Genomic DNA, 72,089 nt, shown 5'->3' on the forward strand with positions numbered 1-72,089 from the left:
TCAATGAAGCAAAGAAGAAGCACTCTACCTATGATGTGGAATTTTATTCCATTGTTCAAGAACTTCAACATTGGCGATTGTATCTTATTCAAGGGGAGTTTATTTTGAATTCCGATTATGAAGTTCTCAAGCACATTAACAATCAAGGAAGCCTAATTCGAAGACATGCAAAGTGGGTTTCTTTCTTACAGGAATATACTTTTGTGTTAAAGCATAAGAGTGGAAAGTGCAATCAACTGGCGGATGCTCTTAGTAAAATAGTGGCTCTTCTTAATTCCATGAGTGTGCAACTTGAAGGGTTTGATACCATTAGAGACATGTATGCTAACGATGAAGACTTTGGTGAAATTTGGAAGCTTTGCAAAGAAGGGAAGCATGAAGATTATCTTCTTCAAGATGATTTTCTCTTTAAGGGGAGTTGCTTATGCATTCCAAAATGCACCTTTAGAGAGTATATTATTTAAGAGCTACATTCAGGAGGTTTGGGAGGACATTTTGGAAGAGACAAAACCGTTTTGCTAGTGAAAGAGAAGTATTTTTGGCCGACCATTTACCGAGATGTGATGCGTTATGTGAAGAGGAGCCGAATATGCCAAACATGCAAGGGACATACTCAAAACACCTGTACCTACTGTCCACTCCCACTTCCTAATGCTCCATGGGAAGATGTTAGTATGGATTTTGTGGTTGGCTTGCTGAGAACTCAAAGAGGTAATGATTCCATCTTTCTTGTTGTTGATGGCTTCTCTAAAATGGCCCATTTCATTCCTTGTAAGAAGACTATGGATGCTTCTTATGTTGTTAATCTTTATTTCAATGAGGTAGTTAAGCATCATGGTGTTCCAAAGTCCCCTATTTCGGATAGGGATGCTAAATTCCTTAGTCATTTTTGGAGATGCTTATGGAAAAGAATTGGTACTATCTTGCTCTATAGTAGTGCCATCACCCTCAAACCGATGGACAAAACGAGGTGGTGAATCGAACTTTGGGAAATTTGCTTAGGAGTTTGGCGGCAAAGAGGCCCAAGAAATGGGATATGGTGCTTCCTCAAGCGGAGTTTTCTTATAATTATGTTGTAAATCATTCTACCGGTAAGAGCCCATTTGAAGTGATCTATGGAAAAAATCCAAAACACTATCTTGATCTTGCACCCATTTCTGATCCATCATTGTCCAATAAAAAGGTGGAAGATTTTACTACTACCATGACAAGGATTCATGAAGAAGTGAAGAAGAATCTTGAAGAAAATACCGAGAAGTACAAGCAAGTGGCCAATACTCATCACCGAATCAAAATCTTCATTGAAGGTGATCTTGTGTGGGTTTATTTAAAGAAAGAACGATTTCCAGCTGGTTCCTATAACAAGCTCAAGGAAAAAAAGATTGGTCCAGTCGAATTCTCAAGAAAATCAATGACAATGCATACAAGATTGAGCTCCATCCAAATATCAATACTCACCCAACATTCAATGTTAAAGACTTGACAACTTATCATGGAGAGCTTAACGAGAACTCGTGGGTGAGTTCTTTCTCACCAAGAGATGATGATGCAGTACCAACATGGCAGCCATGTCATATGTAGGTGGTTTTGGTGGAGTTCCAAGGTGCATTCCCGCATTAAAGCTTCTAACCAATTTTCAACCATAGTTTTGGGCTATTAAATGGCATATTCATGAAAAATGTTAAAATACAAAGTTGTAGGTCTTTTTTATATCTTTCCAACAAGTATTTATGCTCGAAAGTTGGACAAGTAGTTAGAAGGTTATGACAGTTTTAGTGAACTGTGTCTATTGGGTTCCCAAACCAGTCAAAGTTAGTGAATTCCAATGTAATTAGTCACTAAATTAGCTTGTGGAAGAAGTTGGACGAATTTTCTTGGATTTTCTTTTATTTAAAGGGTTAGAAACCATCTTGGGAGGGGATTTTGGATTTTGATTGACTTATGTAATTGATGGAATATCAATTGGGTTGAGCATTGCTCCCATTTTCATCTTCTTCTCTTGGATGTGTTTTTCTGTTCTTATTTCTCTTTTTCTTCCCTCTTAAGAACCCGCGTCAATGGTTTTGGAACTCTTCTATTTTGGAAGCTTGCAACTTTGACTTGACTTGACCATATTGGAAATCTCCTTTGTAGGTGTTAATGGCCCAGGGACTTAGTTTCTTTGTTTTGGAATTATGTAAGACATTTACTTTACCTTTGTTAGTGTGTTAGTGGTACTTAGGGAAGCTAAGTTTAGTTAAAAAAATTTAATCCCAGATTTGAAGTGCAGCTTAAATATTAGGCCTTGTATCTTATTCATTTAAAAGCCGTTTTAGTGAAATTTGAAGGCTCTTGAGTAATATAACAATTTTTTTTTGATGACGTAGGGTGTCCCCACCCCACTTTGTAGAGTGGGAATAATTCCCCTCGGATGAGCGCAACCAGGAGAACAACTTGGGCTTCTTTCTTTGTGTGTTTGACATCATGAGAGCAATTTTCTTCTCTTCTCATCTTCTCCCTCCAACCTAGTTGGTTTCATTCCAACAAGAATGACAAACTGGCATCCTTGGCTATCATGAATGGTGTCTATTCAAGATTGATTACTCTCAAAGAATCTAATATGTGAATAAGATCCAAGCAACACTACCCATTAGAGAATCACTTTGGCTTCCTTACGGCTTGTTGAGTCCAAAGCAGCTAAAATCAAGCAACCAACTCATAGAAATGCACACAAGAGAAAGTGCAAACTCCAGTGTTTTACGTACTTGTATCTCCTTTGAGGAAGTATAAGTGCAGACACTCCTCAAAATACAAGTTTAAAAATATAAACGAAGAAAAAAGAGATGAAAATGGAGAAGAAGAAGAAGAAGAAGAATTTATTCTAATCTTTTTAATGTATAAGATGTGGAAACCCATAAAGAAAAGAACAAAGAAAAACTCAAAGACTTGAATATTTACACTCTAAGCCTAGGACCCTATTTATACGTATCATTTAAAAAAACTCACTTCTAATAGAAGCTTCTGACCGTGTTTCCTAAAATAAATCAAACCCTTGGACATATCATTGTTTACTTTTAGTTATTAAACTAATACCACACACTCAAGAATACTATTTAACATCTAACCCTTTCATCAACCTCTTTTATTCTTCATGTAACTATGCAGCTATGTCTATGATCCCACAACCAGGGAAGCAGGATTCGTACCTGAGGGTGGGGATTCGCCATTCCCCGAATCGCGAATCGGAATCGTGATTCGATTCGATTCCCCGATTCTGGGGAATCCCGAATCGATTCCGTCGGAACCCCGATTCCCAATTTATGAAAATCCCGATTCCCACTTTATAGGAACCCCGATTCCCTGCGAATCCCCAGCGAATCCCAACTCCCCAGCGACTCCCAGCGATTCCCCGGCGAATCTCCGGCGATTCCCTGACGAATCCCTGGCGAATCTCCGTCGACTCTCTGGCAAACCCACGATTCCCGCTTCCATCCATCCCAGGAGCCTTCGATTCCCGCTTTCGAATCCCGAATCGAATCCCGCTTTCGATTCCCACCTCGGCAACTTTGCCCACAACCATATCTGTTAGCCCAACTCTTCTAGCGGAGTGCCATTATTAGTGATGACTTAGAAGTTCTTCTTGTCGGATTTCTCCATTTAGTTTGTGTTGTTCTTGTTCTTTTGGCTTTTGCTTTTTCTTTGGGGCCCGTTTGGATGCCGAGAAGATTTTGATTTGGATTTCTCACATTTGCAGCGCTTTTTGCATTATAATTTGGATCGGATCAAATTCTTGGATTTCTAATTCAGCTGGCAGTGAAAAAAATCAGATTTCTAGATTTGTTGTGGAAATAAGAAATTGGACACCCACAGATCTGGCAATTTCCTTCACCCTCTTTGCTCCTCAACCTCTCCCCTCCACTAGGAAGTACCCCTTTCCCTCTCTCTCTCCCTCTACATGAGCTGCCGGATCTATTCATTTTGTATTCAAAACTCAATTCCAAATCCAAATACAAAATGGGAGGTATCCAAACGGGCCCTTATACAATTTAGGAGTGCAGTTTAGAGTGTCTATATACACATAGAGAATTTGGATCTCTCTATACTATTTACGGGTAAAATAAAAACAATCAGCTATATTTTGATCTTACTTGTTTCTGTGGTTTTAAAGTTAAATAATTCAAAGTGGCAGTTAAATATTCATTTCAGATTTGTGTGTAGAGAATTTGGATCTCTCTATACTATTAGCATTTTCAAACAATAATGAGATCAAAACATATTTTTTCTTTAAAATAATTAAATACTTAAATAAAAATAGTAATAAGGAGACAATAATAATGTTTTATGGCATAAACAAGTCTCATCTCTCTGTTTTATGCAACATATAGTAGCACTCTTAATAGAAAATTATTTTTTCTAATATGAATGTTGACAAATAACCTCTAAAATATATAAAAACTGGGCAATTTATGTTATTGTTAAAGTCAATGGCACTAAAGAGAAATAAATTCATGTTTTTACAAATATGTAGAATAAAAATGAGGGCGAGCCTTGACGCAACAGTAGGGTTGCTCCATTGTGACCTATACTGTTCACAGGTTCGAGTCATGGAAACCGCCTCTCTGCAAAGCAGGGGTAAGGCTGTGAACATCTAGCCCTCCCTAGACCCTGCAATGGTAGGAACCTCGTGCACTGGGCCGCCCTTTACAATATGTAGAATAAAAAGGATAATAAATGTCATGTTATCATTAGTCACTCATTATTTTTAGCATGATGATATCTTCTTAATGGTTTGTGTTCTAGTACTACACTTGAAAAAATGACTAGTCCAATATAAAAGGGCAAGACAAAGCCAAGTTGGCAGAGTGTTTGGTTTTTTAATTTGCATCATATGATGCTAAAGACCTAATTTCACAATCAGAAAAATTATTTCATGTTAACTACGCATTTTAGTTTTCCCTATATTTCAATTACAAGTCCAATTCATAATAATCTCGTACACTTGTTAACTTTTATTTTTGTCATTGTGTTGTCTTTATTCCTTTTGTAGAATTGTTTGTGGTTTATTTGTGTGGAGAAGACTATGGACGCATTGATTCAAGTTCTCGTAGAGATATCAAAGTGTTTGTGGGAAGCTGTTAAGAAACAAATGGACTATCTAAATGATTGTGAAGGCAATGTTGAAAATTTAAAAGGCGGTGTAGAAGAACTTGTAGCTAGGAGAAATGATATACAAAGACTTGTAGATGAAAGACGTTTAAATGCTAATGTGGTCCTTGCTGAAGTTCAATTGTGGATCGAAAGAGCAGATAAAATGATATTGGAAGCAAATCAGATAGTCAGTAGTGTAGAGGAAAACATGAGATGCCTCATGGGGTGGTGTCCGAATTGGCGTCGGCGATATAGATTGAGTAAACTTGCAAAAGATAAGGCAGACACCATTACCGATCACCATAGTAAAGGAACATTTGAGATTGTGGCAACAGCCCCGCCACCTCGAAGGGTAATGACCATGCCTACTTCTTCAATTGATGGTCTAAAGACAGTAAATTTGTCATTGAATAAAGTCATGGATGCTCTCAAGGATGAAAATATCAGAATGATTGGTGTATATGGCATGGGTGGAATTGGAAAAACCACTCTTGTGAAAAATGTAAATAATAAATTGAAAGAGTCATCAGCTTTTGATAAAATTGTGATGGTAACTGTGTCTAAGGATGTAAAATTAAAACTCATCCAAGAAGAAATTGCAAAGAAAGTGGGAATGGAACTCAAAGAGGAGTTTGAATCCCTAAGAACAAGTAAACTAAGGAGAGGATTAATGGAAGCTAAGAAGTTACTGATAATCTTGGATGATTTGTGGGAACAATTAGATATAGTCACTATTAGAATTCCCTATGGTGATGAAAATAAGGGGTGTAAGATTTCATTAACATCTCGACGCTTAGATATATGTAAACAAATGGGAAGCCACGTTAATATCCAAGTGAATTTGTTGTCTGAGGACGAATCATGGAATTTGTTTAAAGAGAAAGTGGGAGATTGTCGAAGCTTGCAAAATGTGGCAAGAGAGGCTGCTCAAGAATGTCGCGGTCTGCCACTAGCCCTTGTTACACTTGGGGGAGCACTACGTGGTAATGATAACTTATCAGAGTGGCAACTTGCAGTAACCGAACTGAAAAGATCAGGCCCGGTATATATTGAAGGCATGGAGAAGGAGGTGTATCAATCCCTCAGAATAAGCTTTAGTCATTTGAAAACTGAGGAGCTAAAACAATGTTTTTTGTTCTGTGCTCTATTTCCAGAGGACTTCGAAATTCCTGTGGAAAGGATGATTAGATACTTGATTGCTGAGGGAATCTTGGTGAAGTTTGAGAATTTAGAGGAAGCAATGAATAAAGGATGTGCCTTAATCGGGAAACTCAAGTCTTGCAGCTTGTTGCTAGAGAGTGAAGAAGAAGGGGGGGTAAGTATGCATGATGTGGTACGGGATATGGCCATTTGGATTGCATCCAAAGAAGGTGACTATAAGTTTGTGGTGAAGGCTGGATTAGGACTTGAAGATTGGCCAGAAGTGGAGAGGTTTCAAGAATGTAAGAGGCTCTCGTTGATGAACAACAGAATAAGTAAACTTCCAGATAGAGTGGAATGCCCCCAGCTTCTAACATTATTGATGCAACGAAATAGAAATTTGGCAGAAATACCCGACAAGTTTTTTGAAACCGTCAACGATCTTCGTGTTTTGGATATAGGTTGGACGGCTATTAAATGGATACCTCCATGTCTGGCATGCCTTCAGAACCTTAAGGAACTCTGCCTACGAAGTTGTTATTCTCGTTTGGCTGGCTTGTCACTTGTTGGGGAACTGAAAGCACTAGAATCCCTCGATCTCTCTCATAACCGTTTCAGCCAACTGCCAGTGGAAATTGGAAATTTGACAAATCTAAGGAGTGTGGACTTATCATACAATCGAAATCTTGAAGTTATACCAAGAAATGCAGTCATACGTAAGTTGACTCGTTTGGAGGAATTGGATATGGAGGAAAGCTTTGATAGGTGGGAGGTTGGAGGAGAAGGAGAGGGGGAGACCAGCAACGGCAATGCTATGTTGGCAGAAGTAGCGTCTTTAAGAAGGTTGACTAATTTGATCGTGCGGATATAAGATGTCCACCGCTTTACCCAAGATAACTCGTTCAAATCTTGGACACATTTGAAGAAATTTTTCTTCCACTTCCAACTTGGAGCACAGATAGATGAAGACGGTTTTAGAATTTCTTAGTGAGGATACTTCTAAATTTCTACGAGATTTTGTACGTCGTTCGATATTCATTGATGGTTCCGCGTCAATCCCTAAGTGGGTAAAGTTGTTTTTGTTCCCTTGGAGTTCTTCCCTTTCTTATTAGTGGGAAGAATGTTCCCGAATATGCCCTCCAACATCTGCAATATTTACAACTTTCTGGACTTCAAAAGTTAGAGAAGGTAGTGTCTGATGATGAATCCCTGCGGCTCCCAACTCTTGCAAACCTCACCAAAATGTCTATTAGGGGTTGTCATCGTCTAAAGCATGTAGTAATCACGCCCAACTTATTGCAAAGAATGCAGAATCTGGTAGAACTCTCGGTTGACCGGTGTGAGAATGTGGAACACTTGTTTGTGGGGCCAACAGAAAATAAACTAGTGCTTCCTAAACTTCGAAAGTTGTATCTAGAGCGTCTTCCAAACATGGAAAATATGTGGATTGGATTGCCAACACTACAAAGCCTGACTGAACTCAACATCTATGGGTGCAATGGGTTGAAAGAAATCTTTTCTTCCGCTCAAGTGAAAGGTCTTCCTAATCTTGCAGGACTCAATGTTGGAGGTTGCGGAGAAGTGAAGAAGATAATTTCAGAGGTGGAGGAGGTGGGGGGGGGGATGAGAATGCAATGCTACCTAAATTGAGATCGTTGGAATTAAATGAACTACCAAAGTTGGAGCATTTCTATGTAAGGCCACTTGATTTGCATTCCTTGGAAATCATTGCAATACGTTTCTGTCAAAATTTGAAGAAACTACAGTTTGGAGGGCCGGATAGCATGCCGTCTCTTCAAGAGATTGAAGCAGGAAGGCGATGGTGGGAAGGATTGAAGTGGGAAGAAGAAGAAGACAGCTTCAAGGCACGTCTACAACCCATCCTCCATGAAATCTCCTCTGAAGAGGAAGAAGAAGAAGAGGACAAGGAGGAGGAAGAAGAAGAAGAGGAGGAGGAGAAGGAAGAAGAGGAGGAAAGCATCAATTAAAGCCGATGGACGGGCTTTCTTTTGGTTTTTCCTTTTGAAATCTGTATTGTAATTTTAAAGAGTTGCTTTTTTCTGTTTTTTTCTTTTTAATTCTGTAAATATATTAAATCTGTAATGTAATTATTGGGAGTGGCTTTTGTCTACTTTTTTCCTTTTAATTCTGTAATATTAAGGAGTGGATTTCCTATGGATTTTCTATTATTTAATCCCTCAATTCAAGTTGTGTTTTTCTGATTTTATTTTTATTTTTTATGAAGCATTGAGATGTCAGGTTGAGAAATAGATATAGGGCACTGATATTTTCTCCCCCTCGGATGGATATCCCACCCCCCCCCCCCCCCCCCCCCCCCAACAGAAATCGTTAACTTTTTAGGCTTTTGGAGTTAACGGTATATATCCTAATGATATCTGTTAAGGGGGGGATATCACTGCCCCAGATATATTCATCATTTTATGGCAAATTTTCATTTTTTTCATTTTAACTTAGAATACAAAATGGATGAGAAGGACAATCGGTAAGCTTCAATATGCAACAACATTAACTAGATTAAAATGCAAATTCGTGTGTGTTGGTTTTAAGAGACTACGTTCTCTGGGGTCCAAAAAGAACTAGAGAAAATTAAAATCATAGAAACAATTTCAATTGAAAAAATTTCGGAAATAACTAATAACATTTCTAGTGTTGACCGTTTGAGCGATGTTCTACAAGATCAACAGTCAAAACCAAATCTTGCCAAGGTCTACTTTCAGATGGAATATGATTTGTCCTCAAAACCTCTTTTCACACCACACAATCATATGGACCCAACACATCGCAATGCATGCAATATTTGTGTGGCGTATAGTCACTTGATCATAGAAAAAAATTTCATGGAAAAAAATAGGGACTAAATTAAAATGCAAGTTTGTTTGTTTTCATAGAAAAATTTCATTGGGAAAAGATTTCAAGGTTAAGTATGTAAGGCTTTCACAGAAAACAGGGAAATTTTTAATTTTTTACAAATATTTCCCCATAAAAATAAGTTGGCCAAACACTTACAAACTCATTTTCTAGGGATGTTTTTTCCCATAAAAACTTTTACCCTAGAACGAAAAGGCCTGTGTTGTAAATTATGTTCTCATCTTCAAGATAAAAGAGGTTTAAATCAAGGTCTAAGCGTTGGTTGTCAGACACTAGGCCCAAAATCTCTCCCCAATAAATACTTCCTCTGGGGGGTAAAACCCGCAGCTCCCCTAGATGCTCAACACGTGCCATTGAAGCCCAAGTAGGAATCTTCATCCCTCCCCAACAACATCTCTAAATTGGAAGGTGCCCCATAAACCAAAGTTCTCCCTAAGGGTGGTAATTCTCCTAGAAGTTCGGCGCATCTAAATAAGAAATCAATTTCAATGAGGAAACCTGGTACTTATCAAGATAATCATGGGAACCAATTCCATATTTCCATGTCAACTCCTCCAATAAGGAAAGACTCCCATTGGGGCAAGTCACCTTAACTATTGTGAACTCCTCTCCTATAAAAATACCCCCAGGCTCAAGGTACGCATCTTCATCTTTTCTACTTCTCAAATTACCTCCATTGTTCTTAGTTTTCCAGCTTTCCTATTGCTTAGTTTTCCCCTGTTGTGCCAATTTCTGACTTGAGCGTCAGAGTGGTCTCCCGGAGTCACAACTCCGGAGACCCTAACATGTTTTTTGTGAGCGCGGGTTATCACAGATTGGAGCACATCCAGCCGTTGATCCATAAACCAAAGTCCTACAATATACTTGTAAGCATAAGAAGCCCGATCGATGTCCACCCACGTGACATTAGCATGATCCAAACCCTTCATTTGGTAGGCTCTATTGTTGAGATGACTGCACTGAAAATTCCCATGGATTTGATTTTCCCGACCATCCAATCAACCACTCTCAAATGGACAATTATGTCACTGGCCCTTGAAATGAACATAGAGAGAGAGAGGTGGTCGTGATACAAAATACCGATCTGAATGTTAGAGGGTTGATCCGAACCCACTATAGATCGGAGGGTTAGGATCAAACAATGAAAATAATTTTTGGGCCACAACCTATTTAGGCTGTGGCCCATCTAATGGACGGTTTGGATCATCCTATGGTGCGGGCCATACCTTAATTTTAATAAAGTAAGGAGTGCCCTCATCAAAATACAGTAGTGCGGATAACATTTCCCAAAATAAATGATGAAGCAACAAAGCCGTCAAATACCAAAAAGAAAGGAAAGAAAAAGAAATTTTACTAACGAAAAAATAGCACTTCTTTTACAAAGTCATTGCATAAATGTGAACCAATTTGGGACCTAACATTGCTCAAATGCTTTAAAATGATTCGAGTCATGACCTACTGTGAGAACATAGGTAGACAGAGCTGATGCCCATTAATAACCATCATGATTCAGTTACAAAATCAGTATACCTGTTGCAAAAACCATCACACGGTGAAACCCATGAAAATGTCTGTATAAATGAGCAGCAAACCGGACAGATTCTTCGCATCTGACCGAAGACACTTTCTCATGAACCAGAGAACCATATATCAAACACACCAAAACGGAATAGAAAAGCATCACTGTCCAAGATCCTGAACAGGTCCAAAACCATTCCCTCTTTGCGTACTCCCCATCCGCGTATCTCACACTCGGGAAGAAGTTCCTCTCCAAAAGGTCTATAAATAAGTTCCTCTCCAAAAGATTGGTAAAAACAAGCAGCAAATCAAGGACTATAGCTTGCATGGTATCTTAAATGCAAATTGTTTTGAAGTTGAAGATAAATATTTTCGACTGACCATAAATTATAATTAATGGTTTGAAGTCTTTGAAATGATATATTCATTGGTTTCTAAAGAGACCAATTTGCATAGATGATTCGATTAAATTAATCTCAGCTGCAAATAATAACTAAATTTCGTAAAATCCAAAGAAATCCCCAGTGAAGTAGTCTTAAATGGCTGGAAGGGATGGAAGATAACATAGGTGCAATAGATAACGGTGTTTTGGTCTTCCTATTCAAATATAATTTCTGTGATCACATTTTCCCAAGATGTTGAGACACTAGGCATCTCTCAAGTAGCCATATAATAAGCCATCCAGCTAGTTTTCCATTTTATATTTAATCATATCAAAAGACATAAAATGGAAAGCCAATTGAATCTTTAGGTATAGAAAAAATGAGTTCATGAAGTACATATTTTTATATACTAATTCATAGAAAACCAATTTCTTAATAATAACTTTATCTTATTGAAACTGAAATTTCTGCTCATTTTATTACTTTTTATCTTTCTTTTTTTTTTTTATTTGAGGTTTTTTATATCGTTTCTTCTTTAATAAAACATTCATCTAACATCCATTGTAAAGAAAATTTGAATAAGAAAAAGCAGATTTCATCTCCATGAGAAGCAATGGCAAAGATCAAGAATCATTGAGGTTGATCGATTGCTACTTACAGGTCCAAATAAGACAATCCTATCCAACATGGTACTTGAGAACATAGAGAATGGAACTTTACATATGAAACCTAATATATATGATGTATTCTAATTAATCATTGAGAAGAATGATTTAGTAAAAAAGTATATCTGTTTGAAAATTATTTCCAGTAAGTCCCTGGATACTTATGTTAACAGATGGTAGAATCCAGTAACTATAAAAAAAGAGCACTTTTGTTTAAAAAAAAACATTTTTGAAATGGTAGGATACAATAAGTTTTGACCATAGTGAATTGTTACTGAAAAGTACTACTTTTCAAATGTCTGAAATTTCAAATCTACAACATGAAAGAATCTTAAAATTTGAAACTTTAGATTGGGATTCAATAGTCAGGTCTAGATCAAATTTAATCTTATCTTAAGAGTTGAAGGCTTGAAGTTTTGAAAGATAATGAGAGTCTGTGATTTAGGTCTAGGTGAGAGGGTTTTAAAGATTAAGATTAGGACTTAGATTGAGGAATAGATACGGGAGGTTGTGGCTGATTATTAAGGTAGGCAATTTATCTTGCTTAAGCGCGAGTAAGTTTGCAAACTACTAACCTGTTATGGCGAGCTTAGCATGACTAGATTGTTGTGGCAGTAGAGAATTGTGTTGGCTGTTGCTGTGAATTTGGCCTTAGAGTCAAGTGGCGAGTTTAACTTGTCCGGTGAGTTGTGTAACTATGAGGAGGCTTCTTTTGGCTGTCTTTAGGACATTCCAAGTTCGACTACACTGCTCAATATGCGTTCCAAAGTACCAACTTGGCGGGACTGATATCCGGTAACAGGGATGTCTGTCAGCTGCTTAACAAGTCTGTTAATACGTTCTAAATTTCTATGAGATGTTGAACGTCGTTGGATAGTCATTGATGGTTTGGTTGCCTTTTAAGGTCTTTGACCACTAGCACTGTCGGGCGACGGTCGGGTGATGTGGCGCGCTCGAGATCTTCTCTCCAAATTTCTTCAAATCAAAGAAATTTGTGAAGATCTTGGGGAGATCTTTTTGCCCCCCCCCCCCCCCCCCCCCCCACCACCAATATTTGCAAGATAAACCAAACAATGTTTCTTTCTTCCACCCTTAATCTCCCCGTTGACTGTCTGCTTTAGATCTCCCCTTAATCTCCCCTTTGACCGCTGGGATATAGATCTCCCAACGAATTACCGGCATCCAAACAGAGCATAAGTGGGTAAAGTTGTTTTTGTTCCCTCAGAGTTCTTTCCTATCCGTAAGATGCCACCAATCCTCAAAGAATCTTTTGGATTTGGATAAGCATGGATTTAAAAGTTTGATATTTATTAACATCGAGAGTTGTGATGAGATGGAATATCTTATTAGTGGGAAGAATGTTCCCGAATATGCCCTCCAACATTTGCAATATTTACAACTTTTTGGACTTCAAAAGTTAGACAAGGTAGTGTCTGATTATGGATCCCTTCGGCTCCCAACTCTTGCAAAACTCACCAAAATGTCTATTAGGGGTTGTCATCCTCTAAAGCATGTTGTAATCACGCCCAACTTATTGCAAAGAATGCAGAATCTGGTAGAACTCTCAGTTAATTGGTGTGAAAATGTTGAACACTTGTTTGTGGCGCCAACAGAAAATAAACTAGTGCTTCCTAAACTTCAACAGCTGTTTCTAGAGGATCTTCTAAGGATGGAAAATATGTGGATGGGGTTGCCAACACTACAAAGCCTGACTGAACTCAACATCTCTCGGTGCAATGGGTTGAAAGAAATCTTTTCTTCCGCTCAAGTGAAAGGCCTCCCTAATCGTGCAAACTCAAAGTTGACGATTGCGGGGAAGTGAAGAAGATAATTTCAGAGGTGGAGGAGGTCGTGGGGGATGAGAATGCAATGCTACCTAAATTGAGATCCTTGGTATTAATAGATCTACCAAAGTTGGAGCATTTCTATGTAAGGCCACTTGCTTTGCTTTCCTTGGAAATCATTGCAATACGTTTCTGTCAAAATTTGAAGAAAATACCGTTTGGAGGGCCGGATAGCGTGCCGTCTCTTCAAGAGATTGAAGCAGGAAGGCGATGGTGGGAAGGATTGAGGTGGGAAGAAGAAGAAGACAGCTTCAAGGCACGTCTACAACCCATCTTCAAGAACAGGAGGTGGGGGAGATCTGTATTGTAATTTTAAGGAGTATTTTCTGTTTTTTCTTTTTAATTCTGTAAATATATTAACTCAGTAATGTAATTATAGGGAGTGGCCTTTGTCTACTTTTTTTCTTTTTATTTCCGTAATATTAAGATGTGGATTTCCTCTGGATTTTTTATTATTAAGTCTCTCAATTCAACATTGACTAAATTTAAATGCAAATTCGTATGCATGTTGGCGTAAAATTTTCATAGAAAAATATTTCATGAAAAAAAGATTTCAAGGTTTGTTTATAATCTATCATTTTAAGGTCTATGTGTTGGTTTTAAGAGAGTAGGTTCTCTGAGGTCCAAAGAGAGCTTGAGAATATTAAAATCATAGAAACAATTTCAATTGAAAAAAATTACAATACACCCCTGTATAGGGAAAATTACATTTACACCCCCTCTAGTTTCTGACACATCCACTTCTACCCCTATAGTTTCAATGTGACAACTGTAGTTTCAATTTGTATAAGGTAGGCCCCCTCAGTTGAGGGTTCGTCCACAGATTGAAAGGTTAGGATGATCTGATGGAGCTGATTTTTTGGGCACACCCTATCTATGTCAGGACCCATCAAATGAACGCTTTGGATCATCCAAATAATGTGAGCCCACATTCTTTGGATGATCCAAAGCGTTCATTTACTGTCAAAATGTCCTATAATTTTTTTTAAGATGCATTCATAAGGCAGATAGATACATTACTAAAAAAGAATAGAAATCAGCCTTACATAATTGGGAATGGATAGTAAAAGGTTAGATAAGTAGATTATTCAAAAAGATAAGAGGAGATGTAGGAAAAATAAATAGAGACAAATGTTATCACCACTACTATATTTTGATGAGGGCATTCCTCACTTTATTAAAAGTACGGTATGGACCACACCATAGGATGATCCAAACTGTCCATTAGATGGACCACAGCCTAAATAGGTTGTGCCCCAAAAATCACTTCCATAGGTTGATCCTAACCCTCCGATCTGAATGTTAGAGGGTTGATCCGAACCCACTATAGATCGGAGGGTTACGATCAAACTATGGAAATAATTTTTGGGCCACAACCTATTTAGGCTATGGCCCATCTAATGGACGGTTTGGATCATCTTATGGTGCAGACCATACCGTACTTTTAATAAAGTGAGGAGTGCCCTCATCAAAAAACAGTAGTGCGGTTAACATTTCCCTAAATAAATGATGAAGCAACAAAGCCGTCAAATACCAAAAAGAGAGGAAAGAAAAAGAAATTTTACTAATGAAAAAATAACACTTCTTTTACAAAGTCATTGCAGAAATGTGAACCAATTTGGGACCTAACATTGTTCAAATGCTTTAAAATGATTCGAGTCATGACCTACTGTGAGAACATAATAGGTAGACAGAGCTGATGCCCATCAACAACCATCATGATTCAGTTACAAAATCAGTATACCTGTTGCAAAAATCATCACACCGTGAAACCCATGAAAATGTCTGTATAAATGAGCAGCAAACCGGGCAGATTCTTCGCATCTGACCGAAGACACTTCTCACGAACCAGAGAACCTTATATCAAACACACCAAAACGGAATAGAAAAACATTACTGTCCAAGATCCTGAACAGGTCCAAAACCATTCCCTCCTTGCGTACTCCCCATCCGCATATCTCACACTCGGGAAGAAGTTCCTCTCCAAAAGATTGGTAAAAACGAGCAGCAAATCAAGGACTATAGCCTGCATGGTTCCTAAATATGTTTTTTATATTGTTTCTTCTTTAATAAAACATTCATCTAACATCCATCGTAAAGAAAATTTGAATAAGAAAAAGCAGATTTCATCTCCATGAGAATTAATGGCAAAGATCAAGAATCATTGAGGTTGATTGATTGCTACTTACAGGTCCAAATCAGACAATCCTATCCAACATGGTACTTAAGTACATAGAGAAGGGAACTTTACATATGAAACCTAATATATAAGATGTATTCTAATTAATCATTGAGAAGTATGATATAGGAAAAAAGTATATCTGTTTGAAAACTATTTCCAATAAGTCCCTGGATACTTATGCTAACAGATGGTCGAATCGAGTAACTATAAAAAAAGAGTACTTTTGTTAAAAAGAAACATTTTTGATATGGTAGGATACAATAAGTTTTGACCATAGTGAATTGTTACTGAAAAGTACTACTTTTCAAATGTCTGAAATTTCAAATCTACAACAAATCTACAGCAGGAAAGAATCTTAAAATTTGAAACTTTAGATTGGGATTCAATAGTCGGGTCTAGATCAAATTTAATTTTATGTTAAGAGTTGAAGGCTTGAAGTCTTGAAAGATAGCGAGACTCTGTGATTTAGGTATAGGTGAGAGGGTTTTAAAGGTTAAGATTAGGACTTAGATTGGGGAATAGATACGGAAGGTTGTGGCTCATTATTAAGGTAGGCAATTTATCTTGCTTAAGCGCGAGTAAGTTTTCAAACTACTAACCTGTTATGGTGAGCTTAGCGCGACTATATTGTTGTGGCAGATCTCCGTAAACCAAATGATGGGAATAAGGCAAATGGGGCAGATCTCTGTAATATTAAACTATAATGTCATCATATAACAAGAGACATTAAATGGAGATTTTGTATGATTCTTGATAGAAAATATTATTCCAAGGTGTCATTCAATCCCATTTAGAGTACTATGTCATGGGTGTTTTTCAACTCAAATCAAGTTCCCATTTCTGTTGTGGTTTCTTATGCTCATTTGTCACCCTCTTATAGCTCCTTTTTTATCATCTATGTCCTTTGTTTCTATTCCACGTCCTTTGTTTCTATTCCACGTTCTGTGGTAGATGCTATGGCTCATCCAGGTTGGCGAGCAACAATGAATGCAAAGATGGGTGCTATGGAGTCAAATCATACATGGCAATTGGCCCCTCTTCCACCAGGGGCGCAGGTAGTAGGTTGTTAGTTGGTTACAATTCGAAACAAAAATATAAAGCCAAAGTAACGTTGTTACAGTACAATAACAAAAGTCAGATTCTCGTAACTTCGAAATCAAAGCCATATATCTAATCCCTTTAAACGGTTCTAATTTCAAAGACCACTTTATAGTTTCTTTACTATTTGAAACAAAAATATAAACCCAAGGTAATTTATCTAGAACTATTTAATATGCTAAAATATGAGTTTTGTTTACATAGTACCTAAAAGTAAAATTTGAATTTTAGAAAGGCGGGAAGCCATAATACGGGTTACCAGACTAGATTTTCCTTTTGCACTCTTGGATCTACTCCATGGAAAGCCATAATATGGGTTTTACTGTATCTCATGGGATCCCTAGAAGTGGTCTGTTGTATAGGCCTAATGGTCACCTCCATTGTTAAAAGTATAAAAAGATTAAATAACGCCTTCTCCAACAGCTTAAGCTATTGGAGAAGTTGGTAAGTTAACATGGTATCAGAGCCAAAGGTCTCGAGTTCAAACCTCCAGATAGCAAAAATCCACATGCGATGGTTGGCCCAAAGTTGGACCACATGTGTGCCACGTGTTTGCCAAGTGGGCCACACGTGCGGGGGAGTGTTAAAGTATAAAAGATAAATAACGCCTTTCTCCAACAGCTTAAGCTTTTGGAGACGTTGGTAAGTCAAAATGGTATCAGAGCCAGGTTAAGCTGTTGGAGAAGGCGTTATTTAATCTTTTATACTTTAACATCCATATTACAAGGTTTACGAATGCCGATTGGGCTAGATCTCCTTCTGTTCGAAGGTTTATTGCTGGCTATTTCATTTTTCTAGGTGGTAATTGAGCAAAGTGTATACCCGGTCTAGTGCGAAAGACGAGTATTAAGGTACGTCTCACAATTCATGTGAGTTGATTTGGATGAAGCATTTTCTATTGGAGCTAGTATTTCTAGTGAAGCTTCCTATGCAGTTTTTTTGTGCTAATCTAGCTGATGTGCCCATTGATTTCAATCCAGTGTTTCATGAAGGCACCAAGCATATTGCGGTTGACTGCCATTTTATACGAGATAAAGTCATGAGTGGAGATGAATTTACTCCATTTGTGAAGTCTGAAGATCAACTCTCTAATTTGTTTATGAAGTTTTTGAGTTGGGAACTTGTTGACTTATATTTTCCATGTTGCTCCAGCTTGAGGGAGAATGTTGGAATACATTATAGTGTGTAGGGGTATTTTAGTGATGTAAAACTGTGTGGCGCCCGCCCGCACACACAATAGCGAGAGATTGTCGTATTTGAGATAATTAATATTTGTTAGGAAATAATCCTAACGGTGGATGTGGCTTTTGCAAGATCGATGGTCGAGATCATTTGGTTAGTTAATTACTTTTGTGAAAAGTCATTAAATGAAAAGACTTAATGTAAAAAGTATAAACGTTTAAAAGAGACGTTTGGGGAGAGGGATCGGCGCGATGAGGAGTCTTATCTCTTCCCACAAACGCTTATAAAAAGAACTCTTGGGTCCTGTTTGCACACAACGAATTTGTTTCCAATCTTTGAGAATCCACGCTTGAAGAGAATGGAAACCGGTCCCCATCACCGACTATTGTGTAGCAAGGAGAAACCCTGAGAGAAAGAAAAACAAGATTCATGGCTTCCGGTAGTCTTTTTCTCATTTCAATTCATTCCATATTGTTCTGTGATTTTCTCAATGTTAAATCTCCAAGATCCGTTGCCGGTGTTCATATTGTATCGAACACGAACATGTGGTATCAGAGCCACGGTTTCGGCGAGAAAATCGCGGTGAAAATTGAAAGAAATAGGGTGACTTCATATTTTGAATGCCACCGTCACTCCACATATCCGATCGATGATTTAGTGCTACTGGAACGTTGCTAGTGTTCCCACGAATCCAACGCAACAAACGGTTCGTCGATTTGATGTCTGGATTGCATTTGGCGGGCATTTAAAGGTAGAAAATTTAATTTTTGGGAAGTTTTGGGCATTGCCGGAAAACTGCGTGCTGCCGGCGATAGGGTATTCTGACCGGCAGTATTCTGGCATGGATATGTAGTTCATCCCGAGACGGGTCTAACGGCACAAACGGAACATGGATCTGATGTCTATAGACTTCCCGACGTTAAATCGAAGTTTTAGTGTTTTTTCGGAAGAAGTTACAGAAATAATAATATTTTATTGCCGAGGAAGATGATGAACAGTGTTTATTGTTTAAAAGGGCATGAATAATTATACTCACACTCCCTGTTTTCATACTGGCACTCCACCCATTTTCTGAATTCGGATTGCCTACTAAGGGCATATTAGGAATTCTAAATTGGAAAAGTCAAAAGTGCTATTATTAAAATGCGATGAATAGTGTCCGTTGAAAGTAGGCATGAACAGTGTTGCACTTTTAAAAATAATAATAATAATAAAAGAGATGAACAATGTTGCATGTGTAATATAATATTTATATTATACGGCGTCACCAACGTGTCCTGATGAGACTTGATGATGTCACAACCCACCTAACCTTACTAGATCCGAACCGACCCGACCCAAACCGGTCCGGCCCAGTCATCATTTTTTGCCGTTTCAGCCATTATTTTATTTTTTTGATATTTTGACCCAGGTAGGACCAGTTCGTAGGGTTTTTGACCCTCTAGAACCTATTTTTACATCGGTTTTTGGGTTTTGAAACTTGGCTTTCAAAGTTACAGTATAATTTTCAAAACTTTGGATTTTTAAAGCATTCTAACGGTGGATGTGGCTTTTGCAAGATCGACGGTCGAGATCATTTGGTTAGTTAATTACTTTTGTGAAAAGTCATTAAATGAAAAGACTTTATGTAAAAGGTATAAACGTTTAAAAGAGACGTTTGGGGAGAGGGATCGGCGCGATGAGGAGTCGCATCTCTTCCCACAAACGCTTATAAAAAGAACTCTTGGGTCATGTTTGCACACAACGAATTTGTTTCCAATCTTTGAAAATCCACGCTTGAAGAGAAAGGAAGCCGGCCCCATCACCGACTATTGTGTAGCAAGGAGAAACCCTGAGAGAAAGAAAAACAAGATTCATGGCTTCTGGTATGTCTTTTTCTCATTTCAATTCATTCTATATTGTTCTGTGATTTTCTCAATGTTGAATCGCCAAGATCCGTTGCCGGTGTTCATATTGTATCGAACACGAACAATATCTTCTTTCACAATTCCCATATCTCGTCTCTCTTCATCTCTATTTCATGATTGAACCCTAGATTGTAACAAGGATCCTATTTAGTCCGAAAGTTTTTGTCATTTTACTGAAAAAGAATTCAAAATTCGTGCTGCCAGAGCACAATAATAGAACTCATATTTTCATAACTGTCAATTCAAACCCATATATCTAATCCCCTTAAATGGATCTAATTTCTAAGACCACTTTCTACTCCTTGTAGAATAACCGATCAAAACAAAATCGATCGAACTCTAATATGCCAAAATATGATTTCTATATACTTGGTACCTAAAAAGAAACTATAAACTTTAGAAAGGCAGGAAGTATCACAACACTTCCATTACCTTCGAATTTGTATCCTTGCCCGCCCCCCCCTCTTCCTCCTGTCTTTCTACCATCTTCTAATTTATTCCAAAATTTCCTGTCTCATAGATTGTTTCCATCCCTAGAAACTACTTAATTACTGGCCCCTTTCCCTTTTCTTCTCAGCCCATTCACCTTTTAAGAAAACCAAAGCCCAAGGCCGATCCATATTGCCTCCATATAGACTATGGTTTTCAGTTGCAATCTCTAACTCCACATCGTGACAGTAAGAGCCCACTCAGAATGTCATCAATCCAGTATATTAGAGGAGGAAGCACGTTTCAGTGTATTGCCACTTTTTTAAATAACATCTCATTTTTTTTACCATTAATTTTCCATACATTTTGTGATTCTTAAGGCCTATTGATTTCTTTATACCGAACTTCTGTGGCTTGTATTTTCTTAATCTGTGATTTGTTTTACTGGTCATGACAGCAAATTAGTTGCCTTAGCAAGTTTTGATTGATTTGTGCACAACTGCTTGAGGAAGGTCTGGATATACCCCGATGACCAAGGATCAGGTCTTAGTCACATTAAAACATTGGGAATCTATGGTCGAGAGCCAAATTGGAAAGAAGTTGTAGCAATTGAGGACCAACAATGGTATTAAATTTCAGCAGAAGCATTTTGAGAAGTTTTGAAAATATTAAGGCATTGTTTGTCACTACATCGATACCAGTACTCCACAACAGAATGGTCACATAATAAATGAATAGACAACAGAATGGTCACATAATAAATGAATAGAATTCGCCTTGAAAGAGGCATGCTATATACTCTCCAATTTGGCTTGCAATGGAGTTTGGACAAATGATGTAAGTAACGATGTAAGTTGTTATGAGTCTTCTATGCTTCATCTAAGCAAGTAGAATGGTGGAAAGGGAAATGTTACTATGGAGGTGAAGCCTAACACTCTTGGCTTGGGGAGAAAGAAGGAAGGAGCTCCTAATTCTTCCCAGGATATTGGAAGATGCCTCATATCAGGCGACAAATGTACAATAAACCCGAGAGAAATGTTGCTACTTTCCAGATACGTCTATGAAGATGTGGTATCCTATGCATTGATGATAGAGAACAAAAGTAAATACAATGGCTAGTGGGCAATGGCCATGGTGAAGGGAAGAAATCTCTTCAATGAAATCAAACTTGAGAACTTGTTAAGTTACAAAAATAAGAAAGGATCCCCTAGATTGATGGAGATAGGTTTAAGGCACAGTGGGTACCAAAAGGCTACGTGCTGAAGGATGGTGGGGACTATAATGAGGTGTTTTCTCTAGTAGTAAAACACATTTCCATCTTTGATCACAAAAGCAGAACTGGCTTATGTTCCAGTTTACATGTGACACACTAACATGTAAATTACAATCTCTTTATCAAATGAGAAGGGTTAACCCAGTGCATGATTTTACCAATGGGAAAAGGAAGGTACATGTAAATCATTGAGATGCAAGAAACTACCCAAAACTAAGGAAGAAAAGTCAAGTACCTTGAGCTTGAGAGCTTATCCTAAACTTCAATTCAGTTCTAATGCAAACTCTAGAAAGAGTGGTAGTTCTGTTGGTAAAAGAAAAGGTGGTTTTGTCCTTGTCTAGGTGAAATAATGCTTACTTATATGGTCATTTATGTTGAATAGGTTGTCATGGCCAAGTGTTTCAGTTTTCTCCATTGTTTTCTCTTCATCTATGTGGCCTCAAAGATAACAATGGTGACAATAACAATTTTTTTGTGTTGTGTATGTATCTTCTAATTTAGTGCTGTCAAAGAAATCCAATAGTTATTTTCTTTGGTTCTTGTTTCCCTAACTTTCCTCTCTTTTTTGTGCTGTGTATGATCACTAACTGTCCTGATATCTTGTTTAGGACCACTCAGAAATAATCTTTTCTTCGGTTCATTAGCATCATCTTTGCATTTTGTTTACCATGAACATAATGCCTTCAGATCTCATGCATCCTTCATGGGCTAAAGTTTCATGGCTTATTCAATTTTTCACTCTGTAAGTTTCGTTTATGCTGATATATTGGCCTTCATTTGATTTACCAAATGTTTGACCCCAGATTGCCTGGAAGGGCATTAGCAAATGGTCACCATATCTGGCAATGCAATGCTCATTATGCGGAAAGCAAAGTCTTCACTCGCTCCCTTTTAGCAAAGGTCAGTGTTCCTCGACCAAACTCTCATGTTATTCTGATTCAAGCTTTGATTGGAAGATTAGACCAATGTCTTTTTTTTTTTGTTCTTTTTTTCTTTTAAACAACAGAATGAGCTGATTTTTTTGTGTTGATTTCTGTTCAACAACTATACTGCTACCAATTATAACCCTCAGAGTGCGTCTATTCAGGTATGATTTATTTTATACAGTTATCAATAATATTTGAGAAACCATGTTAATAATTAGGGATATGCTAGGGACCAACACACAAGGTATTTCATGGGCAGGCTGTTGCATGAGGCAACTGCCACACAGGCTCACTTTTCAACAGATTTTATCTTATTCATTTGATTCATCTGAGGTGGCTGCTCTCTCATGCAACATCCCGGCCTGAAATGCCTTGTGCGATGGTCCCTAGCAAATCCCTAATAATTATCACAAATTCTATCGGGGGTTGAAATAAGGTTTCTCGTCAAATTGATTTGCAGACTGTTGTATGCTTTCCTCTTATGAGTGGTGTGCTAGAGCTTGGTGTGACTCAACTGGTAACTTTCTGTGTCACATTTCCAGCTAAATAATATTGTTATCAACTCTCATCTGTTGCCACTTGCATTAATTAAACAAGTAATTCTGATTCCATCTGTATTTATTATCTAAAGATCTCAGAGGACGCTACTCTCATTCAACACGTTATAACTTTCTTTTCGGAGTTTCCAAACCCTGTATGCTCCGAGCAGTCTACATCAAGCCCTCGGAAAGCAGACAAGGGTGAAGAAATTGAATTGGTCCCTGAAAGAATAGATGAATTGCTTGCTGATGTCTGCGAGGAGTTAAAAACAGGCTCTTCTGACAACAGTTCTAATGGTTATTGTCCCAACCATAATGCTGATGACTCTTTCATGTTGGAGGGACTTAATGGCACTTCTCAAGTTCAGAGTTGGCAGTGCATGGATGACGAATTAAGTAATTGTATCCATGGTTCTGTAAATTCAAGTGACTGTATATTATCTCAGTCCTTTGCAAATCCTGAAAAGGTCATATCTTCTCGAAAGGGTGGAAAGATTAAAAATTTAGAGCTTCAAGACTGCAATCACACAAAACTTAGCTCATTGGATCTCGAAGCTGATGACTCGCACTATTTGAAAACCCTTTCTGCCATTTTTAGAAGTTCCCACTGTGTAATTAAGAAACCCTACTTTTATAATCGTACTTGTGGGTCAAGCTTTACAAATTGGTGGAAGGATGTGGATACTCATAAGGTACATATTAGCATGTCACAAAAATTATTAAAGAAAATTTTGTTTAATGTCGCTTGGATGCATGGCAGTTGCTCACTGAAGTCCCAAGAAGAAATCGGAAGTGAGGAGAGAGATTGGAAACTGGAAGGGGATGATATTAGTGTGAAGTGTGAACCATGTTTTGTCAGAAAGGAGGAGGAGAGAGAAAATTAACGAGAAGTTTATGATTCTTAGATCGCTGGTTCCTTCGATCGACAAGGTACTTGACTCCCATCGTAGACTGTTACTAGTAGTTAATTTTCTATCATTGGGTTTCTATTTAAGCTGTCATTACTATGACACAATCATTTCTTCGCTGAGGAAATTTTCAGTTGAAAATCTGAAAGGGCATCATAAAGAATTTTTTTTGAAGGATGCATGGGTTGACTCCTAGGTTTTCAGAGGGTTGTATTTTCATGGGTTGACTCCTACGTTTTCGGAGGGTTGATTTTTCTTGTAAGTGCATTTAAGCATTGTGTGACTTGGTTCCAGAATTTTTTGAAGTACATTTGTTGAATCATGAGCCTCTGCATTTTTAAAAAATCTATGCATCATTGCTGCTAAAGGGAAGGTTTAAAATTTGGGAACTGAAACGGGTTGCCGATAATCAAGTGGGTTGATACAATGAACTACGTTAGTTCCCACTTTTGAATTTGTAAAATAAAAAATGTAAATTATAAGAGAAATATGGGAGTTGCATTTACAAAATATCTAAACTTAAGGAAAAAAAAGATTATGAAGCAATTAAATTTTAAAAAACTGATCAAACAATAAAAGATATGATTTTAGAAATGTTGTTTTTTTATAAAAGCAATAATAATATTGAATTTTTCTTGTTCTCTTTAACTGATTCTTTCTTTTTTCTCAAAAGAAATTAAGCACATTGCAGTGACAATGATCGAAATATTGAATAAAAAATGGCTTATTGTTAAAATGGTGTCATTTTCTCTTATCATTATTTCTAGATTCAGAAAGGAAAAATAGAAGAAAAACATTAAAAATTTAAAGAGATTTTTGCTGATTAGTCCCTACTTGGCAAAAAATTGCCTGATAGTCTGTAAGAAAAGGATATTATCCTAACAGTCCTACTTTTAAAAAATGCTAAAAGGTCACTAAAATTGACGTACGTCAACTTTCTCAGCTAAAAATCTTTAAATGGCAAATTTACCCCCCAATCTTTAATCCGTTTTAGCCCATTTTCGATTTCCCTTCCAGTATTTAAGAAAAAAATTAGGAAACAGCCAAAAATAGTATTTCTTCCTATATTTTCGTCAAAAATCCTTCAACAAAAAATCATTGGACAGCTTTTTCATTGCAAATTAAATGATATTATTCAGGTTAAAATTTAGATGAAATTTTAAGAATACTAACGTGTAATGTCAAAATGGGCTAAAATGTTAACAACTTGTTGAAGTTAGATTAATACTCTTTTCTTAGAGCCTATTAAGCAATTATTTTGCCAAGTAGGGACTAATCAGCAAAAATCCCATATTTAAATGATATGAAAATTTTATGTATGTCTTGTTCATTCCTATATTCACGAAAAGGAAAAAAGATAACCTAACACGGGGGATTAAATTAGTATCTCATTTCTCCATGGTTGAAAGTCGGATCACAACAAAAAAATACTTTAATTAAAAAGGGTTTTTTTTTCAATGGTGGAGAAAAAACCTTCATATTTTCTCTTCATAATTACAACATTAATTTTTTTTACATATAGTCTCCCTTAAGGGTCCGTACACTTGTTTTTCGTGTGAAGGAAAAGAAAAGAAAGTGATGCAGTGTCATAGCCAATTGGCACCGTAGGATGATGCCATTTGCCATCCATGTGGCACATCTATGTGTTTTGACTTGGTCTTGGGTTGTTGCATGGGAATTTAGCTAACTAATTACTATGTCTAGTTTTTAGTATGTATCAGTTAAGTCTTTCTTTAATGCTTTATGGGAACTATGTTAAGACTTGTTGCTTTTTGTATTTTGACTACCTATGAACTTGCGGCGTTTTGGAAGCTGTCTTAGAAGTTATTTGTGAGTCATTGTCCATGTATCTCATTTACTACACTTTTATCACCATATATATTAATGAGAATTAGCAAAGAAGGGATGGTAGTATGGTACTTTGGTTAAAATTCTTTGTAGCAAATTACTATAAATATGGAGTTGAGTGATTCCTCCCAAGGGTTGAGTGATTCCCCTTCGGTGTTGAGCGATTTTGCCTTGCTGGTCAAGTGATTCCTAGCATTCTACCTGGCATCGAGTGATTCCGCTACAAACCGATTGAGCAATTCTCGGTTGTATCTTTGTCATTATTCTTGTTATTTGATCAATTTTCATTTTGTGTTTCCATTTGTTGGTTGCGGCCTGCACCAAATTTGGTATCAGAGCAGGAAGATTTTGTGGCTCACTTTCATAATCGGCACAATCAATATTTTTTGCAGTCCAAAAAGTTTGGGTCTGTTTCGTGGCATATTTGAAAGGGTTATCGGTATCCGATCTGAGCAAGCAATACACCAACTGAAAGATCTTCGAGTCTAGTTTCCACCATAACAAACAGATTATAAATCAAAGTTTTCTACAAGGAGATATTAGCATTTTACTAAAGGCCGTCGGAGGGGACTGCAAATCCGAGATTCCTTGAATTTTTTTCAAGCTTATAAAATGCCTTGTGGACGAAGAGCTCGTGGACGACCTATTGCTAGGGGTGCAACTCGGGTCGGGTTGGGTTGGGTTGAGGGTCGGGTTGGGTCGGGTTGAGGCCAGCCTGAGGAACTCTTTTTTTGCATCCCGAATCCGATCCGTTTTCTAGCCCAACAAGGTTCAACCCGATCCGACCCAAGGAACTCTTTTTTCCAACCCGAACCCAACCGGACCTGAGTGCAACCCAACCCAACCCGAGTTTTTAAGCTTAAAAAAAAATATCGGGTTTCACTAGCGTTGGGTTGTCCAAACCCTCAACCCGAACCTGGCCCGAACTCAACCCGGGTTGGAAAGACTCAACCCGAACCCAAACCTAACTTGACCCTTTTTTCTAATTTTATATTCACATTTTGCATTTTTCAAGTGGAAGGAAAATATATAGATGCATATTCCTAAACATCTCCTTATTTGTTGCTAAAATAGACAATAAGACTGCGCTTGTTCAAAATTTTGTGACTATAGTGTCATTTTTATTGTGGGTGAATCCCTCTGCAATCTAAGGTAAAATATAAAGGTGGTGAGTTAAATAGAATCAATATTTGTGAAGAATTCTGTCTTTTATAGAAAAATATTAATATGTGGATTACCCTTTTCTGTATCATTTATGGTAAATTTGAGTGATACAGTAACCTTTTAAACCATGGGATCATTAATTTTTGTGGATTTGAACTTTCATACTTTATTTAGCTTCCTTGTTCTGTATATGTGACATAAGAGTTTCTTCCATGCCAAGCAAATCCCTCTGCAATGCTACTTCTTGATGAATATTCATGTTTTCACAGGTTGATAAGGCATCTATCCTTGGAGACACAATATAGTACTTGAAAGAGCTTGAGAGAAGGGTGGAAGAGTTGGAAGCTTGCAAAGATTCAGCTGGATCCGATGCAAGAGAAAGAAGGAAACATCCAGGTACAGTAGAGAGAACATCTGATAATTATGGAAACAATGAGATTTCTAATGGAAAAACGTCCATAAACAAGAGGAAGGCATCTGACGTAGACGATGCAGATGCTAAACTAAACTGGGTTTTACCCAAGGATAGTTTAGCAGATCTGACAGTCACCATAGTTGAGAAGGAAGTTCAGATTGATATGCGTTGTCCGTGGAGGGAATTCCTATTGCTTGAAATAGTGGAGTCAATATGCAATCTCCATTTATATGTTTACTCAGTGCAATCATCCACCGTTGATGGCATTCTTTCTCTAATGCTAAGATCTAAGGTTTGGGTGATTCAAAAATGATTTTTGCCGTCTTTTCAGGTTGTTCATGTTGATTCAAATGCTGAGTTGTTAAACAATTTTCCTGCAGTTTAGGGGAGCATCGGTAGCATCGGCGGGGGTGATCAAACAAGCTCTTCAGAGAGTTGTTGGTAAGTTCTGAGGTTTGATTTGTCAATGGATTTCTTACTAATGCATTGATATATGTATGGTTGCTCCATAGAATGGGTGTTTGTTCTCTCCTTGAAATCCCCTCAAGTGAATTTATGATAGGAAGATGAGTTACAGGCATGTTACTTCGACACTTCTCTATGGGTGTTTGGTCTCTCCATAAGTGAGCTTGAAATTGCCTCAGTCATTCATGTACTGCTCCATCATTAAACCCAACGTAGTAATAGGAGCCTTTTGGGTCACTGAGTGTATTTTAGGATTAGTATCAAGTAGGACTCCAAAATTTTTCATACTTCTCAATTGTAGCGGGAATTTTTAGTATATTATTGGCACATTTCTAGTTTAATGTTCTGTAATTTTGCTGGTTGAGCTGTTTCTTGTATTCTACAAAAGGTTAAATACCAGAAAAAGAAAAGAGAAGTGTTTGATGCAATGTCTGTTACTATCTCAAGTATAATTTCTGGGCTTTGGAATGCGATGATTTCTGGGTTTTGCCAAAATTTCAAGCTCGGTGAGGCATTGGGTGTGCTTGAGGAGATGATGTTGGAGGGGGTGTGGATGGATTGGCTTACTATCTCAAGCTTTTTCCCATTTGTACGCCTTTGATGAACTCTTTTGATGGGGAGATTGATCCATCTGCACTTTGTAAAGCTTGGGTTAGATTTTGATGTTTTTGAGTCCAATGCTCTGCTCTGGTCAAGATGTATGCAAAAGTAGGTTGTGTTGGAGATGAAAAACAAATATTTGATACCATGGAGAAAAGATTTGGTGCCATGGAACTCTATGGTCGCCACATATGAACAGATTGTCCAATGCTCTGCTCTGGTCAAGATGTATGCAAAAGTATGTTGTGTTGGAGATGCAAAACAAATATTTGATACCATGGAGAAAAGATTGTTAGAGAAATAATTCTGTATCTGTTGGAAAGAAAAAGCAGTAACCAGTTTGCTTCAAGGCGCGAAATCGCTTTCCTTAAGACAGATTTCGCCCCCACTAGAAGTGTGCAAAGGGGATCCGCGAACTGCCTCCAAGATACAATGAAGCCAGTAGGAATGTCCTACTAATTTGACGACGCTATGCACAAGCGGAGTCAAATCCGAAATGCCCTTAGAATCTTACAAGCCTGAGAGAATCAGTCTAATTTCTGTTACTGCAGTATAACAGTAATTAGATAAACAATAAGAAAATAGTTTAGTAAAACGAATTTTGGTGGGAGCAAGAAAGAGAGTATAATGCACTAGAAGTCTTAAGAATTTATCCAGAAATGGGTAAATTCGATTGTACTTTGAAATGGTTGGGTTCTGCAACTTTTATAGAGCCTCTGGTGTCTTTTCAGTGTGAAAAGCACCCCTGTATAGAGTCTTTCCAGATCGGTTTGAATTCTGGCCGTTAGATCGCGCCCATACGCGATTCAACGAACCAGATCAATCCTAGAGAGTCTGTTGGGATATTTAAATTCCCGTCCTCCCATCTAACCGTTAGATGATCCATCTATGGTACAGATCGCACCCCTTAGATCCTTGACCGTTGGGAAGGGACACAACCCAATGGATCGCACCCACTGATCGTTGGAGCACTGGGCCCGCTGGGCCGACCGTTGTGCTCGAATCAAAGCCCAACCCAATCGAACTAGTCGACACTGGGCTTGGGCTTGATGGGCCTTTGAACTATTCGGCCCACCCACTAGACCGATCCACAATCGTCTAGATCCAACGGTCCAGATCAGATCTGGAAAAATTAAAGGCTCCAATCGCTCCTCGCTACGATGCGGCGTGCAAAGTGCGCCTAAAAAAGCGCCAATAAAGCGCCACTATGCGCCCTATAGCCCATTGCCCACGCAGCGCGTGCGTGTGCGCGAGCGGTGCGTTGCACCAACCCGCGGGTCCAACCATGGGTTCAACCCAATGTGCAATCAAACAAGTAATAGAAAAGTGTAGTGCTTTATAAGCCCTTCTCTTTCTTTTCTCTCATCCGATTTGGGACTATCTTTTCAACTACATTACACTATTCTCTTTCTCTTGCAAAAAGCAACTATTTCCAAAGAAAAGTTTTTCTTTTTCCAAAACACACTTAAAGAAAATATTTTCCAAAAATTGTTTTGACCAAAAACACTTGATTTTGAAAAATCTTTAACAATCCCCCACCATTTTCAAAATCAAAAAAGATTTTCTCATCAGGCTTGGAATTTTTATGCATAAATAAAGGTATCTTTCGATTTGAACCTTTACTTAGTGAAAACACATCCAAGTTAACCAGAATTGCATAGTAGACATGTCTTTGAACTAGCGATTCTATTTGGTTAACCGGACACATCTCACACATAAGAATTTATCTCTTTAGGCAATTTCTAAAAAACCGACACATGAATTGGCCTTGTGTCTATATCTTGGTTTCATGAGTGCTCTAGAAACTAGCCAGGTCTCATAGGAAGCGGCACCACTCCCACACTCACATAGGTAGACTTATCAAGAGTGCCCCTGTAACTATAACACTCCAACACTTTGTTATAAGTCTATTAAGAGCTCAAATGCTCAGCCTTTCCCTTTTATACATTACAGGTACCAAGCACTTTACCTTGGGATGAAAATATAATATATATTATAGTGCTTGCAATCACTCCATATGATGTACTTTGACTCGTTGAACTCAAGACTTGATATTTATTCAAGTGTTGAGTCGAGGTTCCATCATTGGCGACTATTTGGTAATGGCTTTAACCCCATCCCTAATGATGTTTTACACACCATATCTCTCGCAAGAGCTTTAGTAAATGGATCAGCCAAATTTTGGCTTGATCTCACAAAATCAATAGTTACTACTCCATTAGTAAGTAACTCTCTCACAGTACTGTGTCTAAGTCTTATATGCCTGGACTTACCATTATAAACATGATTATATGCCCTTGATAGTGTGGCCTGACTATCACAGTGGACATAAATCGATGGCATAGGATTAGGCCATAACGGAATTTCCAATAACAAATTCTGAAGCCATTCCGCCTCTTTACAACATGCTGCCAGAGCTATAAACTCTGCTTCCATAGTGGATGTTGAAATGCATGTTTGTTTCTTAGAGGCCCAGGAGACTGCTCCCCCACCAAGGGTGAAAATCCACCCACTGGTTGATGTATGATCTATACGCTCAGTTATCCAACTAGCGTCAGTGTATCCTTCTATTACAGTTGGATACCCACCATAACATAAACCATAGTCTATAGTTTTCTTTAAATATTTTAATACTCTATAGACTGCATTCCAATGAGAGAAATTTGGATTACTGGTAAACCTACTAAGCTTACCCACAGCAAATGCTATGTCTGGCCTAGTACAGGTCATAGCATACATAAGGCTACCAATCACACTAGCATACCCTAGTTGAGAAATAGTCCTTCTAGAATTAAGATATAACTTCCCACTAGGATCAAAAGGAGTTGAAGCAGGTGAACAATCAAAATGATTAAACTTTTTAAGAACTTTTTCAATATAATGTGACTGGGTTAGAATCAAACTACTGTTATGTCTTATGATTCTTATACCCAAGATCACATCTGCTTCACCCATATCTTTCATATCAAAGTTTTGAGATAAAAATAATTTAGTACTTTGAATACATTCAAAATCTGTACTAAATATTAACATATCATCAACATATAAACATATAATAACACCACTACCACCTTTAAAGTTACTATATACACATTTATCTGACTCATGAATTCTATAACTATTAGAGACTAACACCTTATCAAATCTTTCATGCCATTGCTTAGGAGCTTGCTTTAGGCCATATAAAGATTTGACTAATTTACAGACTTTATGCTCTTGACCAGGTAAAATGAAACCTTCAGGTTGTTCCATATACACTTCTTCATCAAGTTCACCATTTAAGAATGCTGTTTTAACATCCATTTGGTGAATGTGAAGTTTGTATATGGAAGCAAGAGCAATCAAGACTCTAATGGTAGAAATCCTAGCAACGGGTGCATATGTATCAAAATAATCAATTCCGGGTTTTTGAGTAAACCCTTTGGCAACTAACCTAGCTTTAAACTTTTCTATAGTTCCATCTACTTTGATCTTCTTTTTGAAGATCCACTTACACCCAATAGGTTTAGATCCAGGTGGTAGATCAACTAAATACCAAGTCTTATTACCCATAATAGAATCCATTTCGTCATTAATTGCTTCTTTCCAAAAAGCGACATCCTGTGACTTTATGGCTTCCATATAGGTTTGAGGGTCACTTTCTACATTTAAATCTAACATTATAGAAGATTTGAGTTTTTCTCTTGTCCCTTCTACTAGGTAAGTAACAAAGTCAGGACCAAAACTCTTTTCACTTCTATCTCTTTTACTTCTTCTTATTTCACTAGGTTCACCATCTTTTGTTTGTGGTTCTAAAGAAAGTTCCACAGTATTACTAGGCTGAACTTCTTTTGGAATTGAACTGAACCTATTCTCATAGAAGAAGGCATCTCTAGATTCAATTATTGTATTAATTTGTAGAAAATCATTAGGTTCTATAACTAGAAACCTATATGCCTTACTATGGCTAGCATATCCTAAAAAAATACACTCTATACCCTTCTCACCTAATTTTCTTAATTTAGGTTTAGGAACTTTAACAATGGCTCTACAACCCCAAACTTTAAGATAATTCAAGTTTGGTTTTCTTTTCTTCCAAATCTCATAAGGGGTTACATTATTCTTTTTACTTGGTACCCTATTCAATATGTAACAAGCAGTAAGTAATGCTTCACCCTAAAAACTTTTATTCAAACCAGAATTAACAAGCATAGCATTAACCATTTCAGTTAAAGTTCTATTTTTTCTTTCTGCTACACCATTTTGCTGTGGTGTATAAGGGGCAGAAGTTTCATGAACTATGCCCACTGATTCACAGAAAAGAGGGAAATGGTATTCACCACCCCTATCAGATCTAAGGCATTTAATGCATGTTTCACATTGGTTTTCTACTTCTGTTTTATAAACCTTAAACTTTTCCAACACTTCATCTTTATGACTAAGTAAATATACATAGCAAAATTTAGAAAAATCATCTATAAAAGTAACAAAATACTTTTTACCTCCCTTGGTAGGAACACTATGTATATCGCATACATCGCTATGTACAAGGTCTAACAGATTAGAAGTTCTATCTACTGAGGGAAATGGTTTAGTTATTAATTTAGTTTGCATACATATTTTGCATTTATCTACTAAATCAATTTCACATTTTGGAATTAAATCTGACTTAACCATATCATGCATTTTCCTAGTATTAACATGTCCTAAACGATTATGCCATAAAGATAAAGAGTCAACAACATAAGCAAAGACATTCACTTTATTGATATTGAGTTTAAACATCCCTTCATACATATATCCCTTTCCAACAAAGGTACCCCCCTTAGAAAGAATGAATTTGTCAGATTCAAATACGAGCTTGAAGCCATTCTTGTTAAGAATGCTTCCAGAAATTAAATTCTTTCGCACTTCAGGTACATGAAAGACATCGGTAAGAGTGAGGCGCTTGCCGGATGTAAATTCCAGTTCTACTTTGCCTCTTCCTTTGACTTCTGCAGTCGACGAATTGCCCATGTAAAGGACACTTCCATCTTCAACCGTTTCATAGGTCGAAAACAGATTCCTGTCTTTGCAGACATGCCTCGTCGCACCCGAGTCAATCCACCAATCATTGCCATCTTCAAGAATATTTGCTTCTGAAATCATGGCCACAAACTTGTTGTTGTCTGTTGGTGTTCCCGACTTCTTATCTTTAAGAAGTCGACATTCACTCTTGTAGTGGCCTGGTTTGCCACAATTGAAACAAGCACCCTTCCTTTTCTTATTCTTATTATTCTTCCTGTCAGGGTGTTTGTTTCTCTTCCGATTGCCTTTCCCTTGTTGGTTTGGTTTATTGACATTTTCCACCAAGTGTATCTTAGAGGAAGAATTCTCATGATCATCTTTATGATCTCTAATCCTTGACTCTTCCTCAATCCTGAGGCATAGAGCCAAGTCATCAAGAGAAATCTCATCTTTCTTGTGTTTAAGACTTATTCTAAATTCTTTCCAACTTGGCGGAAGTTTGTCAATAATCGACGGAATTATAAAGGAATCATCAAGTAAAATGCCTTGCAAATGAATTTGACTCACCATGTGTTGGATTTCATGCAGTTGATCAATAACAGGTCTATCATCTACCATGCGATAATTCAGGAAACGACTCACAGAGAATTTTTTGCTGCTAGCATCCTCCGCCATGTACTTCGCTTCGAGTGCGTTCCAAATCTCACTTGCCGATCCCATTCCCTGATATATGTCGAACAAAGTATCCAACATAGCATTGAGGATGTGCCCTTTGCAGATGTAATCATCTTGTTCCCATTTCATTCTTGCACGAGCCTGCGCTAATGTCTCATTTTCAACTGTTGTCGGCCTTGGGGATGTGAGAACTCGAACTACTTTGAGCGACGTAAGGATGAACTGCAACTTCTTCTGCCATCGCTTGAAATTCCCTTTGTCAAATCGCTCAAGTTTGACAAAGTCTTGGGACATTTGACGGATTGAGTACAACGCCATTGAAGCAAAGAAAAATCTGTCTTAAGATTGTTAGAGAAATAATTCTGTATCTGTTGGAAAGAAAAAGCAGTAACCAGTTTGCTTCAAGGCGCGAAATCGCTTTCCTTAAGACAGATTTCGCCCCCACTAGAAGTGTGCAAAGGGGATCCGCGAACTGCCTCCAAGATACAATGAAGCCAGTAGGAATGTCCTACTAATTTGACGACGCTATGCACAAGCGGAGTCAAATCCGAAATGCCCTTAGAATCTTACAAGCCTGAGAGAATCAGTCTAATTTCTGTTACTGTAGTATAACAGTAATTAGATAAACAATAAGAAAATAGTTTAGTAAAACGAATTTTGGTGAGAGCAAGAAAGAGAGTATAATGCACTAGAAGTCTTAAGAATTTATCCAGAAATGGGTAAATTCGATTGTACTTTGAAATGGTTGGGTTCTGCAACTTTTATAGAGCCTCTGGTGTCTTTTCAGTGTGAAAAGCACCCCTGTATAGAGTCTTTCCAGATCGGTTTGAATTCTGGCCGTTAGATCGCGCCCATACGCGATTCAACGAACCAGATCAATCCTAGAGAGTCTGTTGGGATATTTAAATTCCCGTCCTCCCATCTAACCGTTAGATGATCCATCTATGGTACAGATCGCACCCCTTAGATCCTTGACCGTTGGGAAGGGACACAACCCAATGGATCGCACCCACTGACCGTTGGAGCACTGGGCCCGCTGGGCCGACCGTTGTGCTCGAATCAAAGCCCAACCCAATCGAACTATTCGACACTGGGCTTGGGCTTGATGGGCCTTTGAACTATTCGGCCCACCCACTAGACCGATCCACAATCGTCTAGATCCAACGGTCCAGATCAGATCTGGAAAAATTAAAGGCTCCAATCGCTCCTCGCTACGATGCGGCGTGCAAAGTGCGCCTAAAAAAGCGCCACTATGCGCCCTATAGCCCATTGCCCACGCCGCGCGTGCGTGTGCGCGTGCGCGTGCGCGAGCGGTGCGTTGCACCGTCCCGTGGGTCCAACCATGGGTTCAACCCAATGTGCAATCAAACAAGTAATAGAAAAGTGTAGTGCTTTATAAGCCCTTCTCTTTCTTTTCTCTCATCCGATTTGGGACTATCTTTTCAACTACATTACACTATTCTCTTTCTCTTGCAAAAAGCAACTATTTCCAAAGAAAAGTTTTTCTTTTTCCAAAACACACTTAAAGAAAATATTTTCCAAAAATTGTTTTGACCAAAAACACTTGATTTTGAAAAATCTTTAACAAAGATTTGGAGCCATGGAACTCTATGATTGCCACATATGAACAGATTGCGGACTAGATCAACATGTATTTAATTTTCTTTTTGAAATTTTGATTCCATTCGGACGTTGGTCTAGATGGCACCAAACGTTAGAATCGAAATCATGACTGATTCCCTAGTTGAATTTCAATGCTTACCCAAACACTAGAATTCGAATTGCCATTCTGTTTACTGGGGGAATTTGAAAATGAATGGAATGTGATGTCAATACCGATTCCTGATTCAGGCAATCCAAACGCACCCAAAGCGGTACTTTACATATTTCCCTATGACAATATTTACCTTACCAGTTAACTGAATTGATGTCCACTAAATTACAAAGAATTTACCTATGGGATGCAATAAAAGCTTGGTGAAGATAACTAATGTCTGTTGGTGTCGTCTACGAATGAAAAGACTGACTCAGATCAATGTCCTTTGTCTTGGCTATAGTTGAATCATCTTTGCTTGATAAGCTCTCTTGTGCAAATAGGGATTTTCTCCTTGGGATTGTAAACTGGTTAAGGACTGTTCGATCTGCTGGAAGCGTTCTCCATGCAAAGTTGTCAAGCTTAACATCGACGGAGCAGCCAAAGGGAAATCAGGTGAATCCAGCAGTGGCGTAGTCATTCGCGACAATTCAGCCAAAATCCTCTTTGCTTTCTCGCACTATTTCACGAGAAGTTCTAACATGGTTGCGGAAGCCAAGAGCACTTCTCAGTTGCCATCTTGGTGGCCTTCGTGGTTGTACCTGATTCGCCATCCATGTCGAACGTAATTGTGGAGTCAGACAGTAAGGTATTCATTGACCTTTTAGTGGGTAAAGTACCATCCCCAGGTCTATGAAATGCGATTTGCTAGCGTCCATCATAGAAGTCATTTCGCGCATGGGCTGTTGCATGTGAGAGCAGCCACACAGGCTCACTTTTCAACAGATTTTGTCTTTATTATGAGGTTGTCGCTCTCACATGCAACAGCCCATTCGTGAAATGCCTTCTGCAATGGACGCTAGCAATTCCCCTATAAAATATGTGTTGAAATAGTCTTTGCTGGCTCTCATTTCTCCATCATGTATTCACCAATTCTGGGAGGGTAATTTAGTTCACAATGCACTCACTAACATTGAATAGGCTTCCCAAAGCTCTGTGAAACTTTAGATTGAGTCTTCTTGTGTTTTTATCTGTTGTAATTATTTTTTGGGCCTTCTCCTAGGCTAGGCTCTGTAAAACTACCAATTACTGAAAAAGCTTAAGCTGTTAGAGTTGGTGTTTTTTAATCATTTATACTTTAATGCTCCCCCTCATGTGTGGCCACTCTTTTTTTGGGGTTGGCCTACACATGTCACAAGTGGGCCCTCTTTTGCGTTGGCTATACAAGTGGGTTTTTAATATCAGGAGTTGTTGGGTTTGCGATAGCTCTAATATATACTATGTCAAACTACCAATTACCTGTTGTTTCATATGGTATTGGAGCCAAAGATCCTGTAAGGAGCTAAAAGAAGAACCTTGTAGTTGTTGGTGTTATTTGATCATTTATACTTCAACAAGCTCCTCGCCCATCTCTTGTACATTTTTTTCTGATATGTACCCCAGGGCTGTCATCTAATCTGGGTTATTTTTATTTTTTTTAAAAGAAAAGGAAAATAGACTCTAATATCTTCAGATTTCACAAGTTGTTTGTTGGTGTTATATCTACAAATCAAAAGACTTGAATACCTTAGGATTTTGCAAGTTTGCCAAGACACTAGTTTTTGTTTTTGCAAAACAGAATGCTGAAGAGACAACCTAGAGTGAAGATAAAAATGTTTAGAAATCCTTTTTAAACATCTGTAATTTGTAATGCCCCTCATTTTTTGGGTTTCTGGTCTTTAAATAGACCAATTGGTGATTGTTTGAGTGGATAGGCACCACTTGTCGCACCTGATTAATGTGAGTTGTCACTTGATTCTATTGCGCCTGTTTTCGAGGCTGCGGCCTAGATTGAATCCAAGCGATTATATGGGTGTTAGATCATGCCTAGTCATGATTCTACAGTATAGATTTCAATTGACTTTTAGTTCTCATTGGTTGTGATCTTGCAGTTCAAATCGGATTTCATGATCAGTGTCATCCGATGGAACCAACTGATTATGATTAATTTCAATCATGATTAATGACCTATATTAGTTTTTTTTAAAAATATATGGTGCTTAATTGTCTTTATGATGATGCAAAGTGTGTTATTGTTTGGCCTCGGACTAACCAATGGGCTTCAGTAAGGGCATGCCAGGGGGAAATGTTTCCCAAAATTTGGTCAGAAAGAGGATGATTGAGCCTTTTTGTCCCCAGGTATCGGTTATCAAACGATTGAGATGAAGTGGGGAACGGCACTTATTCCTCAGGCTCTACCAACTCTTTTGATATACTATTAAAATGCGCTTAAAAGTAACTGAAAAATCCAAACATAATCACTACTGCATGGAAGAACAACTCACCTTATAAGATGATTCCTTTCAATGTCTCAGTACCACTGAAACAAGTTGCCAGTACCGTCGAAAAACCGATTACAAGAACTCTGGTGCTTCCAGAGAACGATTACAAATTACGGTACTGCGTAATTAGGGCTACAAACTAACATGACTGCAAACTAAAACAATTTTGATATTGTGTAAGATCCTTTCTCTTGATGCGACCTTCTCTTCTTATACAATTATCTAGTGGCGGTTATTCTCACCAATAACTTCCCTTTTGAAATTTGAAGAGCACTTGTCCACTACTTGTAACTTCCAAAGGACACTGCCACCGCTTGTAAGCTTCACACCACTGCTTGTATCGCTACCACCACTTGTAGCTTTCACTTTGAAAAATAACTACTTGTTACTTTTCCTTTGAAAAGGTCATCATGTAAGAAAATAATCGCCCCCAAACATCCATTGAAGAATTTCAAAACTGGTGTATACATTGACCCCCCCACATTCATTCAATTGATGGAATGTAACAGTGAGAATACTGGAGAAACCGAACACCCATACTATCCTGGCAGAGATCAAATAGCTTTGAGCACTTCTTAAAAACGATCATATTAGACCAAAATTCGGTCGTATTAGAAATCAATTGCTTGAGACCAAAAATTGGCCTCAATATAAATCGGTCCCATTGGACCAAAAACCTGTCATGTTAAAACCGAACTATAAGTCAGCCATAAAGGCTGAACCAAATTGGTTTGTTGAGACCAAACTATAAGCTGGTAGTAGTTATCTTATAATAGTTTCTTTTTATTCAAACATCTTGATGTATATATTAAAGCTGAACGTGTGAATAAAGATTAGAGTGCAATGTTTTCTTTTGCAGAGTATTGTTTCGCAGTTTTACACATCTAGGTTTGTTTGCTTTATTTTGTATCCAATAGTTTCTTTGTTCCTAAATAAACCAAAGAGAGTTCACAATGGGTACGTGAATTTTCCCCTAAATTAATTAAAAAGATGAGATTTGGATGAAGTAATACACAATTATTGAATGTATATAGTGGGGATTAATGAAACATGAGGCATTCTAAAGGATCTTTTCATTCTTTTATGATGTCTTCTTTGAATTTGTTGAGAACGTGATTAATTAATGCAAGTGACCAAAGCTTAGCTTCTCAATTGAAAACATATTAAGCAAGTAGTTGATGCATTTGCAGTAACTTATTGTATTTCTATGGTCCAAAAGAGGCAAGTTGCCAACTTTCAATTCATTTAAGTCCATGTCAACGCAGCACATGAGTTGGGTCTCCAAGATGACTGGTTTTGCAAACATTCAAGGAACAAAAAAGTTGACAATGTGGTAAGAGAGTTCACAATGAGAGAGAGAGAGGGAGAGAGAGAGAGAGAGAGAGAGAGAGAGAGAGAGAGAGAGAGAGATGGTGATGATTGTGACAATTAATATGTTACTTTCTCCATACTTAATGGAATGTAGTATTAATTAAGGTACAAAGAATATTTAGATATCATTTTTTCAAAGAAAATAGGGTTGAAGGTTAATTACTCACACAATATGTCCATTCTTGAAAGGCCTTTGAAATTTCATAGCAGAAACGGGGTAATGAAGTCTCATTTATTCGAATCCCTCTTGATCCGTAGCAGAAGATAGATCTCTATAACCAGATCCAATCATGATTCTATAATTTATAGGGATACTCATTGAAAATTTTCAAGTTCAAGTTAATTAGAAATTCATCCCTTCATTTGATGAATTGATTTTCCAAATATGTTAAAGGACTAGGACCCAAAATTAACTTTGTAAAAAATGGCATATATACTTCTTTGAGATTGTGGTATGTCTCAGCTGATTACAAATTTGGAAGGGTCAGACACTAATCCTGCTTGATTATTGATAGGTCTCTACTTCTAATCATTGCCTTAATTATAATTAATTTATTTAATTTGAACTTGATGCATGAATTCTATGTAGAAATATAAGATCATACATTAGAAACTGTTATAGAAAGTAAATATTCGGATGGGTGTATCTGGTTGCCGCAAAGGTGGATGTTTTTTTGTGGGGGGCTGGAAACCCGTGCAAAGTTTTATTCAGAATTCAAGGATGGGGTACTAGGTTAATCAAAGTGTCCTTGAGGGACTTTGTCTTTCGCTGCTATGGGGAATTAATTTCCTTTCCCCTGGATAACCATTTCTACCCATGGCGATGATTCTAAACAAGGTGGGTGTAAAAATGCTTTATGTCCTTGATGTATTTCAAGGCAGAATTACTCCTTGGTCTCTTCACGGATGAAGTTGTTGTTTCCGTTTTTGGATGGAGGTTTTTGATGGTGCAGTGAATGATTGAAGGAAGGGTTGCTATAGAAGGAATTTAGATGAAGGTGGAGTTTTATTTAGGGTTGTAAGAAGTTTGTACAGAGTTTCTATGTTTTTTATTATGTTTTTGTTTGGGTCGTGAAGTATGCTCCTCAACCATCATACTATGTAATTCTGGCGGGACTGCTGGTCCCCTATTTATTTCATAGTATGAATACAAAAGTCACTTTTCAAAAAATAAAATAAAATAGAATGTAAATATTCAAGATGCAAACAAGCCAAAATTGAATTATTAAGAACAAATAGAATGGTCTAGATCGTTGATCAAATTACTGGAAGATCTATATTAGATAGGTTATCCTATCAAAATATTAGATTTCTAGTCGTTTGATTGGAAACCAAGTAGATCTCTATGAATGAATGTAAATTCTAATTAAAAAAAGGACTTTGATGCTGAATTATGATGATACTTGGTGAACCATGATAATTCTGATAAGAATCTACTATCTTAAGTTGTTTGGCTGCAACACCCTTTCTCATATGTCCAAAGAACGAAGATTAAAGCTCAATGGTAAAGTTACACTACGCATATTTGTGGACTATGGAAATGAAGAATTCCATTACAGACTATGAGGTATTGAAAGGTAGAAGATAGTGAAGATGATAATTGTGCTCTATGAAGACCAAACTTTTCCAAATTTTGGTAGGGTTGAAAAATCTAAACATGCAGTTGATGATATTCTTGATCTTACATCTATTTGTTATCCACAACATCTTACATATTGGGAGAAGTGCAAGAAGAAGATGATAATGATCATGAACAAGAAGTAGATGGTCACAATGATATGATGCATCATGAGTAAGGGGAGTAGTCCCTCAACCATAGGTATTAGAACGTCTTGTTCAAAGATTTCGTACAGAGCAAGAATGCTTTTAGAAGATACAATCTCATCAAGACAAATGCAATTGGATGAAGGCTATGCAGGATGAGATGAATTCTCGGTAGAAAAATGATACGTATGGGTTAGTTGAGATTTCGAAGGGCAAAAGGGCCATTAAAAACAAATATTGATTCAAGCTGAAAAAGGATGGCAGTAAAAAGTGAGTGAGTACAAAGCTCGTTTGGTGGTGAAAGGCTTTAGGTGGAAGAAATGCATTGGTTTTGATGAAATCTTCTCTCGAGTTGTGAAAATGACATTCACATGAGAGGTTTTGGATTTGGCAACTAGCTTAGACCACTTGAGCTTGATCAGTTAGATTTCAAGAATGCCTTTCTTCATAGGGATTTAAAAGGAGAGATATGTTTGGTACAACCAGAAGGATTTGCAGTTCAAGGGAAAGAGCACATGGTTTGAAGATCGAATTAGAGTTTGTACGGATTAAAGTGGGCTCCAAGTCAATGGTACAAGAAGTTCGATTCATAAATTTATACTTCAATCACTCTTTCATGGTTAGAAATTTATAAAAGGTGATAGTCAAGGCCTATCGAAATTAAAGCAATGGTGAATCAAGTTGTCACGATGGTTGAGAAGTTGAAAAGATAGAAAATGTCCCATGCTTGGCATTGAGCAATTTTCAATGGAATTAATTCTAAATTTTAACACTCCTGAGTTGAATAATGGAATTTTATTCACATTGAAGTGGCTGCAGAGACCAGAATAATTTGAGAGGGGAGCTGGTTTCAGTGGAAGGGTTTTGTGTGGACGACACACACTTGCACGGCCTATGGAGTGGGAGTCCCTCTTTAGGGCACGGACCAAAGGGCCATGACATGGCCATCTATTGTGCTTGTCTATACCTTGAGGCAGAAATGATATAAACACCCTCTCCCATTTGGTTTATGCAATTGATCATGAAATGGGGAAGACCACTCTCTTGGTATTGCTTCTACCTTGGCGTTAAAATGATAGAGGCACCCCTTTGTATTTGTGTGTCTATTGATGGGAAAGGCAATTCTCTTTTGCTCATTTTTGCTAGGGTGATCGAATGATATTTCCACCCATCAGTGGGTGAGTGGATGAGCAAGTATTTGTTGATATGGGAATCAAGTGGGTCTCCTCCAGACAATCCGACCCCATGGATGACGCCCAAACACACAAAAAGGGGCCCCACATGGCCCAATCCTTACACCTTAATCAAGTCGACAACACTTGATCAATGTTTCTAAAAAAGGAACATTACACAACCTTTCTTAATTTATGTTTTTCTCGTGGGCTGTTACATTTATGTGCCTAAAAGGTACCAATAGCCAATCAATGAATTTTAAGATAGAGACTGTCAGTGGATATAATTTCCCTTAACTAAGTAGTTCTTGATTTGAAATGGTTTGGAATTCTTCGCATACTCTCATTTCTTTCTCACTAAGCATTGTTTGCTGGATTCAAAATGCATAAAAAGCAATAGAATGGTTTAAGAACCTTCTCTTTAGAGCCTTTAAAATAACTTGGGTTTGCTTACAAAAGAAAATGAAGCCTTGTAACCCAAGCATGCTGATTGATTAAGCACAAGTGGATATGGAAAAATAGTTAAAATTAAAGAACAAGAAAGAGGATAAAAGAGGAATAATGAACGTATGAATTCTTTCACAACTTTTTTTTTAACTTTTAATTCATCTAAAATAGATAACAAGAGACAACGTATATATAGTTGTTGCTCATGTCCAACAACTGTAAAAAGAGTACTCACATGTTTCTACTTTTCTTAAAATCCTAACTTCACACTACTACATCAGATAAAGCTCAGCCTTAATAAAATATTTATTAAACTTTATCTAGATAACTACTGAGAACCGAATAGGAAAACATATCCCATTCTAACTCTTCAACGTGAAAAGTAAACATGACTTTGGAGGGGCCCACTAGCTGCCAATTAATTCACTTTCGAATTATTATTCCAACACGCCCCCTTAATTCAAACTAAGTGAATGGTTGTACTCCCATCATTTGACGAAATTTCTTGAACTTGTCTTCTGGCAAAGCTTTTGTGAAAATATCCACCACTTGATCTTCTGTGTTACAATGCTTTAGATCCACTTCTTCTTTGGTTGTGACTTCTCTAATGAAATGGTGACGAATCTCAAACTGCTTCATCTTCCCTTGATGAGTCGAATTCTTTGTCAGGGCAATTGTGGATTTGTTGTTACAAAACATCCACTTAGGCCCATTTTGTTCCTCTTCAAATCACGCAAAATCCTTCGTAGCCAAATTGCTTGACAAGCTGTAGTTGTGGCAGCAATATACTCAGCATCCATGCTTGAGAGAGCACTGTAGTAAGTTGCTTCTTGGATGCCCATGCTATGGCATCGATCCAAGGCTAAAACAATAGCCCGTTGTGCTTTTCTGATCATCAATGAAACCTGCCCAATCATTATCTGAAAAACAAATCAATTTACAATTAGTGACTTTTGAGTACAAAATACCAAAATTGATTGTGCCTTGGATGTATCTCATAATTCTCTTTGCTGCCCCAAAATGATGCTTGATTGGACTGTACGCATAAACCTGAAAATAATACTAACTGCAAATATAATATTTGGCCTTGTATGAGTTAAATAAATCAAACCGCCAACCATGCTTCTAAAAATCTTCTCAAATGCTTTTTCAACTCCATCTTGCAAAGTAAACTTCTCATTTGTATTCATGGGTGTTTTGGAAGGTGCACAATTTGCCATTCCAAATTTTTTCAATAAATCCAAAGCATAATTGTTTTGACATATGAAAATCCCATTAGATCCTTGAATGACTTCAATTCCAAGAAAATAATGCAATAGACCCAAATCTGACATTTCAAAAATGTTCAACATGCTCTATATAAGTTCCTTAATCATATCAAGAGAACTCCAGTGTATATCATATCATCCACATATAGGCAAACAACTAGAATATCATCACCATAAATTTTAACATAAAGAGTTGGTTCACTAGCACTCTTCTGAAATGTGCTTTCAAGAAAATACATGTCAATTTTACTATACCATGCTCTTGGCGCTTATTTAAGCCCATTGAGTGCCTTCTTTAATTTGTACACTTTATGCTCCATGCCATTGATCTTAAAGCCTTGAGGTTGATCCACATACACTTCTTCCTCAAGTTCTTCATTTAGAAAGGCTGATTTCATATCAAGTTGAAAAACTTGCCAATTCTTTTGAGCTGCTAAAGCCAAAATAATTCTAATAGTTTCCATTCTAGCTACAGGTGCAAATGTTTAAAAAAAAACCAATACCTGGCTTTGGGCATAACCTTTTGCAACTAATCGAGGTTTGTGCCTTTGGAGAGAACAATTGACATTGAACTTGGACTTGTAGATCCACTTAAGTCCAATTGCTTCTTTATTTGGAGGTAAATCCACCAATGTCCAAGTGTTATTTTTCGTAATTGCATCAAATCTCTTCCTTCATTGCTTCACGCCATTCTTTCTTTTTCACTGCATCAACAAAACTAGAAGGCTCCATTGCAAAATAAGCAAATTAGACGAATCATATATATCGGCATTCTCGTGGGAGTGGAATCACCAGATGAACTTGGTGGTGACTCATTAGCATTTGGTAAACAAATGTCAAGGGGAGGTGTTTCACATGATGTATTTTCATTTAGAACATTTTTCGTTACAAATCTCAAGGGGCTTGCACAACATTTTTCCAATTCCAAGCATCTTTTTTGTTAAAAATAACATCACGACGTATGATCAACTTTTTTGGAAATACGACCATAAAGCCAATGCCCTTTTGTCTCCACACTATAGACAATCAAAATACATCTTCTACTTTTATCATCTAACTTTTGTCTTTTTTCAGATGGAACAAAAGCGTAGGCTATAAAACCAAAAATTTTAAAATGACTCAAATTGGGTTTTCTTCCACTCCAAGCCTCATATGGAGTTTTTCCTTGTACTGCTTTTGTAGAAGCGCAATTGTATAGGTATACCGCCGTGGCCACTACTCCCGCCCAATAATCATTAGTTAACCCCTTATCTTTTAGCATGCTCCTGCTGCCTCAACAAATGTTTTATTTTTCGCTTTGCGACTCCATTCTGCTATGGGGTATAGCTCGCTGTCAATTGTCTTTCGATTCCACTTTCTTTTCAGAAATCTTGAAGAAATAAATTCACCACAACGGTTAGTACGAAGAGTAACAATAGAATGACCACTTTGGTTTTCAACTAGAACCTTGAATTGTTTGAAGATCGAGAAAGCCTCATCGTTTTGTTTTAGAAAATAAATAGATGTCATTCTTGTGTAATAATCAACAAATAGAATGAAATATTTATTTTCGCTCAAGGATAAAGTTTTGCATAAGGCCACTTGGAAATTGCTCACGGTGATATTTTTCTAAAAGACAAGCTTCACACACTTTTCCATCGACAATCCACCAAAATTCAAATGTCCATATCTTCAATACCATAACATAGAGTCATCATCACATGCACTAAAAGCATTGAATACTGGTTTTGAAAACACAAGTGGAACCATTTTGTTTTTTGTCATCTTAGTAGACAACACCAGTTTCATACTTTTCTTACCATAAAGTTTATATTCTCCTTCATCAAAGATAGCACGATACCTATTTTTTTATCAATTGGCCCAAACTTAGCAAATTTTGAGCCAACCCAGGAACATTGTAGAAACTACGATAAGACCAATTCCATGGGCATTAACATGATTGTTATCATCCATCCTTACTCGTGGTTTGACAGTTTCATTTATTTCTAGAAAATAATCCTTGTTCCCGGTCATGGGGTTACTACAACCACTATCTAAATACCATATTTCATCATTCAATTCAATATTGGCAGTAAGACATGATAAAAATAAGTTATCTTCTTTTTCATCTTTTTCATCACTTTTCATGAAAATTCACTTGTTCCTTAGCCTTTTGATAACAATTTTTTTTCAATATGACCATGTCTTTTGCAATAAAAACATTGTGGTAAATTTTTATTTTGATTTCCACTATCCTTATACCAACAATCCTTATCAACATGGTTTGATCTATTGGAAAAAGAACAAAATAATGAAGTAGATTCATGGTTACCTTCAGTTTGAATTCTTTGATGACCACTGAATTGGCCTCTTTCTATAATCCATGGCCTCTTCCTGATCTTTTCTTCAAATTCATTTTTGATTGAAACGCTTGTTCTAGTGGATTTTCTGCAGTCCTATTCAATTTTAACCATGTACTTGCAAAGAACCCATTAATTCATTCATAGAATATGTAGATAAATCCTTAAACTCTTCTATGGCAGCAACTACATGATCAAATTTATGAGGAAGACTCCTTAACACTTTTTCAACAATTTTTTTATCATCTAATTTTTCCCATAAGTTCTTATTTGATTTACAATAGATTGAGAAATCCCAAGACCTTCTGCTTTGATACCACTTTGTTAAAATTAAAGAACAAGAAAGAAGATAAAAGAGGCTTTTCTTAAAAAGAAAAGAGCAAAAAATAATGAACGTATGTATTCTTTCTGTTAGTGTAATTTTCAAAACAAATGGTGTTTTAAAAGTATTTTATAAACATGGTGCTTTTGTTTGGTAAAAATGAGAAGAGGGCAAAAGGTGCTTGTGAAAGATAGTCCCCCACTGGATTAGAAAAAAGTTGGAGAAGAGCTTAAATAGCTTTTCCCTCTTTTCTCTATTGTTTTAATACTCAATGGGCTTTAGCCATTGGGTGGACCCGCGGGACGGTGCAACGCACACGCGCGCGCGTGGCGTGGGCAATGGGGCACACTTTGCACTTCGCATCGTAGCGATTGGAGCCTTTCATTTTTCCCCATTTGATCGGACCGTTGGATCAAGATCGTTTGTCTTGGATAGTTCAAGCGGGTGGACCGAATGGTTAGGCCGGGTTGGACCTGAGTTCAGGCACAACTGTTGGCCCAGTGGGCCTAGAGGCTCCAACGGATAGTGCATGAGTGGGTGCGATCCGAACCGTCGGATCGTAGTGCAACGGCTAGTGGATGATGACCGTTGGGGTGTGTCCCTTCTACACAACGGTCAAGAACCAAAGGGTGCGATCTGCACCGTGGATGAGAAATCTAGCGGATAAGGGTTGAAAGGTTGAAAGGGTTTTTACACAACCCAATAGTCATTCTAGGATTGATCGTTGGATCAAAATCGTCTTGGATAGTTCAAGCGGGTGGACCGAATGGTTCGGTCGGGTTGGGCCTGAGTTCGGGCACAACGGTTGGCCCAGTGGGCCTAGAGGCTCCAACGGATAGTGCATGATTGGGTGCGATCCGAACCGTCGGATCGTAGTGCAACAGCTAGTGGATGATGACCGTTGGGGTGTGTCCCTTCTACACAACGGTCAAGAACCAAAGGGTGCGATCTGCACCATGAATGGGAAATCTAGCGGTTAAGGGTTGAAAGGGTTTTTACACAACCCAATAGTCATTCCAGGATTGATCTAGACCGTAGAGTCGCGGATGGGCGTGATCTAACGGCCAGAATCAAACCCGCTCTAAAGAGGTGCCCTGTAAGGGTGTGTTTTCAATAGAAAAGACACCAGTAGCTCTATAAGAAGAGCAGAAACATACCATTGCAAGTACAATTTGGAATCCACTTGTGAGACTTGAAATTTGACAAATTCAAAACCCAAAAAAAAAAAAAAAAACTCTCTTCTAAAGCTTTCAAAGTTACTGTTTACATTTTTCTTACAATAACAAAAATCTAGTATACTGTTTTCTGCAGAAACAGTAACTAGTAGTCTCAAATACTTGTTCCATTCTTAAGGTGATTCTTGGGTCTGTTTTCGCTAGGTGCAAAGCGTCAACAGATATATTGGTGGTGATTACACCTGGTTTCATTGTATCTTGGAGGCATATTCGTGGTACCCCTTGCACACTTACTAGTGGGGGCGAATATTGTCTTAAGGAAAGCGACATCGCGCCTTGAAGAATCTCTTCTCTTCTATATTTCTCTCCATCTCCATAGAAATTTTTACAACACTTTCACAGTTGTTTTTTTTTAACTTTTAATTCATCTAAAATAAATAAACATGACTTGGGTGGGGCCCATTAACTGCAATTAATTCACTTTTTTGAATTATTATTCCAACAAAAATGTGGTTATTAACCCTCAGAATGACCATAAAATGCAAGATAAATTAAAATACAAAGGATAAACTGAATGTCTCCCTTGCAAAAACCAGCTAGAATGGTGCCCCTTCCGACCATCTCACCAAAGTGTATTTATTGAGCACAGAAAAATATAAATTTAACGAATAATAAATGGACCTTAGTTAGATGGTCCAATGGAGGCGCCCTTGTAGCTGGTCTTTTGCATGGGCGCCCTTTAGTTTAGCATTTCTCAAATTTAAATACTTTTATAGGAGAAATTCTATGGTGCCCGAGCGTGAAGTCTAGTGCGGGCGGTACCACAAATTTACAGCTATTGATATTTGATCCAACAGCATCCTCTTAAAAAGTGGGCTGTTGTTAGATCAAATATCAAGGGCGTGAAGTTCTGCACTGGACTTCACGCTCGGGCACCATATAAAATCTCCTTTTATAGAATGGTTATTTGAATTCATCCCTTAATTAAAAAGATGAGAGTTGGAGTGAAGATACTACACAATTATTAAATATGTAGTGGGAATTAACGAAACATGAGGCACTCAGAATGAGATTCTATTCATTATTTTATGATGTCTTCTTTGAATTTGTTGAGAAAGTGGTTAATTATTCAAGTGACCAAAGCTTGAGCTTCTCAATTCAATGCACACTAAGCAAGTGGGTTATCCATTTACAGTAATTTATTTTCTTTCTTTGGTCCAAAAGAAGCAAGTTGCCAATTCTTTCAAATTCATTTAAGATCATGTCAAGGCAGCACATGAGTTGGTTCTCCAAGATGACTGGGTTTGCAAACCTCCAGGAAAAATTAACAATGTAGTTGCACCAACAGTTGGTAGTGTAGCATGACATCTCATCATGGAAGAGAGAGAGAGAGAGAGAGAGAGAGAGAGAGAGAGGATTATGACAATTAATATGTTAATTTCTCAATACCTTTAAGGGAATATAGTATTAATTGTGGTTCCAAGAATATTGAGATTAAGTATAATTTTTTCATAGAAAATATGGCTCAAGGTTAATTTCTCACAATATGTCCATTTGACAGAACAATTTGGTTCATTACTCAACTTGGGGGGACTGAGGAAGGAGATCAAGCAAAGATCAATCTCTATAACGAGATCCAATCATGATCCCACAATTCATAAGGATCTTCGTTGAAATTTTTGAATTTTAGAATTAATTTGAAGGCATTCTTCTTTTAGATAGGGCATGTTCTCTGATTACGAGATTGGAAGGGTCAAGCAAGCACCAATACTGCATGATCATTGGTTGGTCACTAGTTCTAATCTTTGCCTTTAACTTTAATTAATGTATTTAATTTGAACTTCATGCATATGAATTCTATATACAAACATAAGTCAGACTCCAGAAACAAGAGAAATTATATGGTGCCCGATTGGGCATGCCCTTGTGAAAAAGGGCCGCCCTTGATATTTGATCCAACAGCCGCCCTTAAAAAGAAGAAAAAGGGGGCTGATGTTGGATCAAACATCAGGGGTGGCGCCTTTTCCAAGGGCATGCCCGATCGGGCTTAGTATAAAAACTCCAGAAACAATAATAGAAAGTAAATTTGCAAGATGCAGAGAAGCCAAAATTGAATTGTCAAGAACAACTAGAACTGTCTACATCATTGATCAAATGACTAGAAGATCTATTGTTTGACAGGTTATAAACCCAACCCACACACACACAAGAGACACAATAGGAATTATAAACCCAACCCCCATCTTACCATCCCAACTTGCGTCTTTATTCAACCTGAATTTCCTCATATAAAATTCAATCACCAAATTCCTATTGTGTCTTTATTCAATCACAAACACTCGGAATAACAAAACTCTTACATTATAAGCCGATGAAAGATAGTTCATTAGCAAGAACAAATAAACACTATATTATGTTACAAATAAAAGAATAGGAACCCATATCCAGTCTGCTCAAGTTCAGTCATGGGGGCAGTTCATTCGAAGTTTCAGCTGCGGCAAAATCATTAACAGTAAATCCAACTCTCTCAAACTTCCCTTGCACAAAATTCTCCCGAAACTTGATATAATCCAAGCAAACAAATGGCCTGTAGAACCTTGTTTTCCCTTCTCCCACCACTTCCTCAGGTCCCCAGATTACTTTCTCATCCTCAAAACACCAAAAGAAAGCAAGAGAAAGCCGGTTCAGGGGTCGTTTCAAAACAACCCGATGTTCAGATGACCTTAATCTCCCATTGCTCCAAGCCTGCAGTAAATCTCCAATGTTCACAACCAAAGTCCCTTCTAGTGGATTTATATCCATCCAATTACCCTCCTTGGATTTTACTTGAAGCCCACCAATATGATCTTGATTGACGATCGTGATACAACTCATGTCGGTATGCATTCCAAGCCCTTCGACGTCTCCATCTTCAACACTATTTGGGGGAGTGTAGTTGATTATCCTCAAATACCCATGACAGTTACTAAATTCGGATTCAAAGTACTTCTTTTCAAAACCATCACTCATACTCATTAAGAGAATAGTGACTATCCTCTTTGATAACTCTGTCATCTTGCCTCCATATTCTTGCAATATGTCACTACAAAACAAGAAACAGAATGTAAGGAAAAACTGTGAAACAACCAATTATTCCAAAAATCTTAAGCTGTTAGGGATGGTGTTATTTAACCATTTATACTTCAACACACCCCCTCTCGTGTGGTCCCTCTTTTGGGTTGGCCGTACACGTGGATTTTCAATATCAAGGAGTTGCTGGGGTTTGAGCCCAAGACCTGCCTTGAGACAATAGCTCTGATACCAGGTGAAACAAACAATTATTCTAAAAGCTTAATCTGTTGGAGATGGTGTTATTTAATCATTTATACTTAACAAAACCAAATAAATACAGTAAAATAGAGTGTATTGGGAGTCTGAGGAGTTCATGTTCTTACCAAAATTCCGAATTAGGTGGGTCAAAGAGGACGTCGGATGAGCACTTAGCAGAGGCAAAGAAGTCCGGGCCGGAGACTCGGAGGCTTTCAAAGAAAGGAGAGGCTATGAAATGGGGAGTGTAGGTTTTGAGAAGTGATGAGGGTCCAAGTTTGAATTTGATATCAGGAGGGCGTCCGAAGAGGTGGTTGGAGAGGGAATGTAGTTTGTTGTAGAGGTCTTTTGAGATGCCATGATTAGTGATGTGGAAGAAACCCCATTTTTGGCATGCCTGAGAGAGGGAGGAGAGAGAAGACTGGTCTAAGGGTTGGGAGAGGTCTAAGGTTGGTAACTGCAAAGATGTTTGGGATTCAGGCATTATTGGTTAGAAAAGGAGGAAGGAAATGGGACAGTTCGTTTAGCTTTGTGGGTGATTTATAGACAGTTCATAGGTAGAGGAATTTAATGCCTTTTTCATGGATCCAAAAGAAACTTTTCTCTCCTTATAAAATTCCTTCTTTTAATACAAACAACCCAGATGTGTTTGTTGGTGGGTGTTTGAGAGAGTAAGAGAGAGAGAGAGAGAGAGAGAGAGAGAGAGAGAGAGAGAGAGAGAGAGGTGTTTATGGCTGTTTATGTGAGCAAAGTCAATGAGTGTGTCTGAATTTTGTTAATATGAGTGTAAAAGAGCAGCAAGTGGCAGGAATGATGGAGGTGTGCTCATCATCTTGACTTTCTTAAATTCTGTTATGCATGGAGTTTTGAGTTTAGATTCTTATGAAAAAAAAAAACTATTCCAGATGACCAGCTCTAAAAGTTCTCAATAATAAACACTTAGAAATACTCAACTTGGAAGAGAATATGGCATGGACCTCTCTTTCATTAGCCAAATAATTCAATCACATTATCGAGCTATACTAATACAATGTGTTACCAGCCCTTCATCTAAAACAAAGTTGAAACGCCATAAACCTTGGGGTGTTTTTGCCCAGCTAACACTAATGGGTGTAGCTGGAATTAGGATTAACTAGTATTAACCCATATCTTTTTCTCTAGAAGAAACCCTAGAAAGAGAGAATTGAAGAAGAAACCTGAAATACCGGTTAGGGAACCAAGAGGGGGGTGAATTACCCTTGTTTTAAGTTTTGATTAATCAAGTTGGTTTAAAATAATGAACAAGTAACATGCAACAACTTGATTATTGGTGGATTAAAATTGACAAAATATAAGATATGAAAGATAAATCTAAGTGCCAATGAAAGCGTAAGCATACAATTACACAAGGAGATAATGGAGAGAAAGAGAGAGACAACTACCAAAAAAGAGACGACGCAAAAGATTTATTGTGGTTCGGTCCTCCACCTTGAAGGCCTACTCCACTCCGGAAATTGGTTCTCTTTGGGATTTTTTTCCACTAAATCCGACGCCACACAAAGCCCGGGTCGGAGAGAGAGGTACAATCACCACCAATGAGGGATAAGACCCTCTTTACAAACCGGATTCACCTTTTCTTAAGGGCCGAATCGTAGACCCCTTCTCACGAAAACCAGATTCACCTTTCTTGACGGGCCAAATAGTAGACAATCGTTACAATCTCAAAGAAGAATGAAGAACTCACTTTTATCCTCTTAAAAAATTGTTAAATATTGAAGTTTGTTGATTTAACTGGGTCTTAATTCAATTCCCCTTAGTGTCTCTTATGAAATCCTAAGAGTGGATTGGACTTTTACAATCTAAAGGACTTGACTTTGAACTTGATCTTCAAATGAGCTTCATTCTTCTTCTCTTCAACGTTTCAACTCTTGAGCACTTCATCTCCATGGATCACTTCACTTGTCTTTGGCTCCATGATCTCCAAAATGCTTCAATGCCATGATCCAAGATCCTTGACTTTGCTTTGATGATGTCATCTTCAATACATGCACAAAGCTTAAACACAAAAATCATTACTACATAATGAATCCCTTGGGTTTGAAATCATCAAAACAAGATAGAAGATTGCCAAGGGTTAAACCATTAGGCTTACATCTTGATTATAGGGGGATATTACCTGGAGATTTGGCTTAGAGAATTTGTCCATGAGGAATATTTTAATCGACAGTGGTAAGTGCTTTTCCCTATACCAGTGCTTTTGAAACCATGTCAATTGAAAATAGTATATTTGCTTCCATTATTATATTCATGTTTCTTAACAATCATATTTTGGAAAGATAATCATTTTCGATTTCGTTACTAACATGTTATATTTTTGAAAAATCTATATCAAGCATGTGTGTCTTTTGTTGTGGAAAGATTTATTGATATTTATCGCATTTAAGATTCCATGGAATTGCTTTGGCCTCTGGTTCATGGTTTGATCATGCGTGCTACTAGACCAGCCACATATTGGGTTTTCCTATCTACGGATGGAGTTGTGGCATTGGAACTAAACAAGATACCGTACCTGCCAATGTGGCTGTGGAATTGGCACTTGGTCATGTAGATCTATCAAACATGTAGTTCTGGGATTACCCATGGTACCTATGGTATCGTTACCTGCCATTGGGGCTTTGGCACTGATCGTGTCTACATTAGACCAATCACTTTTACCTGTCAGTGGGGGTTGTGGCACTGACCGTGGTGAGGCTAATGGACACAATTGATTATTGCATGGTTTTTGCCGTGAAATACATCGTGGTTAAAATTTACCATTAATAAATTGTTCCTCTTTCCTTGATAAATATTTTGGACATATTTGTGATGAAATTATCATGCTTTATACTATGTTTTGTATGCATGCTTGGTCTGCCTATTATAGTAGTTTTGTAACTGCTGAGCATATGCTCACTTCGTTACACAACTATGTCTTCCAGATTCCGAGGAGTAGATACTGTAGACACCCCCATTTTGCTACGCCTTAAGCGAACATATTCCACGACTTATCTGTGGAAATTCACTAGTTTTACCTAAGAAATGACAAAAAATGACATTTGATGACTTAAGTGTACTAAATCATGTGAGAGGCCTTCGAACATGATTTTGAACACTTTGGGGCATTAAAACAGTAATCCGACCTTACCAATTTTTCATCAGGTCAAAATTACGATCTAGAAATTAAGTCTCCACTTCCTCATTCACCTCACGAGGTTCAAAATCTTAAAATGTTGTAAATCGCAGTTAGCTGAAAGCTCTGTAGATAATAACAAACTACTCTAAGTGTAGGTCTAAGCATGCCAAGGCTCGATAAAGGTCAACAAATATAATCAAGACTGAATACCGAAGTCTCAAACAAAAATAGTGGGTATAGCAATAATCAAAGGCGAATGTCAAAACAGAATATTGAACAGGGGTGCAATAGAAACTAAATAGTATCAAAACAATAGTCAAAGCTAAAGGGTGTCCAGAATACAAATCCACTTCGGAATCATCGGCCCATTTCAGAAGCTGTGTTATTGCTTACACCGGCCGTCCATGGTGTTGGAACTAGTTCCTCAAAGCATAGATACCTGTCGATAGGGCCAGCATTTTATCCCACTGACGGGCCGAAAATCCAATGTACTACCCCCACGATGGGTATCAGAAATGCAATGTACAACCCCCACGGTAGGTATTAGAAATGCAATGTACAACCCCCACGGTGGGTATAAAAAAAAACCTAGCCTCCACAGAAGTGTTCAGATAATGAATCCAAAGTCCATAACTAACAGTGTCAAAGGATCCAAAACATAGATGATAAAAGATTCTTGACAAAGGTTCAAAGTCTCATATTACAAATAAAAGAATCCAGCAATAGCTTAGTGATAAATAGAAAATTGGCAAATACCAAAGCTGTAGGATTCCAAGGTTTACAAAAAGGCATGCTAAACCCAAGCTAATTTATGAGATAGTGCAGATACAATATAAGGTACAAGGTCTCATAGACAATAATAGATTGAAATGAATAGGGTTATGTGGGAGCCGGTTTTTTCCCTCGTTGCGCAGGATGGCAAGGGATCACCACATCGGGTTATCGAAAGGGGTGGTCATTGATCTGCGTATCTTACGAACTCAGGACCGGGGTCCTAACTTCGAGAGATATAGAATTCAGAGTCGCCACCTAGGTTAGGGCCTAGGACCCATGTCTGTTCTTCCAAATAAATGAGCATTGGGGCTTGAATTTTGTTGGAAGAACAGTAACCAATGGGGTTCTTTTGCTCTGGGCTTTTGAACCTTATATTTTGCTCTGTTTTAAGGCGTGGTCCTTACAGGTATCTAGGTAAGGGTTGTGGTTACAATCGGGGAAGGTGTTAGGCACCCCTCTTGCCCGGATTAATTCGTCTCTTAACTTGAATTGGCATTTTTCGAAGGATTTGAATTAGGATAATTTATCTTTTTATCCTTTATTTTGGTTATGCTTAGTTCCCGAATGTAAATGAAATGAATTTATAAAAAAATAAAAAAAAACCGGTTGTGGCTTTATCCTACTCGAGATCATATGTCACAAACCCAAACAGGGTTTCGCAACTGATCCCAAAAAGGGGCGCCAAATCTAACGAAAAAGACTGTACAGAAAGTAAAAGAAAGGTAGAGTGGTTTATATTATAAGATGTAGGCAATATACACCAGGGATCTTATAACGTCACCGCCTCGTACCTTACTTTGTAAAGGAAAGTACAGAAAGCAGTAAATTGCATAAAGCAAAAGAAAGGCAGAGGGATTTATGTCATAATTTGCCTAGCGTAACACTTCGAATTTTATGACGTCACCACCTCGTACCTTACTTTGTAAAGGAAAGCGCAGAAAGCTGTAAATTGCAGAAAGTAAATGAAAGGTAGAGGGATTTATATCATAGATTCTGGGGACAATTTGAGCGCATCTAGAAAGTGATTAAATAAATGTAGTTTTGCAGGTGGAGGATTGGGCAGCGTAACCGCGCTTGTTTGAAAAAAGAGGAGGTTACCCAGATTTCGGCGGCGTAACAACGCTGTATTGATGAGGAAGCTTCGGGTTTGCCGAGATTTCGGCAGAGCAACAACGCTACTATTGAAAAGTAGCTCGTCATTCTGCGAAATTCGGCAGAACAACAACGTAAAAAGAGAATGTCGCTCCGAACCTTCGGAATTTCGGCGGAGTGCCCACGCCCGGTGTGAGCTACCTAGTGTTTCTCTACTTTCTCTCTTCTGAAAAGCAAATAAACTAAGGTTTTTCTAGAATTTTAGATGCGTTTTTGGGCTAGAAATACACCAAAGTACGCTGTATATACCTAAAAGGGGAAAGAGAGGAGAAGATGTGAAAAACACTTACCCCCCTATTTATAGATTTGGTGGGGGGTATTTTTAGAAATTGGGTGGGTGTGACTCACCCTGATGATGTCATCGGTGACATCATGGATGACATCATCGAGGGCATTTTGGTAATTTATGGGGGTGAGTCACCCTGATGATGTCATGGGTGATGTCATGAATGACATCATCCTTGAGGGTATTTTGGTATTTTTGTGGGGGTTCCCGTCCTTTTGTGTTTTTTCTAAAAGCGTAATTTTTCGTCTCTTCTTAGAAAACTTCAGCGGTCCGTAACTTCTCCGTTTGGACTCCGAATCATGTGCGGTTAGATCCGTTGGATTCCTTGTTCCAAGGAAATTCCGACGAGTCTAATATTGCAACCTTTTTGGGTGAGGTGTATTTGGGTAAAAAATGTACGTTTTTTGACTTATAGCTAACTTACCGATTTGAAATGCCCGGCGACAACGGGTTTACCGGTTCATGCCGAAAAAGCGGGTGCTGTGTAAAATAGGCTTTTCAGTTGCCAAAAGGCGAGTGTTGTGTAAAACAGGCATTTCGGTTGCATTTCTGAGATAACACGGTTTTTGGAAATCATTTCCTTTTGCAAATACCCTAAAGAGAGATTGAGAGAAACTGAACAGGTGCTCTGGGACTCGTGATGAGGTTCTTCCTTGCGACACCTATCATTAGTACCACCTTGAAAAAATTGGGTGTCTACAGGTTACAAATCACCCAAAGTAGTACGTTATTACGTACCTCAAATGTTCTCTTCAAACTCTTCCAGACTCAAGATAGATTACCTAATACCACAATCATTCCATTATTATCAATAAGGAAACACAAAATATGAACCAAAACATAAATACCCAATTTCCTAAACCAAACGGGGTCAAACGAGAGAAGAACGGTAATCCAAACTAGGGTCTCTCAAATTATTTTGAAATTTAACTCATTGTATAGTTCTAAAACATTTTTGAAATCATTTTTAACAGCAATTACGCACTTCCGGCATGTTTGTAGAGTACAAGAGGATCGAAAATGGACGAGAAACGAAGAAGTAATGATTTTCCGAAGTTGGGCTGTCTACGGGAAATACTGCTTGAAAATCACCCGACCCAGTTGGTTCGGATGTTCGAACCCTGATGTTCGGGCGTCCGAAGCCGCGGGATTGGTTTTTCTCCCGGGGCCATGAATTTTAGATTCTGGCCGATTTTCCCCAAACTTTGAGAGGACATAACTTTTTCTTCTGAAATCAAAATCGGGTGAGATAGGATCCGATGGACTCCTTACGATGGGGTGAATCCACCAAATCCAATTTCATGCTCCAAAATTATATAGACAATTATTGTAAAACCATCAAAGCTTCTAGGTCAAAATCTCTCAAATCTAAAATTTTAAAACTACAACGTCTTGATCATGGATCCATTGAGGATTCAAAGACAAAATAACCCCTAAGCAACCTAAGATCAAGCGTAAGGTTCATCTTGAACACAATTAATCATTATTTCATCCCATCTAAATACACTGAAATTCCTTTCTAGGGTTCTTTATTGATCAAAATCAACTTCGAGTATGGATCTTACCTTGATCCATGATCTCTGATTACAAAACTTGATCTTCTCTTCCTTTCCCACGAAATTCTTCTCTTAAGGGTGAACAAAAAGTTTTTAGGGCTGTTTTTGTTCTCACAAACACACAAAGGATGTATTTATAGTCTTTCTTAAAGAAGTCGTAATCAAATAGACTTACTCTAAGACAAAAAAAGCCCCTCTTTTAAAGTGGGGGATGAATTTGCTTGTAGGGGTAGTTTCGAGTATTTACATTCTACCCCCTTACAAAAATTATGTCCTCAAAATTTAACTTATCACATACCTAAGTCATCAAATAATGACGAATATTTAGATCTCATCTTCTCCTCTAGCTCCCAGGTGGCTTGACGTTTAAAGTGATTCTGCAACTGGACTTTCACATATGGTGTTGTCCTTCTCCTGAGAACTTGATCTTTACAATCAACAATGCGAATAGGTTGTTCTTCAAAAGACAAATCATCTCTTAGTTTTAATGGTGCTAAATCAATTACATGGCTTGGATCCAGTATATACTTTTGTACCATGGATACGTTAAACACATTATGCACTCCAGATAAGGATGAGGGCAATGCCAATCTGTAGGCTACTTTCCCACCCTTTCCAATATTTAAACAGTCCCATAAATCTTGGACTAAACTTACTCTAATCTCGAAATGCATCACATCCTTGGTGGGTGAATCCTTCAGAAGTACATTATTTGCAACTTCAAACTTTAGTTCTCTTTTTCATGTTATTCTCCCAAAAATTCCCTTTTTGAATCTCTATATAGTTTGGTGTTTCCCACACTCGATCTTTACTACCTGTCATTCAACACTGATCTTAATTGATATCACCCCTGAACTCTTTAAAGAACCAAATCTAGCACGCTTCCAATGCTAACTCTGACTAGTTAAACCTTATCATTCATTCCCCCTTTACTCTTCAGATAAATAATTCTTTAACAACCAGTAATGGTAAAAGAGAAGTACTAAAAAGGATTGCATATCTGAGAACAGGGTAATTTGCTGGAGGAATGCCCATGCTGAGGAATTGACAACATTATATCTTAAAAGAATGGAGAGTAGCTCTAGGCTATAGGTTCACACAATATCTGTAAGGTTCATTCTAGACACTTCCTTTCATACTCACACTAAGTAGTTAGTTCTTACTTTCAAGTGTTGCGCTTGACAATACACTTATAGGATTCAGACAAAATTAGGTTTGTCTTTATATGTCCACTACATTTCAGAAGGTGGTATCCCAACTGCAAATGATCAGTGATTCATAGTAACAAAGATGGTCTCTTCCAGTCTATCATAGGGAAATTCGAACCTGGTAAGATACTTACAAGGTAAGTTTGGGAGCACGGGACAAAAGATCAAATCTCACATGCGGCGCACATTCATATTCTCAAGGTTTAAGAGGGGTCAAGTCTCACTATTGAGTTCAAATATCAGGTAGGTCCTTTTCAATTCCAAATCTGTAAAAATTTCTACTCATAGATAAAATGAGAAGGTCACTTAAAGAGTGGAACAAAGGTCAAGCTGAAATGGCTTTAATCCAAGGCCCAAATACAAGGATACAATTACTATTCAAATTATATATATACACAGACTCGGTTCAATACTAAATTCATTTTTCTTGAAGCTTCTTTTATATCGAAATTTTCTACTCACAAGCGAAGACAATATACTCACCATAAGAGTGAAATGAGGGGCGTACTACAATGACTTACCCTAGAGTTCTAATTCGAAAACATGTCTTTCAGATTTATAGAAGTAACACATTTATCTTTTTAATTTACAACTTAAGGTTGAGGTGAAGCTTTGGGTTAGATTTAGATTACAATGACGCACATGATTTCAGAGATCAATAGTAACTAAATTTGTTTTCTCCAATTTCAAGATCAATTTCAACGGAATTTATTCAGATATAACATTAATGATCTTTGATCTAACTAGATTAAGAAGGTTTCTCGGAAGACAACAAAACTTCACTAAATACAGGGATAGGATATGGAATGTCTCATTAGATTGTGATCGTTTACAGTTACTTCAAATCTGATAACAATCAACCATGCCTCGGCGAGGATGAGCACAAGACAAGGCAAAGCAATCAATATCTTGTCAAAGGGAAACATCGAATGAACAAAGCAGTAAACTTTTGACTATGGTCTCTTTTCCTACACAGAACACAATATCTCAAAAGCTCCTGGGGTTCTCGAGTTCATAGCACTATCCCATACCAGCACAGTGTAGACACCCCATTTTGACCGTGCCCTAAACATTCCAATTTTGTGTAAAACCCCATTAAATCATTGAGATAGGGCCCCAAACTTCACCCTAAGCTAGGGTAGGATCCTACCAAGCTCCTTACAAAATTTCGTCGAAATCGGAGTGCGTTTGCCTGGCAAACGAGCCGAGAGAATATCGTAGTGTAAATTCAAGAGGGGAGTGAATCAGGGATTAAGGTGGCTGTCCCAAGAAAGATGAGGGGTAAAGATATCATTTTCTTATAACCCATCGAGTGAGGGTTTCAGAGGTTTTTTCATTTTTCGTAAAAAACAGGGGGAGAGAGCTAGAGAGGCAGAAAGCATCTCAAACCCTAAAGACAGCCACCATCTTCTCCATCTATAAATAGAGGATGCTCATTTGCAAGAGGGGAGGGGGTTTTCATTTTTCGTTAAAAAAAAAGAGAGAGAAAAATGAGGGAGAGCCCGAGAAAACCCCAAAAACTTATTTTCCGATCACCTTCTTCGGTGGATCTCACCGGAATCCTAAGCTCCGGCCGGCCAAGTCTCATTTTCTTTGGCCTAAAGCCTGCTATTAATCTCCAGATTTGAAGAGTTCATCTTGAGAAACACCATTTTTCCACCTCAAACCCTAACTGTACCTTTTCTTCTCCGGCGAGCTCATCTTCTCCGGGCGGCTGGTGCGGGAACCAGATCGGAGCCAAGTTTCGGGAGGTGATCTGTGCATAGCATGGCATAGATGCTAGGGAGATCTCATTTTCGTTTTAGAGAGAGATTTGAAAACCTAACCCTATTTGTCTTCATCTTCTCTGATTGAACCTTACGGCAAGCTTGCCGGAACTCCGGCTGGTCAATTTTCACCTCTTACTCCTCTCTTCATCACACTACTACAAGATCTGCAGAGAGAGAGAGAGAGAGAGAGAGAGAGAGAGAGAGAGAGAGAGAGAGAGAGAGAGAGAAGCTCCGGTCAATCCTTCTGGTCATTTCATCTTCTTCTCCGGTAACCTCTGCAAATTCCGGCAACATTCTAACTCCAGCCGGTCACTTTTTGGTTCCAACCGATTCACCTCCTCCGGCGAGCATAAATTCCGGTAGATCCTCTTCTTCTTCCTCTATTAGCTTTCTTTGCTATACTCTAACAAGAGATCTTGCATTTATCTTTTCAAAACCCTAGCAGTTCTTTCATAGTCTTTTCATTTTTCTTTCTCAATTCCTCCATGGAAGCTCTGATCTACAACTAGATCGGGGATCCCACTCTCCCGATCTCCGATACCTCTCCAATTTCTTTCTCCAGATCCCATCCTATCCCCTCCTTAAATTCTCCAACTGCTATAAGAATTAGAATCAAAGACCTATTTTTAGTGCCTGATGGATGTGATCTGGTTGCTGCTGGTGCCCTTCCCGTTGCATTTGGAACCTCCCATGTAGCACTTGTTCGCAAAGCACAATTGAGCTCTGGCCATGGCGAGATTACCTGGACTCTATTTTCCTCTTGTAGTTTTGTTTCTCTTTGCCGATCCTTCAATTTTTGCAAGATCTATCGATCCTCCAGCTCCTTCTAGTGTTAGTGTGTTATCTTTGAAGACTATATTGCAGAGGGCTTCAAATAGATGGCAGTTGTGTGGATTGTTACTTGATTTACTATGGCAAAGATTTCATCTTGGTAATGTTGTGTGGATATTAGTATTTTGTGTGGACAGATTGTGTACTGCTTGTATTGTTTGTGGGTTATTTTCAACTTGTAGCTTGATTAAGGTAGTACTTCAACAACAAACATCAGTTAGTGAAGTTGACCTCATTATCAAATGTTCAAACCAAACTAGTTACTTCCTTAGCACAGCTGATTATTGCTCCAAGATAGTGCTAATTCCGCCAGTTATTCTCTGATAGTTCACTACGAACAGTGACACCACAAAGATCTCAGATTTATTTGATGGTTGGCTGCTTCTATTTGAAATCCGTGGACTCTGGCAATTTCACCTATACACCTTCCATCAATTCAAACCCTAATCCAAGGTCATCTTCTCACCTAAACATTTTCAGGTATTTATCTCAATTTTGCTTTAAGTATACTTTGTGTTGAATGATTTTTTTTTTTTAGGTGGAATAATTTTACAATTAATTTGATTGCAATGTTTTAGTTATAATTAATATTAATCAATTTTGAATTCCAGTTATAGTATTGATTAGTGTTTAGGAGTTTTGCAATGATAGATAATTGTAATACTATTCTTTGTTCTTAAATGAATTGTTAATAGGAAGAAGGAGATCAGATGACTACTCTATTCGATATCATCGACATGAGTACTGTCTGATCTCAAGGCGGGATTAGAAATATTATCATGTGTATTTGATATCAGATGATTACTTTGGCATCATCTGATTTCATTGGAGTCCCCGTATTGGGGTTTGTGGTTGGTTTTTGAAGTGTTTGATATTGTTTTGCTTTATTAGGCTATCCAGCGGCTGGTCTGGACTAATTAATGTTGTTATCCTTTTATAATTGCTATAGATCGTGTATTGTTCTATTGAATTTTTTTTCTTTTTTTTAGTACTTGATTTATTTTTATAAGAATAGAATGGAATTTGTGATTATCTGGTAGACTTTTCTTCTTCTTTGATAGATTAACACAGTATTTTAGATTTTTGTTAAATTCTTTAGATATTAGAATTCCCTCTCGTTGCAAGGGCGATGAAGGCGCTAGCCCAAGCCCATTATTAGGGGACTTGCTCAGTCCAAGTTGCATACCTCTCCTTTGTATATAGGAGACTTGCCTAGTCTCATTCTCTTACTAACCCTCCTCTTTGTGCGTCGTTTGGTTTTGGGAGAACACCCTACTCGGCTTGGCTTCATACCCCTATCCTATATGGGTATCTGGTTGCACATTTGTTGCACCCTAGGGCTAGGTAGCTGTCCGGCCCGGCTGGGTGTTTTACCTTTGCCAAATATGCACAAGGTCTCTTTTTCCTTGTTAGTATTTTCTCTATCCTACCTCTGTGTCTAAGAGACTTACCTAGTCTCATTTTCTTGCTAAACCTCCTCTTTGTGTATCATTTGGTTTTGGGAGAACACCCTACTCGGCTTGGCTTCATACCCCTATCCTATATGGGTATCTGGTTGCACATTTGTTGCACCCTAGGGCTAGGTAGCTGTCCGGCCCGGCTGGGTGTTTTACCTTTGCCAAATATGCACAAGGTCTCTTTTTCCTTGTTAGTATTTTCTCTATCCTACCTCTGTGTCTAAGAGACTTACCTAGTCTCATTTTCTTGCTAAACCTCCTCTTTGTGTATCATTTGGTTTTGGGAGAACATCCTACTCGGCTTGGCTTCATACCCCTATCCTATATGGGTATCTGGTTGCACATTTGTTGCACCCTAGGGCTAGGTAGCTGTCCGGCCCGGCTGGATGTTTTACCTTTGCTAAATATGCACAAGGTCTTCCCTTATTACTTGTGAGTTTTATCTCAGCTTGATAGTCTCACTAGCACCCTTCTTTATCTCTTTTTCTTTTAGGAGACAGGCTTTGTCTCATTAGCACCTCCTTCTTAAGAATCCTATTTTCAGAGTCAGTCTTTAGCCTAGGAGTCTGTCCTTAGCTAGAGAGTCTGTTTTTCTTTCAGGAGTCAGTCCTATCATCATAGGGGTTAGGATTTTATCCAACCTCTCATCAAATCTTGTGTTTTTTCTATCCGCTCTCGTAAGGTATAGGATGCTGTCCAACCCTTGCAGAGTTGTTATTCTGTTCATTTTCCCTCCGCAAAGCATAGGATGCTGTCCAACCTTTGCGGGATATCAGGAGTCTGTCTTCCCCTTATGATGATAGGATTTGTCTCCCTTGAGTCAAAAACACTTAAAAACAACAAAAACATCTGAAAAACCAAAAATCTCAAAAATCTTGAGTCATTAGGAGAGTAGTTAGGAATTCTGTTTCGAACTACGTTGGCTTGATCCTCTTCCACGAGGTACGTAGTGCAGCTTGAGATTCTTATCTCAGGTCCAGCCAAACCTTTGTAAATAAATCATTTACCCATTTTAAGAAAAAATACCAAAAATCTTCAAAACCTTGTTTTCAACAAGATCTTCCTCTAGAGTTAGGAGTTTGTCCTAGATAAAGAGTTTTAGAGTTTTGAGTTTGTCTTTGATGTGTTGTGTGGTTTGTTTGTGTTTGTGTTAGAGTTAGGAGTTTGTCCTAGAGTTATAGGAGCGCCTCCGTCTAGTCAGTTGGCGATTCATATCGCCGACTGATGATTAAGTCTTGGATACGCTAGTGATCCCATTGTTTCCCTTAGGGCGTACAGCCTAGCTACACTTAGATTATAGGAATCACCTGCATTAGCTTAGGACTAACCTGCATTTAGTTAGGGCATATAGGGTGTCCTAAAATCTACAATCCATTGGAATTTAAATAATCACACAAGAAGCTTTAAGAACTAGTCCGGTCTTTTAGATCGAGTCTAGGATAGAGGTCTAGATGTCTTAGGCATCATAGCTTAGAATAGGTACGAAGAACTACGTTGCCTTGATTCTCGTGGAGGCGGGGATACGTAGGCTTCTTTGGATGAACATCAGATCATCTAAAGACTCGGGCCTAGGTATAGATTAGAGTTTTAGGGTTGTATGGTATCGAGTCATTTTCTATGTTTTGCAGTGTTTTCTTACTTTATTGCGCAGACCTTATACTTTTTTGGTGTGTCATGCATGTGTTTGTTCATCAGAACTTAGACACCCATTAGGCATGTCACTTATAACCTAGCTATGCTTAGGTGACACTTGTTTTTCTTTTATTTTATCTTGTGTGCCTTTGATTTCATCTCCGAGACATGCATGATTAGATAGACGTCTTCTCGGAGATATTCATTCCCATTTCATATGATTTTCCCCCAAAGCTCTTCAAAATTATTAAGTAAATGGCATAAGAGACCAGGTGTTTGCACTTGGGCGGATGAGGTGCTCTTTAGACCTTCCGAATTCGTAACCAGGCACGAACCTTATTTTATATCTCTGGTTATCCGTTGCAACAGAGCATAGCATGGGATCCAAGGCCCATTTGCCTTTTTCCTTGGATGGCGACTCTTCTTTGTTTAAGGTACGCCTCGAATCTGGGCTAGTCCCCGAATCGAGAGGTATCTCACCTTTTGTATCGCCACTCATGCTGTGAGGGGCACTTCTTTCGAGAGTTCCTTGGTAGAGCTCTCCACTCATGCTGGCGACAGGCTGGCGACAGGCTGGCGACTCTGCTGGGGATTTCTTGGAACATTGCCTAACTCTGTTAAAATGCCATTTGTTATTAATTTTGAAGAATTGTGAGCTAAAATCATTATAAATGGGAATTTAAATTGCTTAGAATCCAGGGGCACCAGATAGGTGTTTAAAATAAGAGATTCACACACTGCACAGCATACATCATTTTGTTCTTTATTTTCCTTTATTGATTTTCTTATTATTGGCTCCACGGAATAGATATAATGCGCGCCTCATGGGATATCACTATCCAGATGGTGCTGTTGTATCTATTACCAAGCTATGCGCCAGTGCTGCAGTCGTAAACACTCGGTGTACTTGTGTTTACAGCAGCCGGTGAGCAATGAAGCATACTGTATATAACACTCGGTGTACTTGTGTTATATACTTAAAGTATGGATCATATGCATAGTACCTGATAGAGTCCGGAGCTCTATTTTCATTTTACATATATTATGTACATGGATATATTTGTTGATTTAATAAAACCCAATTAGGATCTGCATGTGCTTATATATATATTGCATTCATATAAAGACGAACATGTGTTGCTTACACATGTTGGAGCTTAGATTTAGGAGCCATGTCCTATCCATAGATTATTGCAGTTCACCTTATGTGGCTACAGACGCAGTCCTAATGCACTCACATGTCTGTCTTGAGTCAAGTATCTTGACTCTGTTTGGATATATTTAGGGCTGGTGCCCCTGGTTAGGATATATATGTATATATGGATATATTGATTATTAGATTACGGCTTACTCCTTTATAATGTTTCCTTGTCTAATCCAATCAGTCATATTCTTTGAGATTTAGGTTTGGTCGGTGACTTCTACTTGTCATCGCTATGACCATGGTTTTTTTTTCTGATCTTTTGATCATAGATCTGATCCATACCTTGTATCATTTATCTATATTCCATTGATATTTAAATTAGGGCCTACCTCTTAGTTAGGTTCTTCTTCCTAATCTATCAATTCTTTCTATTTATCCATTATGTGGATAATTATTAGATTATTGGCTCTTTATCAATAATCTATCCCGTGATCTATTGTTCATAAAATTGATCCATGTTTTTCATTGTGAATTTACATTATTAGATTAGGGTTTACCTCTTAGTTAGGTTTTCATTCTTAATCTAATCAATTATCCCTATCTATTCATTCTTTTAGATTATGATCAGATCGATGACTTCTAATCATCATTCTTATGGTCACGATCTATCCTTCGATCTTTTGGTTGCAAATTCAACCCATCTATAAATGTCGTCATTCATGATCAGTCCCTCATTTGATCACATCCCTCTGATGACCATATTTTGTTTTCCACTCATGAGCCTATCTTGCCACCATCATTTGAGTGTAAGTATCCTTGCTGGGAGACCTATACTACTGAGTTTATCCATATACCCTTGAGATGACTTGTGGGGTCCCTTTGTGTGGCCGTCATGCTGCCAAATTTTTACCCAACACATTTTCAATGTGATCACCATCTTTTGGGATTGTTGATGAGTCATGTGTTTATCTTACCATAATCCTTCTTCCAATTGTTATGCTGTTGGTTCTTACCCAAGGGAGAGATGTGTTTGTATTATCTCTTGTTTCAACTTGTGTATAACATTCAACGAGATTGTCTCACACTAAAATTAGTGTTTGTCATTTCCATGACAGGAGTCAGACCTAATTGACTTCACCCATTTGTTGAACCAGTTTCCTTTCATTTCACCCAGCCAGGTCAACAGAACCTACACCAGGGTTGAACCCCTAGTTATGGACATCATGGAGGAAGGAGTGCCACCCATAACCTTTCAATGCCAGTTCATTTACCATCGAAGAAGTGTCCTGTTTTGTTAAGTTTGTCTTTCGTTGAGTGTACACCAACTTTCTTCTCTCAAAGTTGGTAAGTCTTATTGTGTCAATGTCAAACAAAAGAAAGAAATGTGTGTGTCATGTTTGTCAGTCGTGTTCATTCACAGTTTGTTGCTTCCATCCTTTGTCAAGTTCAATGTAGAGCTCATTGAGGCGTGTCGAAAAAAAAAAGAGTTACTAATGTACTTCAGAGTCTTCAATTCAATAAAGTTGTTCATTTTGTATCTTTGATGTTCTATGATTCACTCTTAGATCTAATGTTTAAACTAAAACTAAAGACACCCTTCTCGAATGAGAATGCAGACGAAATTCCCCTCGAGATCTGAAACATGATCAAACGAGAGGAAGAGCGTCGAGCGTAGCCACTCAAAGAAGAAATCAAAGCTGTTGATAGTGGTATTGAAATCCGAAACTCGGGAAAGATGGATTGGCAAAACTTTATCTTCCGAGGAGAGCGAGGAATTGATAAACCTGTTTATAGGGGTTTGAGGTAGTCTTGCTTGATCCTATAAGGATAAACCAGGTGAACGCCTTGTTGTTGTGAAAAGCAAGACTCATTCCGCTTTAGACACTCAGTCGAAAAGTAAGAATTTGAGAGGGATGAACATCAAGCATTAAGTGAAGCTGATGAAGACATTGAGAGATGACTTTCAGAAAAGAAAGCCATAGACTTGATCCCCAAGAAGAGCATTTGTGTTGTACATCTTGGTGGGATTTCAAGTCATCGTATTCAGATAGTAAGGACAGTTTTTATGTCCAAAAGAAAGAGAATATTCAAAAGAAAAGAAAGGCATGAGAAAAAGAGACAAAAGGAGAAGGGAATGTGTCCCTAAGACAACATCTTGGAAAAATCAAAGACCCAAGTGATGGAGTCTATGAGATGGATTGAATATCAGAATTGTCTCCAACATTTGGAGACTATTGAGAGCAGTATAATCTTGAGCATGAGTTCAATATTCGAGAAGCGCACAAGTTTAAGTGGAGCACCATGGTTGAAGTCTTGCTTGCAAATACCGCCAGACTCTAAAAAAAAATAATAAAAAAAAAAATTTCAAAGTCTTGAACCTTAAACATTCAAAAGCTTGTACATCAAAACACCAGGAGGCCATCCTTGGACGTTTGAGCCTTTATAGCCAAAATCCCAATGTTTAAAAATCCTTTTGTGAGCCCTTTGAGCCAATATTTTAAAACCAAATAATTCTTTCAACCACATTATAAACCAGGGGCATTTTATGCACCTGAACTACGTCATGACCTGATCCCCAACTCTTCGGGGGTACGTAGGCAACTTGATAAACTCAAGTTCGGTCAAACCTTGGGGATAAAAGCTAAATCATTCCCCTTCCAAAATTTTGAAGCTAAAAAGCTAAACCATTCTTTGTTAAACCCCAAAGCGAACTACGCGGATCTGATCCTCCATTTTTGGGGTACGTAGGTAGTCTGGCAAGACCAGATTCGGTCCAGATCGTTTGAACTTTTGATATCTAACCCTTTTGAACCCGAGCCTACCTATAAAGTTCTTCTGGTGAGACGAGCAAAGGTTTAAGGCATTTGAAAACAAAAACAGAAGGAAATAAAAAGAACGAGAGTCTGAAGACCCACTAGGTTGAAAACCCGAAAGGGCAGCCTAGAATCGTGCGTTTGCTAAGTCGATAACCAAATGAGATGGCTTATGCAAAATGAGGGTAGCGGTCTACTGGATTGAAAAATTGAAGAGGCAATCCAGTCAGAGGCGAAGACTTCCCACAAAAAGTGGGCTGATAAACATGGAAGGAGTTCATCGGTTATGAAGAACTTTGACGTTTGAATAGTATGAGAATTCCAGGCAAAAGCTGAGGCAAATGGTTTGCTAGACCTGAAACCTGGAATGCTATAATCATGAGTTCCCACCAGAGGAAACTCGAAGAGATGAAGAAGCAATCACTGCACAGGGCAGGATCTTGGAATCCAAGTAGTGTCAGTGAGACTTACTTTGACACCCTTTTTAAACTAGGAGCATTAAAACTGAGCAATCCAAAGGGGGTAATAACCATGACGGAAATACCGATGGAGGAAATTAATGCCTCTTGACATGGTTTTTGAAATTATTCTTAGAGCGGCTAGCCTTACCATTTAAAAATACACATAAGGTCTAAGGGTGAATCAAAAGTGAGTCAAGTCCCTTGAATAATGTACATTTTCTTTGATAGAGTCTTGGAAGTCTGTTCCTCATTCATATTTGTTTTCCTTCAAGGTCCAAGTCATCTGGCACTGGAAGAATGGGTGTATACTTTCTGAAGTGATAAAAATGAATAGACCCTGGTTTAAGTACCAGAGAAAAGCGAGAAATATCTTGTTCAGAAATGTTGAAGATGTCAAATTTCAAGCAGAAGGTGGTGGAAAGAGCGAACCTCAAATAGTGGTCAATGAAAGGAGAAGTCTTTGAGCGTAGCCATTATCCCATCTTTATTCCAAAGAAAGAACCTATACAAACCCAAATTTTCCTACCTATCCTGGTTTTACTTTCCTTGGGACTCTTGTTATGGAAGTACAATACACTAGGGGCATCTTTTATGACTTGCGTCATAAAAGATATCAAGAAAAAAAAGGCAATCAGTGTCAATGTCTTCATTAAGTTGAGATAAGAGATGTAAGAGTATATCTCGAACCAAACTTCTAAACTCCTTAGACGAGTCCACTCTCCTGAAGAGTCAACTTCCCAAGAAAAATCAATTTCCTCAGTGGAGTCTAGAATTTGCTCCCCAACCTTCAAACCTCAGCATAATGCTTTTTACCTGTTAAAGAAGGGTCAATACATGGAATTTTCTTCAAGTTTCTTGAGTTTTATCTTCAGCAAAGATCATGCATTTTCAATCATTCTTGGCGAAGAATGACTTATTCACCTTGTGAAATCGATCAAAGTTGGTTATTTTTTCAATCATTTCAATGAATTTTCCTTTCATTTTAAAAAAATATTTCTGCCAATGGCTCCGCGATTTGGAGTTTGGTCCTTTCTTTCATCATTTGAAAGATTTTAAAAGTTGTTTTCGCCAATGGCTCCGCGATTTGGAGTTTGGTCTTTTCTTTCACCATTTGAAAGATTTTAAAAGCTGTTTTCGCCAATGGCTCCGCGATTTGGAGTTTGGTAATTTCTTTCACCATTTGAAAGATTTTAAAAGCTGTTTTCGCCAATGGCTCCGCGATTTGGAGTTTGGTAATTTCTTTCACCATTTGAAAGATTTTAAAAGCTGTTTTCGCCAATGGCTCCGTGATTTGGAGTTTGGTCATTTCTTTCACCATTTGAAATATTTTAAAAGCTGTTTTCGCCAATGGCTCCGCGATTTTGAGTTTGGTCATTTCTTTCACCATTTGAAAGATTTTAAAAGTTGTTTTCGCCAATGGCTCCGCGATTTGGAGTTTGGTCTTTTCTTTCACCATTTGAAAGATTTTAAAAGCTGTTTTCGCCAATGGCTCCGCGATTTGGAGTTTGGTCTTTTCTTTCACCATTTGAAAGATTTTAAAAGCTGTTTTCGCCAATGGCTCCGCGATTTGGAGTTTGGTCTTTTCTTTCACCATTTGAAAGATTTTAAAAGCTGTTTTCGCCAATGGCTCCGCGATTTGGAGTTTGGTCATTTCTTTCACCATTTGAAAGATTTTAAAAGCTGTTTTCGCCAATGGCTCCGTGATTTGGAGTTTGGTCCTTTCTTTCACCATTTGAAAGATTTTAAAAGATGTTTTTGCCAATGGCTCCGCGATTTGGAGTTTGGTCTTTTCTTTCACCATTTGAAAGATTTTAAAAGCTGTTTTCGCCAATGGCTCCGTGATTTGGAGTTTGGTCATTTCTTTCACTATTTGAAAGATTTTAAAAGCTGTTTTCGCCAATGGCTCTGCGATTTGGAGTTTGGTCATTTCTTTCACCATTTGAAAGATTTAAAAAAAAAAAAACGTTTTCGAGGTATTCAAGTTCGTTTTCACACGGCATTCAAGGTATTCAAGTCCATTTTCACATGGCATTTCAAATCCATTTTCACATAGCATTCAAAGACCGTTTTCACACGGCATCCAAATCATTCAAGTCCGTTTCCACACGGCATTCAAGACCGTTTTCACACAGCATCCAGATTCATTTTCTCTTCAAATTTCAAGATCATTCATAATCAAATCTATCCTTTAATATTTTGCAAGAGAGGCTATCTCGTCAATATGTACTGAGTTAAGAGTTAGAGAGAGGCTATCTCACCAGCGTTTGCAGAGTCAGAGTCCGGCGAAAGGCTATTTCACCGTATTATCTTTGTAAATATCATTTTCAAAAATAAAAATAAAAATTTGATTTGCTTCCTTTTTCGGGTCGGCCAAAATGGTTTGTCTGTTTAACTTTGACATTCGCGTGACAAGCACGCTCTGCCAAAGAGGGGCATCTGTAGACACCCCATTTT

General features: G+C 38.0%; 2 protein-coding genes and 1 pseudogene across 3 annotated transcripts; 2 read left to right on the forward strand and 1 right to left on the reverse strand.

Annotated features, from left to right (window-relative positions):
- The first annotated feature begins 563 nt into the window (after positions 1-563).
- LOC143856984 (disease resistance protein At4g27190-like) lies at positions 564-13,544 on the forward strand. Its single transcript, XM_077367266.1, has 5 exons — positions 564-821; positions 5,027-7,110; positions 7,380-7,878; positions 8,034-8,132; positions 12,948-13,544. The coding sequence occupies exons 1-5, from the start codon at positions 564-566 to the stop codon at positions 13,542-13,544; spliced, it is 3,537 nt and encodes a 1,178-aa protein (XP_077223381.1).
- An 8,761-nt stretch (positions 13,545-22,305) lies between these two features.
- On the forward strand, positions 22,306-28,515 carry LOC143856985 (transcription factor GLABRA 3-like; annotated as a pseudogene). The gene is made up of 7 exons (XR_013238436.1): positions 22,306-22,379; positions 22,441-22,537; positions 22,710-22,724; positions 23,024-23,080; positions 23,195-24,032; positions 27,292-27,418; positions 27,818-28,515. The product of XR_013238436.1 is annotated as a transcription factor GLABRA 3-like (transcript).
- Positions 28,516-50,389: 21,874 nt separating this feature from the next.
- Positions 50,390-51,885, reverse strand: LOC143857456 (gibberellin 20-oxidase-like protein). The gene is made up of 2 exons (XM_077367881.1): positions 51,530-51,885; positions 50,390-51,177 (listed from the first exon to the last, which is right to left on the reverse strand). Exons 1-2 carry the CDS (start codon positions 51,883-51,885, stop codon positions 50,559-50,561), a joined length of 975 nt encoding a protein of 324 aa, XP_077223996.1. The 3' UTR covers positions 50,390-50,558.
- Positions 51,886-72,089: the final 20,204 nt, after the last annotated feature.

The sequence above is a fragment of the Tasmannia lanceolata genome, unplaced genomic scaffold, assembly GCF_043159265.1.
Source record: "Tasmannia lanceolata isolate RefF3 unplaced genomic scaffold, GAP_Taslan_0.1 ptg000024l, whole genome shotgun sequence".
NCBI classification, from domain to species: Eukaryota; Viridiplantae; Streptophyta; class Magnoliopsida; order Canellales; family Winteraceae; genus Tasmannia; species Tasmannia lanceolata.

Bases quoted from the DNA above. Each gene is read 5' to 3' on its own strand.
- LOC143856984 (XM_077367266.1), top strand. From the start codon at position 564: ATGCGTTATGTGAAGAGGAGCCGAATATGCCAAACATGCAAGGGACAT. The intron at 7,111-7,379 runs GTTGACTAATTT...CTTTCTTATTAG, and splicing joins GAAGTAGCGTCTTTAAGAAG to TGGGAAGAATGTTCCCGAAT. The intron at 8,133-12,947 runs GCACGTCTACAA...TTGTTCCCTCAG, and splicing joins AAGAAGAAGACAGCTTCAAG to AGTTCTTTCCTATCCGTAAG.
- LOC143857456 (XM_077367881.1), bottom strand. From the start codon at position 51,885: ATGCCTGAATCCCAAACATCTTTGCAGTTACCAACCTTAGACCTCTCC. The intron at 51,178-51,529 runs GTAAGAACATGA...CTTGTTTTGTAG, and splicing joins CCACCTAATTCGGAATTTTG to TGACATATTGCAAGAATATG.